The sequence below is a fragment of the Diabrotica undecimpunctata genome, chromosome 8 (assembly GCF_040954645.1).
Source record: "Diabrotica undecimpunctata isolate CICGRU chromosome 8, icDiaUnde3, whole genome shotgun sequence".
Lineage (NCBI taxonomy): Eukaryota > Metazoa > Arthropoda > Insecta > Coleoptera > Chrysomelidae > Diabrotica > Diabrotica undecimpunctata.
The window spans coordinates 145,369,457-145,441,545 of NC_092810.1; the positions used below are offsets into that span (position 1 = coordinate 145,369,457).

Here is a 72,089-nt window from a genome sequence, read left to right on the forward strand (position 1 = left end):
TTTTAACAATGCATTAAGATTCAACATTTTGTATGTCAGGGAAGTATCTCGCTTGGATAATTATTTTTAAAAATAAAATAGACGAACAGCCTTATTTTCGAATATTGACAAATTTAACTTTATTTCAGAAACCTTAACAGTTTGAGCGATACATTATTAGCAAAAAATTTTGCAAATGATCTCCCCTATTATCACTTAAGAAATTTCCATCGACCTACCAAACACCCTGTATATATATATATATATATATATATATATATATATATATATATATATATATATATATAGCAAATATATACAGACAAGCAAAAGCTAAGGTAAAAATTCATGAAAACTCTCCAGAATTTCCCAAGATATTCACAAAGATCATCAACAACAGATTAACAAATGCATTAGATACTGTACAGCCAAGAGCAAGTTGGATTCAGAAGTGGATTCAGTACCCTGGATTATATCCATACGCTTCGAGAATTAAAGAACAAAGCTAAAGAATATGAAATACTGCTAGCATTAAACTTCATAGATTTCGAGAAGACCTTCTATAGATCGAAGGTAGTATATCCCAAGGTAAGGTATATCCCAAGGCAGTAATACAAGTTTTGACTATCCAAGACATTGACAAACCGTACATAGAGACTTTAGCAAATATATACAGACAATGTTAACATTTGTTAATGTTTGTGTGAACCACCCTTACCACTTTGGGGTATGAAAAGTTAACAACCTCTTTTCAGACCTACAGATGTAAACTTTCATAAAAATTGGTTCAGCTGTTTCAGAGGATTAGGGCGACGAACACAATTTATGGCGACAAACAAAAAATCACAATTTAAAATCATCACCAGTTTTACCCACAGTACCAGTACCAGGAGTACCACAGGGATCAGTGTTGGGGCCTCTGATATTCTTAATATCCATAAATAATTTATCAAATTTGTCAGATGACACAAACTGTGTCCTTTTTGCAGATGACAAAACCTTCTTGTATAAAGGTAAACCGGATCAAAGTAAATAAATTATATAAAAAGCTAAATCCTGGTTTAATTGTAACAAAAGTTAAGTTAAATGAACAAAAACCTTAAACAATATTATTTAGTACTGATAGATTGGTTAAACCACCTGAACAGTACAGTTACTGTGGATAAAAAGTTGAATTGGTCTTAACACATTGTAGAACTGTGTAAGAAACTCCCTCACAGATTTTTGCGATACATAGACTGGCTACTTTGATAAGTCGAGATATCCTTAAATCAGTTTATTTTGGAATGGTTCATATTCTCCTGAAATATTGTATAATTCAATGAGGAAACTCATACTATGCATATAAGGTTTTGATTCTACAAAAAGCAGCAATTTGAATTATTGATTCAGCAAAATACCATGACAGCTGTAAACCTTTATTCAAAAAGTATGGTATTCTCCCTTTACCTTCATTACAAATATATATTTGAAAGTTTATTAACTATTAATAGTAATTTGCAAGAGATCAAAACACATGCTGATCAACTACAGGATAACACAAAGAATAAAAGTGATATCATTACACCATATTACAGAGAGTGTTGTAACACAGCTAACATAAACTAAAATCTGTATAATTATTTTTTAAACCTAAGCAAAATATTGCTAATAAGGAATTGAATTCTAAACAATTTTATAAATATGCAAAAAGTTTCTTTTTGGAACACTGCTTTTATAGTATACAGGATTTTTATGGAAGTGTCTAGTGTGGCCGTTTTTATGAAAAGTATTATTTCTCATACTTATCTTACTATTAAATTATATTTATTTTTGTTTTTTTTTGTATAAATTTTCATTATAGATGACAGTTTTATTTCTATTGTGACATGACATGTTTTTACTATGTAAAATAAACATATCTATCTATCTATGTATATACAGTGGCTCTCAGCTTAAATAATACAGTCGCTACTCAATAAAACTAGCTTGTGTCAGCTGCTCAATATTTATTAGAAAAAAATTACATACTGAAATTAAATAACTATAAGTCTTCTAAAATAGCATAAGCTATTTTTTGGGTTTCAAATATACTATACTTAAATAACAATAAATATTTAAATATTTTATGTATGATTTTGATGTCACAGCTAAAATGATACAGATAAGATGAAGCATTATACAACTTATCAATTTGAAATTTACAAAGTAGTCGTTGCATTAAATTCATATTGCAGTTATTTTTATATTTAATTTGACATTTCAAAGGATTTAATCTGCAAATAACAAAATTATTTACGAATGGGTCACCAAACTACGATTATTGAAAGAAATTTATTTATTACTCACCATAGAAATGGATATAGCCAAAGAGACATATCCAAAATGGTAAATAAATGTTCATCAACAGTTCAACATATTATGTTACCAAAATGAAAATAGAGTTAAAAATAAATCAAGGTTATCACCAAATAAGATTTTTATCAAACGTTAGGAAAGTTGGATTGTCAGAGAAATAGCAAATAATCCTACAAAAATTGCACCAAAATTGCGAGATGAGGTGAAAAAACAATTTGGAAAACAATGTAACCCCGAAACAATTAAACAGATATTACGAAAGAATAACCTACATGCTCGAACTGCTAGAAATAAACCTTTTATTACCCAAAGAAATAGGCGTATTAGATTGATGTTTGCTATTAACAAAGATTTGAACTTTTGGAATTCAGCAATACTTTATTTGCTGATGAAACCAAAATACACTTGTTTGGGTTCAACGGAAAAATATCGGTGTGGAGAGGCTAAATAACGAAATAAAATTAAAAAATATGAAAGCTACGGTAAAGCAAGGTGAAGATGGAGTGATGATGTGGGGGTGTATGTTATCTGCAGGGGTAGGTAACATGCGTTTTATTAAATTGAATATGAATGAATACATGTTCTTGGATATACTAAGGCAGCATCTCACTGCTAGTGCTCATAAATTAGGTATTAGTAACAATTACTGGTTTTATCAGGGCACCGATCCAAAACACATGTCATATCAGGTTCGTATTTGGTTGCTTTACAATTACCGAAATGTCATTAAAACACCAGCCTAGTCCCCAGATTTAAATGCTATTGAAAATTTGTGTTTGACATTAAAAATAAAGCAAATAGTGTCCCAATATCAAATAGAAATTAAGTGAAAGTAAAAAATTACTGAACTTTGGGACACAATTTCCCCAGAGTACTCTAGAAAGTTGGTCGAACCAATGCCTAGACAACTGCAGGCTGTACCTGATAATAAAGAAGGATCTAATAAATATTAGCAATCAGTTTTCAATGCGTAGAGTTTGTTTTCTTTACTAACTTTCTTGTTTTAAAGTTTTGCATCATTTTAGCTATGACATCAAATCATACATAAAATAATTAAATATTTATTGTTATTTAAGTATGGTATATTTGAAACCAAAAAATTGCTTACCTATACTATTTTAAAAGACTTATAGAAATTTAATTTCAGTATGTAATTTTTTCTAATAAACATTGAGCCACTGACACAAGCTAGTTTTATTAAGTAACTACTGTGTCATTTAAGTTGTTAGTCACTGTATATATACACCTTTCATTTGTTATTTTTTATCTGCAGTGATTATTATGCTTCTGACATAATTCAAAACAAACAAAACATTTATAAGATACTCATTTGTCAGAAAAGGTATTACTTATCCATAACTGCTGTCTTACAGAAGTATGCTCAGGAGTTTTAGATTTGTATAATTAAATTAATGGAAAATACAAACTACTCTGGTTATGTATTTCATTGTAAATAGCATAAAATACAGGGATATCTTGCTTATTAATTATATGAAAGTTTTGGCACCTAAGGTGCTATTTTGGACTAGTGCGATATATTACAGTTCCATAAAAAAAAAATAAGTAAATATAAATGATTTACTTCTAAGAAATAATAGTAGAGACATTTTTAACACCCATGCTAGAGAGGTATTATATAGGAGAAAGACTGATAAATTTTATGTGAAAGTAAAATTCCATCGAGGCTCAATACCTGGTCCTTATTTATTAGATGGATTTAGATCAAAAACTGGAACAGTGGAGATAAGCTCAGCAGAATTTTAAAAGAAGGACAGAAACAGAGTATTTAGAATGTTCATTTAAAAATATAATGTTACTACAAATAAAATAATATATTTAGACAATAAAAAAGTAATAGTTTTATGTAGGACATTTTAGGTACCTACCTAGTACCCTTTTAAAACCCTGTAAAATTGTGTTAAAACCAACTATGATGTACGGAACTGAGTGTTGGGCATTTAAAAGGTAAGAGAAATAATGAATGCATGTGGTACATGATGCAGACAGGTAAAAAAACCAAATTATTACCATATTTTGGACAGTAGAAAGTATATTTTTAAAATAGAAAATACAGAAGCATTAAGATATTAGTGATCAGCAATACACATTATATCTTAAACAGTAATCAAGGTAGAATTCACATTCATTTCAGGTTGGTAGAATATGCATATATTTACTTATAACATACATTTCAGGTTTTTATGTAAAATATAGAAAGAAGAAATTAAAGCAACTTTTAGAACTCTTTCCTTTAATTTACTAATCTTTCACCTTTAAAAGTGGAAGTTATTATTGTTAAAATTATAATTAAATTTTATTTTCCTATTTACATACTACTATCACCAGGAAAGATTAAAAAACTGATATGCTTTCGATAAATAGCAAGTTCAACAATGTTAAATAATCACTGTAGGCATATTAGTATTTAAGAGAAAAATAATTTTACTACACGTCAAAACATATAGGTGTGCCTATACATTTTTAATTAATATAGATAAAATCATGACAAGTAAAGCTTAACACAGGATAGATAAGCTTCAGAAAAATTTAGTGAATTAGGCTTATAAATCATATGACACCAAAAATAATGGCTGGAATTAAGTATGACCTACAAAGGACATGGTTGTTGGTGTTATAAAAATGCATTTATCATATTATTATTAGGCAAAAACCAAAAACTCAAGAGACTTGTAATGTGATCCATTAAAATAAGCAACAAGTAAAAGACTTTATAGTAAGAGATTATATAAAACCTGTTATAAGTTGTATATCTCTTCTAATATTGACTAGGTACTACATGTATTATAATAAATAAAGCATGTGTACTGGATTAAATATAAAGTTGTAAAATATCTGCTTGCTAGATGATATTTCTATTAGTGTATAATAAAAGACAGCTAAATGTCATGACATGAATAAAATTTGTTTTGAAAAGATTGAAAGCTACCCTCAAAAGGGGATAATGTGTATTAGATTAATAAATAGTGATCATTGAAAAAACTACTTCATTATAATTCCTCATCTAGATAGAACTCTAATAAACACTGAATCTCTATTTAAAGTATTTTTAATAGATTTGGAAAATAAAGTAAACAAATAATGTAAATATTTATTCACCCGAAATCTTCAATTTACCAAAAATCTACTCAGTTCTCATGCTACATGCTAAACAGTGCAATTATGGAAATGAAAACTCACCAATATTTTTAAAATCTAGGTAACTTTAAATATGTAAAATAATTTAAACAGTTTTATTTAAAAGTTTTGATATGTAAAATACACTGCACATAGAATATAATAAGATACTATTAGTAAATTTTGGAAAACACCGGATTCGACGTTACATTTTGTTTACAACAAATAGCTTTTTGACTTCAATTGGTTAATAATAAACATGGTAGATTTAGACATATTGACAACGAGAACAGCGCCTGCCCCGATCGCACATCTGTCCAATCAGTCAAGACCAAAAGTTATTTCGAGCTGGTCGCTAGATGTCGCCACATAGTCGTTCTATGTAGTGATGGGTCATTCGCAAACGATACGGATCGAAAATTTCTCTATTTATAATTGGAAAAATCACCGAATTGAGAACCAGGAAGCCAGGAGCACAAAGCAGCTCCTATCTACTTCAAGTAGACAAACAACAAGACTTGAAGGAGATAAAAAGGATCAACGGAGTACAGAACATAAGAGTAAGATGGGACGCTTACTCCAAACCATCCAGAGCAACGCAGTGCTTTAACTGCCAAGAATTCGGACACTCTGCAAGGAACTGTTTTAAACAGCCAAGATGTTTGAAATGTGCAAATGGACACCAGACGAGACACTGTCCACTGTCCTCTCCCAAAAGGACAGATAAATAAGGTAAAATGCTGTAATTGCCAGGAGGCCCACACTTCGAACTATCCGATGTGCAGCAAACACATCGAATACTTGGACAGACAAGCAGCTAGAAGAGCGAGGAACCAACCTCAACAGAAAATGGCTCCACCAGCACCGCACCCATCTACATTCAGAAAAACCACTAGCGGAGTATCATATGCACAAGCTAGCAAAGGAGAACAGCAAACACCCACAAGGAATGATGGAGTCAAGAGCACCTGGGCGGAAATTAACCAAATAGTTAATGTGGAAAAAATGATGGCAATTCTCCAAGATATGAAGAGAGAATTACTACAGTTAAAATCATGAAGTACGAAGACATCTACAATGAACCATAAACATCTGAAGATACTCCAGTTCAACATAGCATCACTGAGGCTAAGGATCAGCGAACTTCGAGAGACAGTCATAAGGCATAATCCAGATGTCATATGCCTGTCTGAAACAAGATACATGACGGACTCCCAACTTCCAAGGATTACAAACTACGATGGATTCGGAAGAAGAGACGAACCAAACGACAGAGGAGTAGCCATCTATGTTAAAAACAACATAGAATGGAACCAAGTTTTGATGGACACACACCATTTCGAAAGTGTTGGAATTAAAGTAGGTATAGCTAATATCTTTTCAATTTACAGGAAGCACTCAGAAGACCTAGACTCAGGAGACTTCAACGCCAAACACACATGGGGATGTATGACGGACACAGCACCAGGAACAACACTACTAAGATACTGTGAAGACAGAGATAGTATGTTATTCGCTCCAGACGAACCAACAAGGATCAACCCAATAAGAGGACACAACAACTCAACACTGGATCTTTTCATCACCAAAGATGTAATAATAGAAGACGTCAGAGCCTACTTCGAATGCAGTTCGGACCACAAACCAGTAATAGGAAGGATGACATCGAGAGTCGACTTGCCAAGGATAGAACCAGTAGAAAGATGGAGATGGAAAGATGCTAACTGGCCTAACTACAGAAGACAGCTAAACCAAATGGAAATGAAGAGAGAGTTCCAATCAACAGAAGAAGTAGAGGAAAAGATCGAAGAAATCACAAGAAGAATTCAACGAGCCATGGAAGCCAACATTTCAAAATCCATGACGAACAACAGAGGACTGGTCATCCCAACAGAACTACAGGACATCATCAAGGATAGAAACAAGGCCAGAAGAGCATTCCAAAGGACTAGAAGACAGGAATTCAAAGAATATGGAGACATCCTATCTGAAGAAATAAGAGTAAGACTGAGAAGTACCACTGAAAACCAGTGGCACAACAACATCAGAAGAGCTGAAGAAAACCATGGAAATGTTTGGAAAATGCTGAAGGCAAGAAGAAGAGGAAAACAAAAGATGCCACAAATCATAGACAACGAGGGAACACACTACGACACCCAAGGAAAAGTAGATGCAATATCAAGGAAGATGGCAGCCACACACAGACAAAACCAGGATATGTCGGATGCAAGAACAAGGAGGCAAGTCGAACAAGAATACAACAGGATCAGAAGAAGGAACGAGTTCCAAATAGACGAGGAAGACCATACCAGCCCAAGCGAAGTTGCGAAAATCATCAGGAAACTGAAAGGAAGCAGAGCACCAGGACAAGAAGGAATCCACAACATCATCCTCAAGGAACTTCCGAAGATCATAGTACAGCTGTACTATATCTTCAAATACTGCCTGGAAAAAGGACATTTTCCGAACAACTGGAAACACGCCAAGATCATACCTCTTCTGAAACCAAGGAAAGATGGAAGAAGACCGGAAAGCTAGAGGCCCATATCACTCCTGGAAACGATGGGAAAAATCTTAGAAAAAATCATCTACAAGAGACTGGTGAAGCACACAGAAAGAAGAGGAGTCATCCAAGAAGACCAATTTGGTTTCAGAAAAGGAAGAAACTGCGAACTTCAACTGGCAAGGATTATCAGCGACACGAAGATAAAATTCAACAGGAAACAGAAGACAGGATTAGCCATACTGGACATAGAGAAAGCATACGACACGGTTTGGAAGAAGGCACTAATCTACAAGATGGACAAGGCTAGACTTCCACACTACCTCATCAACATCTGCGACATGTATCTATCCAATGGAACATTCCAAGTTTCAGCTGATCAAAAGATGTCAACGATCCAAGAAATCCAGGAAGGAATGCCTCAGGGCAGCATCTTATCACCCATTTTATATAACATTTTTGTTTCAGACCTTCCAACAGATCCAAGGACTTCTACAGCCCTGTATGCAGACGACACAGCAGTGTATGCATCCGGAAAAGACGAAGGAAGAATCATAGATGACATGGAGTACCACCTGGAAAAAATCACGGACTACACCGAAAAATGGAAAATGAAGATCAACGCCGAAAAGACGCAGTTCATCATATTCGGCCAGGACAAACGACCACCACGGAACCAGATCACAGTAGGAGGCAACAGAATTCAGGAATCAGTGACGGTCAAATACCTAGGAGTCCACCTCTACAGAAGACTCAACTTCCGGGTGCATACACAAAAAACAAAGGTAAAAGCTAATGCAGCTAAAAAACTAATACTTCCTTTCATTTTTAGGTCCAGTCCACTCTCGAAGGCGAAGAAAATTCAACTCTACCAAGCATATGTTAGGTCGGTGATTCTGTATGCAATACCAGTGTGGAGCTCCATTGCGGAATCACACTGGAAAAAGTTGAAAAGTTGCTGATGTCTCAGAAGCAACTGAGACATCATGCTACCGAATCATCGGCGGAGCAGCATGGGAGGATAGAGTTACAAACGCGACGATTAGGAACAGGTTAGGATACACGCCACTAAGGGAAGTGGCCGAGAACAGAACCAGGTGGTTCTTCAACCAGGCCACACGAAGACTACGAAAGACCAGGGATATCCTCGAGAAGAACAGGATCCAGAGGATATTTAGATCCACCCACCGACTGATCGACCACCTGATCAGGGTCTAACCAGGCGTGCAGGGAAGTAGGTACGTTTGCCGATTCAAGTACCTACAGAAGCAGACGAGGACACCACCCAGGAAAATCCAGAAGCCGAGAGGAAGAATCAACAAACGCTGGCGGTGCAAGAGCGGTACGCCGAAGAAAGAAGGCAAAAATTTTTTAAGTTTGATATGTAAATATTTTTAGTATGGCAATAAACGTTTTTATTTTTATTTTTTATTTATATCTATTTATCGAAAAAAAATCAGAGGTCACAAAGAAGATAGTGATTAAGGCAGCCCCCGGCATGGACCTGGATGAAGGAAGTAAAGAAAATCAACGGCCTCCAGAACATTAGAGTAAGATGGGATGCTTACTCAAAACCTTCAAGAGCTACCCAGTTCTTCAACTGTCAAGAGTTCGGGCATTCGGCGAAGAATTGCTCTAAAAAGCTCCAAGGTGCATGAAATGTGCACTTGGACTTGGACACCAAACAAGGAACTGCCCACTACCTAAGGGAAAAGAAAACAAAGTCAGATGCTGCAATTGCCAGGAAGAACATACTGCTAACTATTCAATGTGCAGGAAACACATTGAATACTTGGATCAACAAGCTGCAAGAAGGAACAGGAACCAGCTTCAACCTAAAGTAGGGATGCGACATCGGTAAAAAACATCGATGGTAACATCGAAGCTGAACATCGATAGTACCGAAATATCGAAAAGAAAACATCGATGTTCTAGAAACATCGATGTTTTTACAAATGTTGAGTAATGTGAAAATAATAAACTAAATAAGTATTATATATAAACGTGATTTAATTGCTGAAAAACGTGGTGTATGCGTAATGATCATCATCAGAATTTTTTTCAAGAATACAGCATTTTCATTTCTACTCCCTGAAATTGAAGAATAAAATGGAATTGGAGGACTTGTTTTGAATATGTTTTAGTTATACAATAAAGCATCTTAAAAACAATAGTTACTAAGTTTATTTCATTAAAACAGTGTAACCTTAACCTAATATTAAACAATTAAAAATTTTGGCTTGATAGATATCTTAAACACAACCAAATTATTAGAAAAAAAAACAAATAAGTAATATATTAAAATTATAAGCCCCAATAATGCTTATCAATATCTTGTAAAAATAACAGTTTTGATAGCAGCTTTCCTTTTATTCTGTTTCGTTGCTGGGTTACTGTTTGGCCAGCTTTAGAAAAGAGTCGTTCAGACGGTACGGATGTGGCTACAACTGCTAAATATTTATGTGCTATAATCGCCAAATTCGGGTACGTAGCTTTATTTTCTTCCCACCATTTAATTGGTTCTACTTTTATTGATAAAACTGAGCTTTTTAAATAAAGAGATAACTCAGATGAAGGGGCAGATGTTGATATTTCTTTTGTGTTTTCAGAAATTAATCTTGAATGATCTTCCCATAAATCAAATACTTCGGGTATAGCTAAAACAATTAAAATTTAGATTAATTATCATTCAACAAATTAAGACAAAAAAATGTTTACCTGGTTCTTTTTCTTTTTGTTCATTGACGATAGAAAAGCTTTGTTGAGAGACGTCCATTTTCAGTTGCAGTTCCTCTTGTATATTTTGAACTGCTTTTGCACAATCTAATGGAGAAGTAAAATACATCTTAAAGCGAGGATCAAGAAGCGTGGAAACTGATAGTAAATGAACTTGTTCTGCCATTCCAAAACGTTTGTTACATTCTCCTAAGAGAGATTCTTTTAATTTCTTCCCAATTTCATATTTAGGTGTACTTCCTTCAATTTTCTTCTTTATATTAAAAATCATTGGAATGACAATGCTACTAGTTGTGTATTTTTCACCAGACAGTTGTTTTGTAGCAGTTTCAAGGGGAAGCAATATATCTTGAACCTCTTTTAGCTCTTCTGCTTCTCGAGCATTAATCATTCCTGGTGCTGATGAATGTCGATTGACAATTTGATTAATTATATCTCTTAATTCGAGAAATCTAGTAATGGAATAATATGTTGAATTCCATCTAGTGGAAACTTCTTGAATTAGTTTTTTCATATTATCTGGGTCTTGGGCTTTTCTTAACTCATCACTAGCATTTACACTGTGCTTAAACCACGTTATTATTTGTTTCATTTTTTTTTAAAGTTCTGTTAAGGGTTCATAAGATCCAATGGCTCGTTCAGCGATTAAATTAATTTGATGTGCAAAACAGTGCAGAAGTTTTTTTTCCCAAAAATTGTCTCCACTGCATTATTGATGTTTGCAGCTCCATCAGTAATTATGGCCGAAACACGTTCCGTCATAATATGCCAATCTTCCATAATGGTAGTCAATACTTCCCGCAAATATTTTCCTGTATGTGACTGACATAACTCAGTGACTCCCAATACCACAGAATCTATTTTAAGATCATCAACAAAATGTAATGTTAACCCAATAAAACTTTTAGACTGTATCGTTTCAGTCCATATATATGTGGTTATATATAGTATACGATGTTAAAGACTGTATTTTTTGGCGAAACAAATTTGACAGAGCGATGTACTTTTTATCTAAAAGAGCATTAATAGTTTTCCTGGAAGGTATTTTGTAGAGGCCACCAGAGAGCTGCTTAGTTAGGTTTTGAAATCCCTCATTATCGACAATGGATATCGGCTGGTAATCCCGACAAATCATATATAGAATGGAATTTGTTATTTTTAAATATTTTGTACCACTTTCACTATAAGATTCTAACCTTTTAACAGACTCTACTATTGTTTTTTGTCTTTTTTAAGGAGTGGGTGCATAATAGCCACTTGTACTAGGTTGTTGAGTAAAAGATGATGATGTTGATATTTCTGAAAGTGAAGAAGTACTTCGAGTGTCGTCGTTATACTCTGTATCAGTAATTACATCTACACTTTCTTGTACATCACTGTTGACTTTTTTTATAGAAGAATTACCATTTTTGAAAGAAAATTCTTTATGTGTGCTCTTTAAGTGGCATTTTAAATTGGATGTATTGCCACATGTTTTAATTCTTTTAGAACCTAATCGGCATTTTGCATAATTTTTATCTTCAATGCATTTATCAAAGTATTTCCACAAATCACTTTTAGGTGGCATGTCTGTTTACACAATAATAAACACTACTTTAAATAAAACTTTAAAATGGTACGTAACTGTAACTAATAGCTCCGATTTCGCCTTTCAACCTCACAATTGAAGTCAAACTATAATAGAAGAACAAGGATATGAAACTATAACACAATACATACCCACCATGTGGTTATATACTATGAACTATAAATTGAAATTTAATTTTTAAAGTATACATACCCCATAGAAAATTCACAGATTCACAGGTCGGGGAACCCCGGACCTACACAGGTGGTTCATAATAGATGACAGAGTCAGGGAACCCCAGGCAATATCATTGTTCGCGGTAGCGGTAATTTACCAAAATGTATTGAGTGTGGCCTATATGTGGAATCAGTCACCACGATCTTGTCGTTGTAATACATTTAATATTCACATAATTACTGGACTTTCTAAAATAACTATTTTTTACTAAATTTAATAACATATTTTAGCCAGTTTGATTTCCCCAGATATTAGTCATTTTAAAAAAGTTTTTCCCCAGTCCCCAAAGATTATCAATTTTCCCCAGTTCTGAGGAAAAATCCCCAGACCTGGCATCCCTGCTATAAATAGAGGGATAAGGACGAAGGACAAGATAAAAATAAGTACACCCAGAATTTAGCCACAATTATGGACATTGAACAAAATATTTGAGTTTGGCAGTGATGAAATTTATGTTAAAAATGAAACACATACAATTAAAAGCAATAAGACATATAAAACTTAATAGTTTAGAATTACCAAGAAAGAAAAAGTAAATAGTTTTTAAAAAGTAAACAGTAAAATTTCAGTATAAATAATAAAGTTAAAAAGACATCTCTTGCAATTATAGCAACTAGTTTTGGCACTGTTGACAAATCTATCCGCTAATCTATCAAAGGACATTTACCCAAAAATCTCTAATAATCAACTGCAATTAATCTCGAAAGGAACAAATATTTACTCGTTCTTGTTTTATATAAAAAATTGCAGAATCCATAAAATAATATAATCAAAATGTACTTTTTAAAAGCATTCTTTTATATTTGAAGCATACAACATATACATTCTAAGGACATGGCAATACTGCCAATTCGAAATATTTTGTTGTTTGTTCCAGGGTCTGACATTTACGTCTATATTCTGGGTGTACTTATTTTTACCTTGTCCAATACCATCATAATGATAATGATAATTACCAAAAATAAAATAGACTAAACAATGAGATGTGAGATTTACCGGGTAACTTCATTCAGCGATATAAATTGTCAGCCGGTGAAAGCTGTAATCCTCAATGCAACTATCTATCCGATCTACTTTTAGACCTCCCTATTATCAGTACCGCTAATTCAGATATTTGGATCATTTACCTTTATTAGTTCAAAACTAATCTGACAATTCCACTAGCACTAACCCCGCCCACCTATACACCATATTATCGTAACACCTTTTTCCTCTTATGACGCCGTCTCCTTTCGAAGGTTGGCGATGCAAATGGCAAAATTTTAGTTCTGAAAACTGCTGCGCGAAAGATTTCTGCGGATGAGCGGTCGAACCATCTCCTCAGGTCTTTCAGCCACGAGTTCTGGCGTCGTAACACCAATTGGGACCTATTCCAAAAATTTGTATCTCACAATTTACCAATATAAGATGGCATTAGAAGATGGCAACGGTCAAGCCGAAACTGCAAGAAACGTTGGTGTAAGTCTCTCGAGTATGCAATGAGTATGGCCACGGTACGAAGAGAGCGATCTGCTTACTCGAAGACCTGGTTAAGGTCAAGAAAGAATTACAACAGCTGGATGTGACCGCTTTATCGTTTCTAGTGCTTTGAAAAACCTAACGATCACAAAGTTATCCTTCGAAATTATTTGCAAGAAGTGAAAAATGTGAATGAGAACACTTGGCTTGGACAATACGAGATTAGAGTAGTGTATTGTTTTCCGATAAATCGAGATTCTGTCTTATGGGCTCAGACAAAAGTTTAAGATCGTGACGACGAACATGCGAAAGATATTGTAGCGTGTTTAAATAAAACGAGCGGTTCTAATGTATGTAAATATATTTATTTATAAGTTTACAGCACGATAATATCTTATCAACTCCACTAACTAATATCAGCGCTGCTTATATATACAAGGTATTATGTACTATAACTGAAATAGTCCACATCTATTTCATTTGCATTAGCGCCTCGGATCTGTCCGCCGGTCGATAGATCATGAACATTCTGGAACACAGATGGGGTACGTAGCAATAAGCTTGTTCGTTATATCACAGAATACTAATCACGTTATATGTTCAAGCGTGTATTGCCGAACGACTTCCATTTGGTGGAGGGTCATTTATGGCATGGGGAGGCATATCGTTTGACGCTCGCACGGAGTTAGTCTTTATTGAGAATGGGACGTGAACTGTACATAAGTATATGACATAGATTCTGGAAGACCATGTTTTACCGCTTATGGTTATTCTTGAAAACAACGCAACATTTATGCATGCGATTGCAAATTCCACACTGCTCGGATAGTTACTGAGTATCTTGACGTGGTTCAAATCACACGATTTGTTTGGGCTGCTCGCGGTACAAATGTAAATCCGAAGAACATGTTAGGGATGAGATGAAGAACCCTTTACGGAGTCATGTTTCCCAAAAATTTAAGAGAGCTTCGCGACATATTGGTGCAGGAATAGAACAATCTTCCGCAGAAGGTAATCCAAAATCTTACCCAAGCACACCTCGTCGTTTGAAAGCTGTTATCACTACCAGAGTAGGGAATACTTACTAATTAAGTTCTTAAAATTTCTTTTGTTTCAACAAAAAGCAAATCAATCTTTAGTACATCAAAGAAAAATTGTTTATTTTCATTACTTTTAATAAACTTTGAAGGACAAAAACGTTGCAGTCCGCTAGTTACCTATGCTACAACTGAAAATAGTAAAAAAATAATAATAATTTCTAAAATAAATTCAAATTAACAGGTGACCCTAATTTTAAAAGTTTCATTATAAAAAGTGCCAAATGTGTGGGAAAATGAATGGCACCAGTCAAAATCGTTTCTACACACTATTACGAATCCCATGAGGAGTGCGACAAGGTTGCGTCTTATAACCGCTATCAAGTTCTGCATTCAGAATTTATATTCAGAAAAGCATTAGACGAGGTTCGAGGTGGAATCAAGATTAATGGAACCAGAATAGACAACACCAGATAACATAAGAAGAAGCGGTAGAAAGAAACGATGGATAGAAATAAGTAGCCAAGAATGCAACTTTTGTTTAAATAGCTTATGTTTCTTAATTTATACATCAAAATACTGCTAAAATGAACGTCCAATGTTTCCTTACTTATCCGACACTCACGCTACCATAGTTTCGCCTTTCCCCCAAGGACAAGAACTTATCTTGCCAATATGCCAATATATAGGGAAAATAATGTAAGATTGTACACTTATATAAATAAGAGATAAAAGCCAGTTCAGAATAACTTTAATTTACAAAAAACCTATTGACCAAGATTTACAATCACATATTACTTACAATATTATTTTTTATTTGATATAAACAAAAAATGACTTTTAATGTGTAGCGAAAAAGAAAAATCATTACATAAAAATAACAAGTATATATGGAGAATATAATAAATTGTTTTGGACCAACAGAAATCACTAAAGATCATGTTAGAAATGACGCTTTTGTTGTATCAAACACGTGATATCCAGATAATTGTAAGTATTTTCCACATATTATAAATGTACAAATATTTGGTACTAACAATATCGATGGTTCATGTTTGTCGAATTTTGTTATGTATGCATTAAAATATGTATATACTAAAAGAAATTCGTGAAACTCAGTTTCGAAACAAAAATTACTAAGTTATTCATGAAACATACTTAATTTGCTAAAATTTGTATATTACACGTTTTAAAAGTAAACAATAATTTTTAACGTCAATCTATCATGATCGAGATTTATAAAATCGAGAAAGGTACACTAAAAACAATACAAAATTAACAGTCGATAAAGTATACCTTTCTCGTTCTTAATTATCTGATAGTTTAGTAAAAATGGTTTTATAAATAGTTTTGTTAATTACATATTTATCTAGAGAAGTTAAGATTAGGCTAAGAGATATTGGTGTTTTCTATATTTTTGAAAAAAAAAATCTAAGGTGAAACTCAATTCAAAAAGTTTAAAATAACTATACATACAGACGGATATTACTATAATAAGAGTAACTGTAGCTCTGCTACTGTACAAAAGAGATGACGTGAGTGACCACCTTCAACCTGAAACAGAAAATGATTAAACGTAATATTTATTCTTAAAAATAACTATTTGATAAATATGTTAGTTGATTAGTGCAGCTACAACGAAATAAATTTGATGGAAAAATGTTGAAACATTAGCGAAACATAGGCGTTGCGTTTAATTTTTAAGGAAGGGGTATAACATTTTCAATCAAGTAATGTGGTAATATAGAAAGAGAAACCAGGTATCCTAGAATACTTCATTTAAGTACCTCTCTAATGATCTCACACATTTCCTCTCTAAAATAAGAGAGTTGTTAAACTGGAGGGGGTTGATAAAATGATATATGTCTATCGGTAAAACGCATTTTAATATGATCAGCACTTTCACAAAATCTAATAAAGACCGGTTTCGCACACTAGAATTTGCTATGCATCTTCAAGTGAACGGTATATGTTAAACAAATAAGCCATATTGGCTTATTACATTAAAAGGGGGATCAAAATACCCCCTTTTAAATTAAATGTCTGTTTTGTCTTTTTGAAAGTTTTCTGTTTGTCCATAAGTGTTTTTAATTTAATTGACATCACAATAATTTCTTTTCTGCCCAAATACAGACCAAAATTGGTTCATTATTAATTTGATAATTACACGTTGGAGTTATTGCATACCCAAACTTATATTAAAAATAAAACATCTATCTTTTTCTACATTATCACAGTTGTAAAGAAATGATTTCAATAAATTAACAGACATTTCCAAAATATATCTCTTGAATAAATATAAATAACTTTTAAATAATATAACACATCACTTTTAATTGTCAACAAAAAATTTACACAATACCTACATTCCTAGTCAAGTTGTTAATATCTTTTCCTCTCAACAACTTTCCCTTTATTCGTTAAATAGTTGAAGTAAAACCGACGATCACCTGTCACCAGTTTACCATAACAGTTTTTAACTATGTTATCTCAAAAATTTATTAACAATCCTTGTATCGGCATGTCAGTAATATTTAATAATTTAATTTCAATTTTACTAGATTGTTTTTTCACGTAAGTTTTATTTTGTTTTATTTAATCAATTTTAAAGTCGTATTTAATAATCACACATATCATATTGGCATAATTGCTGTATATTCTGTACCAGACAGTCCCCTGATACGGGTTATTATATTTTTTCAGCATTTAGTTTACCATGTACCGTTGACCTGAAGATGCATAGCAAATTATAGTATGCGAAACCTTTGGTGGTAGAATAAATTGATTGTGAGTAAGTTTTATTTCGTGTGTGTAATATAAGATAGAAAAACAACGATTTGGGTCAGTAAAAATGTTATTATAAATGTTTAATATAAGTGTATTAATAATTAAAACATGCAAGGACAAATTATTGTACGAGCCCTAACAACTATATGTTGGAACAAGCAGTTATTTTACGAATATAATGCCAATTTACCGAAATTCTTTTATTTAATTTTTTTAAATGTAAATATGAAATTAACAATATTTTTTATGATGTATGGATTTATTCTTGCGGCTTAACTATATATTTTATATTGATTACTATTGAATTAATTGTTTGATAATCGAAAACTGCTGACAACTTAATATTGGAACATTTTTCGTTTCCTCGCGTTTAAATTTTATAAGCCAGGCGCAAAGAAGGCTTTGAAATCAAGGTAGTGCGTTGTTAACGATAATTTTTTACGCGTCATTTGATTATGAATAAAGACAACCGTCAGTTCTATTACAAGTAAAATATAATAACGGCCCGTGGAAAACCTACTGATACAAAAGTTCGAAGAATCATTATTCATCAGTACTATAAAGAGAAAACAATGCGTGAAATTTCCAGTGAATTGATTGTAGCAACAACTAAGTGTTTAATATAATTAAGAAATATGGTGAAACTACCAGTATTGAAGTTCGCGGCAAAAGCTCAGGCCGTCCGAAGCTGTTTTTCAAAGCAGTGTATGTCATTTTATCAGAATATGTAAGACGGGAAGAAGAAATACACTATGAGAAGTAACTACCAGAATGAATTGAGAAACTGGGATGAATGTTTCCAGAGAATCCTGCCGCAAATATATCTGCAAAAGCGGTCTTTCTTTTAATAAGGTATGTTTAATAGGTTCTTCTTTGCGATTTAAATTTTCTATTTTTTGATTTATTTGCGTAGGCCAAAGAAAAACCATTGTTGACGGAAACTCAAAAAAGAATCGTTATATTTGGGCTAAATCAAAACTTTCGTAGACCAAACATAACTGGGACAAACTTATCTATACCGACAAAAACAAATTTGATTGTGTGGGAGATGATCGAAAGCGTGTGAACCGAAGTTGCAGATCTCAATAATAAAATAACGGAGAAGATACGAAGATAAACTAAAAAAAACTACTTACAGATTCAATAAAATATAAAATATTCAATATGATTAATAACTTACCAAAGAGAACGAAATGTTTTCAGCAGCAACCAGATTTGGTTGTTTCGACTGGGCGACTTTGATCGAACCTAACCTTATTTCCTTGGTCTACTGCCGAAGATGGAGGTCCTACTCTATTTTTAATTTCAGCAGCCATAGTCATAAAGGCCTGTTCTACATTGGTTGCGTTCTTAGCTGAGGTTTCCAAAAATGGAATTCCCAATTGGTCGGCATATTCCTAAAAACAAAACAATATTTGAAAGAAAGAAAAAAAGATTACTATCGAAAATAAAATACAGTTTCAAAATTATAACGGAAGACCGTTACATGTACCGTCAATACAGTAGGATCACGACTTATCAGCCTGTGTTTAAATTGATTAACAATACCGCATTATGACGCCATTTCTACCTCCCAGTCTCATCAGATGCGTGGACTGAATACAAAGTCAAACACGAAAGACGGTCAATAAACGGCTCCTGATAGTTCATTCTTCTTGTTGTTCTGTCTCCCTTCAAAGTTTGGTGATCCAAATGGCAATTGCACGCAATATTACTGCGTATTGACCGCTAATACCATCTACTCAGCACTTTCAGCCATGAGTTCTGGCGTCGTCCTACTGATATTTTGTCCTATACTTTGATGCCCTGCCACATATACTGTCTTAAATACATCAAAAAAGCGATAGCAAGCGTTGCTAGATGTAAACTTTTGCACATATATATTATTTTTTTATTCAATAATTGTTAAATGTGTTGTATTTTATATTTACTTTATTATACGTTTATTATACGTTTTTTTTTGAATAATTGTATTTACATACTTTCTATTGAAATTGGGCTTGCCCGTAAAATAAATAGATATGAATTGATGTTTTATTGTTTATATTTATAATAAAAATAGCTGAAGCACTATTATTTTCCAGATAATTACATGAATACACTTGTTTATTTGTAATATAGAAAGTGTACCTTAATACAAAAAATAATAGTACAATACTGTACTAAAAAGATTCCTCTGTTTGAGATGATTATACAGTAACTGTAATTATTGTGCCGATTTGTAAAAAGATATGTGAAATAAGGACTGGTTACATAAGTATTGTGGCAATACATTAAAGTAACTATTAATTATAAGATTTAAATATAATCTCGAAAGATTTGTTTAGAAGATTTCAAGGCGACATGTTTTTTCCAGAATTATACAGTTTTCCTATTAGGAATAGGTATAATAAAGAGTAATAATGGATGGAAATAATCAAATTTGTTTTTTTTTCGAACATAATATACAATATTTTGTCGGATTCTTATTTAAAGCTCAAAATTCTGTTCTTCATTAAATGGTATGCATTTATTATTAACAGAATGTTATTTAAAAGTAAAGTTTTTATTTCTATTTTTCAATATGTAGTTACAAAAATTATTATCAATATTTATAAAATAATTAGATATTACATTAGTATCTAAATTACTAAAAAAGAGAGTGAGAGAGAGAGAGAGAGAGAGAGAGAGAGAGAGAGAGAGAGAGAGTGGCAGAGAGAGAGTGGCAGAGAGAGAGTGAGAGAGAGAGAGAGAGGGAGAGAGAGAGAGAGGGAGAGAGAGAGAGAGAGAGAGAGGGAGAGAGAGGGAGAGAGAGAGAGGGAGAGAGAGAGAGAGAAAGGGAGAGAAAGAGAGAGAGTAGAACCTAGTGAATCTTCTTTAAATTATATTTAAATTATATTTTGGATAATTCGAACTTTTCTACAAGTTAAAAATGCCAATGTCATGCTGGAAATTTCCGCGAAAAGAGATAGTATTCTTTCCTGTTCTAAGGTGCCACTTGTTTCAAGGCATTCAAGGGCATTGTACATTGTACCCGTGTACCTGGCACCTAAATTCTTCCCCACCCGGCATGCCCCTTCATTTGAGATGCGTTGGCGTTGCAATCACGGCAAATCACATCAGTACAGTATGTCACTTCGTATTGAGGGAAGATGTCGTCGCATGGTAAACTTCGAACATACAAAACTCTGACGTTATCGGCAAAAATAGCCTCAATTAAAGAAGTAGAAAAGAGAAGAGAAGAATTCCTCCTAACGCATTATCCACCTACTTGAAGAATAAAGAAAAAATTCTCAACAGTGAAAGTGAGTGCGAAGATCGAAAAAGGTTAAGGGAGACAGAAAATCCAAATTTAGAGAGTTTAAAATGGTTCAAACAAGCTAGGGATAAGAAGATTCCCGTGAGTGGTCCCATTATAAAAAGCAAAGCTGAACAATTTCCTATTGAAATGGGGAAAAACAATTTTAAGGCGGTTTCAAAGAACGCAACACAATTTCGTTCAAATGCATTTGTGGAGAAAGTGGGACCGTTAATCAGCAAGAAGCCAACCAATGAAAAAAAATTTGGAGATGATTCAGGATATAGATGACAAAACGCTGGCATTTAAAAACGAAAAATGGCACGGAGGAAAACTAAGTAAAGAAAGAGTCACTCTCCTAATTGGTGCAAACATGGACGGATCGGAAAGACTGCCTCTACTGATGATTGGAAAGTCGGCTAATCCGCGTTGTTTTAAGAACGTCAAGTCAAAACCAGTGGAATATGTAAGCAGCGCAAGAGCTTGGATGACTAGTGATCTTTTCGAGAAGTGGCTGAAAAATTATTTTGTTTATTGACAACTGTACGGCACATAACACTATCCCACTGATGGAAAATGTATTTTCCAAGGTATTTTTTTTCCTGCTAACATGACTTCAGTTCTCCAGCCTATGGACCAGGCTGTCATAAAAAATCTTAGCAGACGTTTTTTGGTTGAAAACATATGTACGGAAGATTGCGACTCTCTTAAAATAAAGTTAAGATATTCTACAAGCATCTCGAATGTGTAAGAAAGCTTGTGACAAAGTAACACCCGAAACGATCAAACACTGTTTAAAAAAAGCTGGTTTCATAAAAAAGGAGGAGAACGCAGACGACACTTTAACAGAAGAGCTGATTTTAGTTGACTGCTGGGGGGACGTCATTTCTGATCCTGCCATCTCTTATGAAGATTTTGTCAACGTGGATGAAGAGGTAGCAGTATGTGGTGAAATAACCGATGCAGAGATCATCGCTGAAGAGCTTAAGGACAATGATGAAAAACAAGACAGTGATGAAGACGACGCGTCATCAGTTGCGGGAGAAATACATGTTCCGAGTGCGGCCGAAGCAACAAACCATATTACGTAACTTAGATGGCACTTTGAAAGTAAAAATGACGTAAGTTACTCATTTTTAGTTCACTGAACATCTTAGAATCTTTTGTCATTACCGAGAAGCTAAATTCTAAAAAGCAGCTAAAAATTTCGGATTTTTTTGGAAAAAATTAGTCTATTTTCATCAATTGTAACAAATTTGTATTCTTATTTTCAATAAATTTTTTGAGACAAAATGTTTTATTGTTTTAATGATGCGTTCTCACTGAGCATTTTTTATCGGCCGATTGTTTGGACCAAGATTTGGACGAAAATACCAATGAGAAAACCTGCAAATGATAAAAATCGACAATAATTGACCATTTTTTATAGCTTGCAAATGTTTTAATTGGTATTCTGGCCAAATTTTGTTGGCCCATTTTTTCGAATTTTTTTAACGTTCCCCTGAGATTCTAATTATCTAAGTTTCACTGTATATATATATATATATATATATATATATATATATATATATATATATATATATATATATATATATATATATATATATATATATATATATATATATATATATATATATATATATATATATATATATATATACCTATTTAGGGCTGAGACAGAGTCAACGACTGGGGATGCTTCTCTGCTAGTTTCATCTACATTTTAATTTGTGAAGTTTATATTCTAGGCGCACCTCAAATATAATATGATAATGAATATAATTTTAAATATTAAGAAAAATTAACTGTACACTTACCTTGGCTGTAGTGAAGTCAACAACTTTCTTAGTTGTCAAATCGCTTTTATTTCCTACCAGTAATTTGTTTACATTGTCACATGCGTAACGGTCGATTTCTTCAAGCCATTGTTTAACGTTATTGAATGAATCTTGGTCTGTGCAATCGTACACTACAATAATACCATGTGCCCCCCTGTAATAACTTGAAGTAATCGTTCTAAATCTCTCTTGACCTGCTGTATCCCACTAAAATAATATATAAATACAGAAATATTACAAACAAATCATAAACATTTAATTATAAATAACAATACATAGAAAAAGGCCATTGTGAATTAAAGTTTTCACAATTTTAAAGCATTTATGACACATATGTAAGATAAAATGATAAAATACAGGCAATTACAAATTTAAACAAACATTTTTGATACATTACAATAACTTTACAGTAGCTGGCAATTATTCAATTGTCTTATATAGTAACAATACTATCAATATATTACAAATATCCCGGATGTAAAAAAAAGATTGGTCATAAATTATACCACGAATATTAGGGATCAAAATAAGTCAAGTTGGCCTAACTTTCACATATCCCAGAAAAAGTTACCGATTAAAATCAAATTTAGAAGATAGTCACTTTCATTCATGCAATATTACATTTTTACAGATATCAAGTTTATTATTAACTTTCAATTTCGGAACAGAAAATATTTTAAGGCTTAAATGGTTTCTTGTAACAAAGTGGTTTATTTTGTTTGTAGTATTTTTTGATTCGAATGGTTCACTTGGATTATTGAGAGTACATCATGTAATGTTCTTTCTGTATTGACACTCTTACTTACAAATTGGGTATTAATTCATTTTCTTTTCTAAGACTTTATTAAGTTTATCAACTTTGAGCTCTTTTTCTTTTACAAAATCTATGAAATACGCCAAAGAAAAAGAGCTCAAAGTTGATAAACTTAATACAGTCTTAGAATGTGAAATAGTGAAAAATTGACGAGAAAATTAAGCGTTAAGAGTTAAGCGTTATATGGAGTGACGTTATTGGAGGGCATCTTTCTACGTCACCGAGAGGCCCACAAATTACGATTTGGTACTCACAAAGTAAGTTTTATAGTTAAAAAAATTGATATGAATTGTTTTTAATAAATTTCATTTTATTTTAAGCTAAGGAAAAGCCAATTTTAACATTACAATTAAAGAAAAAAACAGTTAATCTCTCATATAGCCTAGTCATAAATACAGTTTGGATACTTACAATTTGCAATTTAATTGTCTTTCCATCTAAATCGATTGTCCTGATTTTCTAAAATAAAAATTTTAAACAATTATTACCATAAAGAAACATTGCAAATGTACATATATACATATTTGAGAATGAACTGAGAAAAGGACAAAATTAAAATAAAATTAAAATAAGATTATTATATAATTGAAACAATTCTTGTGAGTCATTCGTGCGAAATTTCTCGGTAACTCCATTAGATACAGAATATCCAAAAAGTTTTAGAAAAAATGTAGGCAATGATATTATTGTCCAGGCTTGAAAAATATGCCGAATTCTACAGGGTGATTAATTACGTAGTAAAGCAAATACAGTATACTCCCTCTATAACGAACACGGTTATTACGAGGTTTCGCTTATAACGAGGTATATTAGATGTCCCGTAAAATTTCTATTGAAGTTAACCCTCTATAGCGAGGCAAATTTGATTATAACGAGGGAAAATAAGATCGAGAAACGTGTTTTTTTACGTTTTTGACCCGGCCGGGGTTATAAATAAGTACCCTTTTTAACTGCCCCGCAATAAACTTCTTTACAATAAATACAACTGTTTTACATCTTTAGAAAATATGATAGATAGAATGATACTGGACAATTTAAAGCAATCAATAATGACAGACTTCTTCCAATTGCAGAAGCAATAATTTAGGTTATCCTTGAAAATACGCTTTATACAGATTTACAAAATAAAGATTTTTTGTTTTAACGTATATCATTGACAATAAAAGTAAACAACTGTTTTTTGTTTTAACTTATTTCATTGTCAATAAAAGTAAACAACTTTTTTTCAAAAACGCCATTCAAACAATATTCATTAGTATCCTATATTGCTCCGAATGGCTTCACTCTAGGAAGTTAATGTTTTAAAAAACTACATATTCATATGTATGCACTGATTATTATTGTTGTCTGATATAACGAGATCGGCTTATAACGAGGTAATTGGTCTGCCATTTCAGTTCTCGTTATGGAGGGAGTCTACTGTATACAATAAAAATGTGTACAATGTATAATTAAATTGCCTAACCATAAGGCCTGTTATTAAATTTCAGTAACAAAAGGATTTATTTTGAGTGTGTCAGTCAAAGTCACTGTTTGAAATTAAGTTAATTCATTTTGTTTGCCAGTCTTGTTTGGTCGCTTGAAGTGAGCAATTTTATAGATACAAAGACATATTTGAGAATTATATTTATGGATTGAACTGTAGATTAAAGTATCAAATATTAGTTGGAACCTTTATCGTTGAGCCGCATTTTTTGTATGGGACCGATAAAACTACGTGTCTCTTCTACATGAATGTTCAGGAGGTTGTATAGAAACTGGATAAAGCTGTAAGCTTTTTAACATATTAATTACTTGGAATTCCAGGTTAGTGACTTTTAATATTGAAGCAGGGGTTGATTGTTACGTGTAACTCCAGTTTTGTGATTTTTTATATTGATCCAGAGATTGAGTGTTTGTGTTCTTTAGAATTTAATAATTTTACTATGTATCTGTTCTTATAAGATTACATTTTGTCTTTTTTTATATCATATACAACTTGTTTCTAAAGTATGCCAAATCAAACTAAATTGTTTCACAGCTTTTAGGTATCGTATGAGATTTATATGGACCTAATGTTTACTTGAACCATTTTAAGGTTATATTTTTATATTGTTTTTTCTTAAAACCTTTAGTGATAATTACAATATTACATTTATTTTGTAGCATATACGTTTATTTTCGTATTACGTTAACAATAAATGGTTCCTATTTTATATTCCTACTGATTGAAAACTACTGATTTACCTGAGGGCAATAAAATGGCAATTCGAAATACAATATATTGTATGTACCAGGATAGTAAGAAAACCAACTTTCTTCTGAGAATTACGAATAGGACTTAACATATTATATAACACTAGATTAACTAACAATTTACATTCTATTTATTTGATAATGTCAGACTTTATAATACAATCCGTGATCGGAGCAGTAGCCACTTTCGGTCACTTGATACTGCGTGGAATAAATCGCTGAATTATTTCATATGCTTTAAATTATCACGCACGGGTAAAGAACCATGGATCAACTGTATATAATTACACAAGACTAAGTACTTATACTTGCAAAAATTAAAGGTGTTCCCGAAATATGAAGAAGACTAAAAATTCCTTGGGAAGTAATAAGTTTAGGTATAGAAAATGCTCTACTTTATAAAAATGAAACGGTATCATAAGCGCAATATTAAAAAAAAATAAAATATAGAGATGTATATTAAAAAAATATGAGAAAATCGTAATATTTGTGAATGATTTCTATTAAACAATTTGAAAACTACATAGAACATACTGTTATTTTAAAATAAATACTAATTTATTTATTCCTTGTTTATACAGTGTTTATTTCATGGTAATTTCGAAGTAAAAATGGCCATAACTCGTTAAATATCCTGTACAGTCGTGTCAAATATCACATTGTAAGAACAGGGTTTATGAAATAAAATCTAAATATGAGAAAATATACACGGTGTCCTATTTAACAAATTACATGTTTGCTTTACTTAACTAAGTAGTTATTAATAGATTCCTGTAGACTTAGGCATATTTTCCAAGCCTGGAAAATACCATTACCTACATCTTTTCTAAATAACTTTTTGGATATTCTGTACCATACGGAATTATCGACCAATGTCGCACAAAAAACTCACCCTGTATATCATACTAACGACGTTATCCATCTGGGCGTGATGACGTAATCGATTATTTTTTAAAAGACAATAGGAGTCGTGTGCTAGCGCATTTAGAAGGTAATAATTATTTATTCAGGGTAACCAAAAAATATTAAATTATTTAATTAAATTACTTCATACATCAAGAAATGTGTTCTTGTTGAAAAAGTATGTGGTAGGCATCTTTGCAAGTAGCGTGTACGTTGCGAGCAAAATACGTGCGCTTGGCTTGTTTATTTCCGGCGTGTTGCATTTGTTTTTACCGTGTATGCGTATTTATATAATAGAAAAAAAAGAAGTGTATGGTTTCCTCTCCTCTTAATCTTGCCATGGTAATATTCTGATATCGTATCCCATAGGGCAGGCTGGTTTTTAAAAGCAGTAATAAACAGTTCTGTATCCACGGTGAAATCCATCGCGCGGTCAATGTGTACTCGCTAATTGTCTAGCACAGACTGCCAAGCCGCAGCAAGTTCACGTGGCGGCGTAGCAGAAGCTGGCGTTCTCCCGGCCCACGCCGCGGCTCCGCTCGTGTGTGCACTGCCTAATTACTCATGTGCTGCTTTACCGATAGCGATCGCACCCATCATACCCACGGCGTTCACGCTACTTGCAAAGACGCAAGTGTTCATCGAGCCTAAGAAGTCATATTTTACAACCAAGTTTAGTACGTGTTTATAAAAAATAACATTTCGTAAAATAAATGATTATTAAATATTTGATACACTTACAAAGTCTACTCCAATGGTACTAATATAGCTTTCTGTATAGGTGTCATCCTAAAAAAAAATAAAAAGGTTTTTAATATTATATTTGCAAAAAAACACAATAATATACTTTCATGGTAGCTAGGTAAATTATCTCTTAAATGTAATCAATGTGAGAGTAACAGGTGTAAATTATTAATGCCAGTTTAACACGTTGACTGCCAACTACGTGATAACTAGTAGATTGAGTTCTTTTCTAGGACACAAGATATGAGTTACCTCGTCATATGTTTACTTGCCATTTTTGTACAGCTACGATTAAACTCAGAATATATTAGTGCTAGATAGATTGCTTCTGGGAAAAGAACAAAATATCAAATGATGATCTCGTCAAATTCTGATTTGTGTAGTACTCAATTTCATTTTGAGTCAATGGTCTTTTCTTATCAATACTGGGTTCTTGATAATTTAATTATAACAATCATTACAAAACAAAACACTCAAGATAGACGTAAATGTGATTCACTCGGCAATTTCTGAGATACTACTGACGAATATGGAAGCGCACCTATGATTAAGCTTTAGCAAAGTGACAAGAGAACATCCATAAATTACCTCGTAAAAAATTTGGTCTTTTTAATACCCTCCCTCTGCTTCGTGATAAAGTGTCATTTAACCTCCCTCATGTCGACGTCGTAATTGCAACTAATGACCCCCTTTTCAGTGATTTTTTAAAAAATCCAAAAATTCAATGTTTTATTCCTGGATTTTTTAAAATTAACTATAAAACTTTATTTACGAATGTATCATAACAAGAATAATTAATTAAGATTAATAATTCGCTTACAAAAAAAAATTATATTTATAGAGACTCAATTTTCTATATTTAACATAGTTTACAGGCGTTCATAACGGTTTATTTCAAATTTTTTGTGAAGGTATTTTTGAAGCAATTTTTTTTTGTTTTTGTAGGTAAATATCGCCTGACTTATTTTACGGTAAACATGGATCGTCAATAAATAAAATAAAAAAAAATTGATTACTTTGTAGTAGTCGTAACACATATTCAACATGACACATGACACATATTAACACATGTTCAAAATGACTAATGAAAAAGTATGATAAATATTAGATTCAGTAGAAAATGATTATTCATCTGAAACTGATAAGAAATCCGGGAGATAGTGTTGAACTAAAATTCATTAAACTCCATTTACGCCATTGCATACCTGATAAAACTGATAATCTTGGTGCAGCGTAAAATATAGATATTTGATTGTCTCAGACTATCCGTAACTTCAAAAACTACATTATCTGCTTCGATCATTTTTACACATATTGTCACTGCTAGTGTATCTCGGCACAAGAGGTATTTATTCTTTGAGAACAATTCGAGCCAATCGAATTAGTAACTGTAAATTACCAGCTGATACAAGACAAGCAACTAGCCATAGAAGAAAAGGGATCTACTGTTCAATATATGGGGATGGAATATGGTATTAAATTAAGTACTGTGCGATGAAAAAATACAAAAAACGTCTAGCTTCGGCTTATGTAGGATAGCAGCCATTCAAACTACCACTTTATCAATAACAAAAGAAGCAGTTCGTTTTTCGTTATGACATAAAAGAGCAGTACATTTACATTGACGTGGACTGTCTACATATGTAATGGTGTTGATTTATTTTATGGACGATCTAATGGACAGATACCGAATGAAGATAGGTATGCGTGACAAAACCGAAAAAAAGAAGGGCAATTCTTATTAGAAGTCTGATACTCAGATGCATTACATAAACTGTAACCTGAGTTTATATATAACACCAGAAATAACTGATTTTATCACATCCCATTCATATATGATAATTCACTATTATTTTTTAAACTTTTATTTTTTGTATTGTTTTACTTTCTTATTGAAGTTATACTTCTATACGCGCGTTCGACGTTGGAAATTTGTACGGGAGTGAATCGGCAAAATCATTACATATGTAAGATATAGGTAAGAGAGAGACAGAAGATATGTTTTCTCTCTCTTTCTCTCTCGAGAATAAAAATGTTCCTTTTGTAAATATATTTAACATTTATTAACATTATTATTAATTTTTTCTTAATATTATTATCATGGTAAATTAAACATATGCATAAGTAAGTTATGTATATTGTCATTTTTAAATACTTATGAATGTTGCATTTTAATTTGTATTGTATTATAATATCGAATTATGTGGCAGTGCACTGTATTGTATTTTTATATTAATAACAAAATTAACAATCAATTTTACTGCACTTTACTGAAAATATACATTTTCATCAAAATATTGATCCAATCCTTCATTTACTATACTCCTATTACAGGCCAAATGTTGTTTATATACAGCAAACGATGCACCATATACCTATCTACCTAATTCTGTTTCTTTTTCTGCTCTCTCTTACTTATAGCATAACATTACACACTCATGCACACTCATAGTAATGATTATGCAGATTGACTCCCATATAAATTTGTAACGGCAAACGCGTGTATAGAAGTATAACTTTTACCGGCGCCACACCCGCTTTTTTTATATTTTGTTCGTTAAGCTACGTTTTTGTTTTTGTTTCAAGAATAAAAACCATATTTTTATACATTCTATGCAAATTACACCTGTTCTAATTACACCTAAAAGGGTATAACCGACTAGAGACGGTCTACCTTCTTTCTCATCTAAAGGAGAGACCAAACTATAATAATTATTAAAAAATGGACATCAAATTAACAAAACGGTTGGAGGGTTAAATCAAATTGTTATTTTAGACCAGATTTCTAAAAATTACCGTGGCAGTCAACGTGTTAAATATGTCATTTACATTCGGATAGGAATAAAAGTTGCAAGTTCTTAATTCGCGAGAATCAATAAATCGACACACACAATTTGAAATTTAAGAAAAAAGAAAAGAACCCTAAAAATATTTTAAATTTTATCTCATAAAGCTTCCAGCAATAGGAGATCCGGTAGACATTTTAAATTATACGAAATTTGTAAATGCAGAAATATCTTCTCACTTAATTAATATGAACAATTATTATGCTTTTACTATAATAAATAATTTGTGGGAAACTCCAGTGGAAATAAAATATAAACAACTATTTAATGTTGATTATTTTCAAAAAGAAAACAAAGATGTAATCATGCGGCGTTTATAATTCAGCGGTCTAAACCAGGGAACTAACGATTTTCCCATGACACTCGTTGATAAAGGTATCCAACAACTGCTTTTGGTAAATTTGGTGATCACAATATGTAATAAACAAAATATGCAAACGATTAAACGTCATTTTTTACTTACAAACCAAATATACACAATTTAAGGTGTTAAGGTAAAGACCAGTAAATTATATGGAACAGTGACACAATTTTACTGAAAAAGAATATAAAATCCTCTAAAATAAGGGTCTGTAAAGTTATTTTTATTAATTCGTTGCCTAATTATTGCAAAAACAGCGTCAAAAGTCCATTTTTTTTTTTAAATTATTATCCCTCCTTCCCACGGATGGGATTCATCAGTATAACTATAAATGAAATTGCTTAATTTTTTCAATTTTTTTTTGTATTTTTTCCTAGACTCGTGTACATGAATTCTTCAAGCACCAAATTGGCACTTCACCTCACCTCCATATTTTCGTTGGATCATTAAAGTATTTGCTATTTTGTGATTTTGATATTATTCATAATTTTTTTAACTTTTATTGTTGGACTGTTATTATCACTAAATTGATCAAAAGCAATTATTGTTAGATATCTGTATCACAGAATGTCACGAAAAAGACTTTTTATTTGCTAATTTCTCTGGTGTGGTTATGGTAAGCCGGGTTCGATCCTCGGCATAGAAACCAGAAATTTTCAATTTTCAATTTAAAATAATCTTTTTTGAGAACGATTTCCGAAGTGGAAATCGAAACCTCAAAACAATTATATAATGTAATTTCTATTGTCAGTAATTGTAGCTTAATCTCATCCCACATAAACATAATATTTAATTTAGACACACAAGAAAACAGTTTCAGAACTTTTTTAAAATCGAGATAATCAAAATACACTCATTACAGAATAGTATAAATATTTTTAACAATTATGTAAATAATTCACACGATCAATTGATATAAAGTACAAAGTTGAGACTATACAAAAGTCAATGGCTGTACTTGACAATACAGTAGTAATAAATCAAATTACTTTATAGAACAACTTATTTGAAAAATAGAAATGAAAATTTCATGTGATAAAATATATATATTGCATAAATTGTACAGTATAAATGTTCCTATACAACATTAATTCTTTTGTTAATGATTAAAAAAAATAGTAATTTCTAGCTTCATCAAAAAAATTAGAATGGATTAAACGTCAAAGAAGCAATGGAGTCAAATAACAAAGACAACAAAAAACTATTATAATTATGTTAACTCATTGAATGCAGATCATTCAAGTGTTGAGTCACGATGGTTTACACTTACAGGCCGATGACTCAAACATTGGTTCAAGTGAGAAATAATTGATTCAGACCAGAGAAATTAACGAATAAAAAGTTGATAAATTTGGTGATAACAATATGTAATAAACCAAATATAAACAATGTAAGATCGCTACTTGATTTTAAATACTAAAGGTGAAGATCGTTAAATTATATGGGAAAGTGACACAATTTTACTGAAAAATCACAGAAAATCCTTTAAAATGAGAGTTTGCAAAGTTACTTCTGTTAATTTGTTGTTTAATTATTGCAAAAATAGCTTCAAAATTCTATTTTTTGTAAGTTATTAATAACTTTTCTAAAAATTCTCAAAAAACTTAAATTTCAGGTGATAATAGGGACAACATCACATGTATTTAGCTATAAAAAATTCAAAAAGTTTCACTTAACTGTCATTGCAAAATTGAAATTGTTTATCTCAGAAAGTTATTATCTTAATACGCGTAAACTATTAGGTCTACATGAATTCTGAAAGCACCAAATTGAAGAGAAAGGCTTATATTATCAAGTTAAATCATTTAACCCTTTGACGACTGTCGGTATTCTAAAGTAATTAATATTTAAATGGGAATAAGCCACAATTAAAGGTTAAAATACGTTTATTTACGTTTCAATTCGGTCAAATCGTTCTCCGATTTCCGAAGTGAAAATTGAAACGTCAATAAACGTACTTTAACCTTTAATTGTGGCTTATTCCCATTTAAATATTAATTACTTTAAAATGCCACAAGAAAACAGCTTCAGAACAATATCGGTATTCTAAGATGACCATCTTTAAAAAACATTTCTTAAACTTCCCAGCGGTTTTACAGTCATACCAGTGTGTAAAATTGGTTTCGTATATTAGATTCTAAATGTCTAACCAGTTTAGAACCGATTTGATTGAATCACATTGACTGGATAACATAATTAGTCAAGCACACATTTGAAGCAGACGTTCGGTGTTGACGGAGCGACATATTTTAATTGTTTTTTTATTTATTCAAATATTACTAATTATAAAAATAAGTAAGTTTCACAATAAGTACTGTTATTTGAATGCATACATTTCAATTTTTTTTTTGTAGATCACTGTCTTTTATGTGGTATTCTGGCACGACCATAGGGCACTTCCTATATGAATTCTGCCAATATGCAAAATCAAAAGTGGAGCTTCGGGTATTTGGAAAATATGTCCCAAGACGAGGTTGACGCCTTATTGGATGAAATTCCAAGTGACCATGAGTTGATTGTCTCTGATATTAAAAGCGTCTTGGGAGATGAATTGGATGTTGATGAGTTTAGGCGACCAAATAATGAGGATGTCTTTGATATTGGAAATATGGACATCGTGTTTGAACACCTAATTAACAATCAAGATGAAACAACCAATACTCCAAATAATCAAGAATCGAATAGTAAAGACGATGTACCGATAACTCTATATTTTGGACCCAAAATGAAATTTATATAACACAAACAAATAAATTTATTGAAATTACAGACCCAAAACAGTATAACTATCTTGGAACAACAGTAAATGAACAATGGGATCACTCACAGGAAATAAAATGTAGAATAGAGAAGGCTAGGAGTGCATTCAATAACATGGCCAAACTCTTTAAAAGCCACAATCTTAATCTGGAGATAAAAGTAAGGCTCCTACGATGTTATATCTTCTCAATATTGTATTACGGATTTGAATCCTGGACACTAACTGAAGCAATGGAGAAAAAACTTGAAGCCTTCGAGATGTGGCTATACAGGCGAATTCTAAGGATATCATGGACAGACAAGATAACCAACGAGACCGTATTACGAAGAGTGGGCAAAGAAAGAGAGGTGATGTATACCATTAAAAGGAGAAAGTTGGAATATCTCGGACATATAATGAGAAACAGCACTAAATACAGATTACTGAAGGTAATCCTACAGGGTAAAGTATTCGGAAAGCGAGGAATTGGGAGAAGGAGAATATCATGGTTGAAGAACCTGAGGAAATGGTTCTCCACAACAACAACGAATCTATTTAAAGCATCAGTCAATAAAATAATTATAGCCAGAATGATTGCCAATATTCGGAACGAATAGGCACTGAAAGAAGAAGAAGACAGACCCAAACATGCCAAATTCTGCAGAGAACGCCACATATGTCTTTTTGGAACTATTTCCTTAGGATCTAATTCACCTATAATTGTATTTCAAACCAATCTATATTACTTTCAAAAAACGGAGGATGAAATGGATTTACACCTACCACACAAGACGAAGTCGAAACATTTCTTTGAGTAAATTTATTAATGGGTATAAACAAAATGCCCAGGAGATTATTGGTCGTCATCCCGGATGACTGATCCCGGATTTGATAAACTTTACAAAGTGCGACCTCTACTGGCCAAACTCACGGAAACGTTTCTTATGGCAATAAAGTATGGGTTAGAGCAGATTAAAGCGGATTCATGTGCGAGTTCCAAATATATACCGGTAAAGTGGAAAATTCCACTGAAAAAAACTTTCGGACAACGAGTCATACAGGATCTAACAAGGGACTTAGTAAATAAACACCATCGATTGTTCTTTGACAACTATTTCAAGTTCAGAAAAAAGAAAGGATTTACCAGAGTTCAAAACTGACAAACAAATGAATCGAGGAGATTCGATTACCGTATTTCAATAGATGGATTATCTGCGTTGAAGCAACAAACGAAGTTATAAAGAGAAGACAAAAAGACGCTACTCTGAATGAGGACTGTTGACAAATTTGACATGCTGAAAAGTCTTTATAAGGTGAATCGTAAATCACACAAGTGGTGGCTTAGAATATTTTTTTTATTTTGTGGATGCTTGCGTCGTAAACGCATTCATTATATTTCAACTTAGAAGCCAATCCAAAAAGTATGTCTTTGAAAGAATTCCGGCTCTCTGCGATTAGAGGCCTTAATGGAGCTCCAGAACAATTAAAAAGGGGAAGACCATCAGCAGAAAAACCAGTGAGTAAATTCAAAAGGCATATTCCCTTGGAACAAATGAGAACAAGGCTAAAGACGAAACAGACAAAGCAACACCAACAAGGAAAGATGGGACATTTCTGGCACTGATCCAAAACAAATTGCAGACAGTGGAAGAATAAGAAACATCAACGCCAGAATTGACCATAGATCAGAAATGGCAAAATATAACGAACGCCATAGAAAGTGCAACAGCGGAAACTATAGGAAAAGAAAGGAATAGCAAAAAGAAAAACCAGTGGTTTGACCAGGAGTGCGAACAAAGCTTGCATCAGAAAGTAATCAAGAGGCTAGAGTTACTAACACGCCCTACAGATGAGAACAGGGAAGACTACAACAGAGTAAGAACTCAAACGAGAAGACTTTGAGAAGAAAAAAGAAACACTACTAGAAGCGCGAATACAGCAGCTGGAGGAGGAACATAGAACCGGTCAGTCTAGACAGTTTTATAACGACCTAAAAACAATGAAGGGCAACACGATCAACAGCCCAAGATTTATAAAAGACGATGCAGGACAATTGCCCACAGACGACGAGGAGATAAGCCGCCAATGGAGAAAGTATTTTGAGCAACTCTTAAATACAGAAAAACCCACAACGACAGGGTAACAAAGACAGTACCAGTTAGCCGAACCTGAAATACCAGGGTTTCACACTAGCTGAAGTAAAGTCCGCAATTGCGTCCCTAAAAAACCATAAAGCCCACGCCAAGACGGCATACAGGCGGAACTACTAAAAAAAAGGGGGGGAAAGCTCCGCCTTGAGATATATCATCTTATAAGAGAAGTCTGGGAAAGAGAAGAAATACCGAAACACTGGCATAAAAGCCATATAGCACCTATTCACAAGAAGGGAGACAAACAAATATGTCGGAACTATAGAAGAATATTCGTTAATCATTACAACGTACAAAATTATATTTATAATACTGTCTAGAAGGCTAACTCCATACGCAGAGGAAATAATAGGCGACTACCAAGTGGATTCAGACCGGGAAGGTCGACCATAGACCAGATATTCGTCCTACGCCAGGTGTTGGAAAAAAACTGGGAATACAACCGCGATGTACACCAAATCTTCGTGGACTTTAAACAAGTTTACGATTATGTTAGCAGAGAAGCATTGTGGGAGGCCATGGCAGAAATGGGAGTACCTGGAAAGCTGGTACGATTAGCACAGGTGAGCACAGAGAACGCTTCCGCACGGATCAGAATTGGCAGCACCACGTCGGAGGAATTCCTCATTGACACCGGGCTTAGACAAGGAGATCCTCTCGCCCCCCTGCTATTTAATTTTGCACTGGAACATGAGGTAAAAAAAGCTCAACCACAACTGACAAACGGATTTGCCGCCCAAGGATCAAAAATACTATTGGCGTTTGCGGATGACGTGGACACAATTGCACAATCCACCAGAGATGCAAAAGAAACAGGACATATTACTCGCATTGCAGGAAACAGGGCATATTACTCATTAATGACCGTACTTAAATCAAAAATACTCTCAATACCAGCAAAAATAAGAGTGTACAAGACAATAATCCGTCCCATAATAACGTATGGAAGCGAGACATGGACTCTGAACCAGCGGGAAACGACAAAATTACTGGTACTGGAAAGAAAGATACTGCGGACTATCTATGGGACTTTCAGAGAAGAGACAACAGGAGAATGAAGAAGAAGACACAATGATGAACTCCAGACAGTATATGGAGATGAAAACATAGTACGCTACATTAAAGCAAACCGAATAAGATGGGCGGGCCACGTATTAAGATCGAGTGACGAAAGACTCCTGAACGCCACATTCTGGGAAAGGCCCGATGGCAGAAGGGCAGTTGGTAGCCCAAGAAAGAGATGGAAGGACGCAGTAGCCAGTGATCTACGCAATATGGGAATACAACAATGGGAAAGCTGGTACGATTAGCACAGGTGAGCACAGAGAACGCTTCCGCACGGATCACGGATCAATGGGAAATAGCTGCTCAGGACCGACAACAATGGAGGGAAATAGTAAACGCCACAAGCCTTAGAATCCAAATTTTTATTATTTCTCGATTTCACTATTTCAAAAACTGAATTGATAAATTCAAATTTATAAAAGTCGCAATATCTCAGATTCTAATCAACGAAAATTGATGTTTTTTTAATTTAATGTACCTCGTTGCATAAATTATAAAAATTCAATTATTAGTAGTAAGGGTTATAAAATGATATAACTTAAACATTTATGTATTATAGTTATAAATAATATATTTTAAAAATAAATTATACAAAAAATTAATTTTTTATTTGAAAATCATCTTGAATTATGCTTATTATTTTTACAATTACTTTTCTTGACTAAAAAACATAAATATGTTTTAAACAAATTACCTGATTACTGAATAGATTGAATTATTTTCAAACTGAGTATTTGGATAATAATGTTAATTCAATATCCATTTTAATTCAATAACGATCTCCATTCAATATTTATTTTAAACATTAAGTTGGTTAGTGCATATTCGAATGGTTTATCAGAATTGAAACAGTTCTTCTTCTTTCTGTTCCTCTCCTATCAAAGATTTGATATCATCAAAACCGCTGTTCTAAACAGTTTGTTTGTAATGCAACCAAACCACTCTCTTAGATTTCTCATCCAGAACATGCATCCTTCGACTTTTCCCTGAATTATATTTTGTAGGAATGTGTATTTTTGTCACTGCATGAGATGTTCCAAGGATTCCAATTTTCTCTTTTTTAAGTATTACTTCAGGCCTTTTGTCCATTAGCTGTAATACTTCTTCATTTGTGATTAGGTCAACCCAACTTATTCTTAATATTTGTCAATGAAACAGTTCACAAACATTCTAATATACCTTTAGAATTTTCACAACAAAAATTACTATAAAAACATAAATAATTAGAAAATATATACACTTACTGCAAATCTCAGTAGAAGGCAAGATTTTCCTACTCCTGAATCTCCAATCAGCAGAAGTTTGAATAAATAGTCACTAAAAGAAGACAATATTAAAATAAAAAAAATTCATGTTGCACTCAGGCGAGTGACAGCTAAAGTGAAATATATAAAATGTCGAAGAGTTTTGACAGATATTGCGATACAATTATAACATTTTATTGCAAGGAATCTGGTTCCATTTCTGCACCTTTCAAGTTGTCTGAAATCTGGCACAAGAGCATCACAATTTCTAGTTTGATAAGTATTTTGTTGTGTTTTGTAAAGATCTATATTTTGATGAACATGTTACAGACACTGCATAATGTACACAGAGGTACTGTGAGATTTTTCAGGTTTTTAAAAGACTGTCTACAATCCTCCCAGTAAAACTGTCCAGTGATTATACAAATACAATTTCTCTGCTGACCAAACACCATATCTACAAGGCAAGAGCGTCCCCAGGAAAGGATTGCATAAGTTAGTTGCAAGTGAAAGTTACTACGATATGCTGTAAGAAGGGTTTGCAGATGGGATACAAAGATTTGGCTGGATAGCTTTTGAGAAAGTCTCAATATGCACTGTTCCCAAATGAGTCCCTGATTAAGGTAGATACCAAGAAGTTGTGTTAAAATGAGATGTGTGATGGTATTATGTCTTAGGGTGAAGTTCACTGTTTGTGATTTTGAGTTATTGAGAGAAAGACAATTTGCTAAAAACCATTGGGACAAATTGCTCTCTGTGGTCTTAAAATCCATGTCATTGGTTGGGGAAGGGTGATAACTTTGATAGTATGTAGTATTATCAAACAGTGTTTATTGGGCCCTCCTATGAAAATCCCAGTCATTAATATAAGAGAAATAATATTGGACCCAGGACTGACCCTTGAGGCACTCCATACTTCAAAGGTTTTTTTTATAAGATTGAAGCTGGTTAAAGAATACATACTGAAATCTGTCTGATAGATAAGACTTAAATAATTAAATAGACATAGAAGTTATAGGCATGCAGTTTTTAAGAAGGATACTATGAGTGACATAATCAAAAGCTTTAGTAAGATCAAGGAATGAGGCAGGGGTATCAAGAAAGTTTTCGAATCCTTCCAAAATATTGCTTGTAAAATGGTCGATAGCAAGTGTTGTTGTCTTGTTTTTTCTGAAGCCAAATTGAGTTATAACAAAAAGTTTATTAGATACAAAATAGTCATTAATCTGCTTCTTTAAAATTCTCTCAAATACTTTGGAAAGAATTGTTAAAAGAGAATTGGACTAAAGTTATTGTGATTATCAGCCAAACCCTTACCTTTAAAGAGAGGTAGGACTTGCAGTTTTAAACACTGAAGTAAAAATGCAAGATGAAATTGAGTAGTTTATTAATTTGGTTAAAGGTATGATAATGTTGTGTTTAATTGCTTTCATTATTTTTGTATTCAAACCATCAGGGTCCTTACTGTGGCTCTTTTTAAATTCTTCAATTACTTTTGCAACTTTATCCAAATTAGTTGCCTTAAACCTGAAGGAAGAATTATGTATAAAACTAAGGTATGTGGTATAAAACTAAGGTATGTATCGAAAGATTGGTCAGTATGATTAAGTTTACTTTTTTCATTTTCAGCAATACCACAGGAGACATTATTAAAACTATTTGCATTAAGTGGCGAATTTGTTATTGATAAATTATTATTTGTTGTGTTACTAGGGATCAGACAGCATGCTGATAATTGTTATAGTTTAATTAAAATCATCATTTGATTTAATATTGGGTTCATGTACTTATAGCATGTATGTATTTTTTTCTATATTCAGAAAGTGTTTCTTTTGGCATTAAGATGGAGTCTCTTTTATTTAAAGATGTCAAAAATTGTAACCTCTCATTCATAAGTTTCAATTCTTTATTAAACCAAGAAATTTTTGTAAATGGATTTAAGGACAAGACCTATAGATTTTAGTTTTTGCAGATTTTTTTTAACAACAATAACAATTATATTTTTTAGAACATACAAAAATTATAAGAATTATAGTCTGATTTTAGAAACATACCTACATATTAAAAGATTGGAAAAAAAAGATATGCTAGTAAAAATTAGTTGAATTTAATAACTCATGTTACAAAATAATATTTAGCTAACCTATACCCTATATCCATAAATGCATTATTAATTATGTTAATAACTGTTCAAAATGGTGTCCGTTATGGTAAAGAAACAGTCATATACAGTTGATAAAGTATACTATATTCTTGATGTACAAAAAAAAAATAATTGTCCAGTGGAGTTAGTCATTCCATATTACCACAGTATCTGAACTATCACTGTGTTATTATTTAACACATGTGTAACATTTATTGTAAAAAGTGGTGGTGCTCTGTCATTTTGAAAGCACATCATTTTGTCTAATTCTGAGTGAAAAATCTTCTAAAAAGCTAGGCAACTCGTTTGTTAAAAAGCTATGATTCTCATTGCCAATAACCATTCAGTTGAAGAAGTAAGGTACAATAACATTTGATCCAACAATGCCTCTGAAAACATTCAATAACCACCTGTTTTGAGATTTAACTCAAAATAAGTGAAGATTTTCATTTGAGTAACAATGATAATTATGCCAGAATTATATGATGTTATTTCTTAAGAAGAATCCTATTGAATTTTAGGTCTTTACTTATAATATCCCTGTGCATTTTCTTTTTTCTGGAAAGAAAAAACCCTCTAGAATTTACGAACTGGGTACCTAGGTTCCTATTGACGTAAAAAAGAATTCTATTAAATTTGGGACCATTAAGTCTTAGTCTTCTCATATTCTTAAGAATTTTTGTAATAAATGCCTAGTTTTTAAACTTTGAACATAGATGTCTCTTGGTATTAGGAGGAACCCTACATAACTCAGGATCGCTAGTCTTATTTTTCATATTCTCATGTTTTTCTACTTCTTGAAATAGTTTTATTAATTGCTTCTAATTTGGATGCCTGCTGTTTAGGATGATAGCAAGATTTGCACTGTTATTTACAAAAGTTTAATATTTTTGCTAGTTAAATACTTAGAAGGCATGGGATTTATTCAACAATATAACATTTTTCCACTATCACTGTTTGCCAATTATACATTGAACTTTTAGAATAACACAATAATAATTGTGGAACTACTTATTTGTTTTTATTTTGAATCACATTTACACATCAATTCAATATTAACAATTGTGTATAGTAAAGTTAGCAAATTAAGTAAAGCTTTAATTTTCATTAGAATCGAGTTCTATTGTCTACCTCATCCTGAGAGAAACAGTATATTGAAAAACCTTTACTATATCAACATAACATATAGAACAATTATGTTTATTAAAAGTCAGTTGTACCACCTTGCATTCAATTTTATTACCAAAAATATTAATTGCTGAGAATGAAAAATAATAAAAAAATATGGGTTTCTATAAAATCTCATTATTAACAGTATTACAATTACATACATTCAAGAGTAGGACTAATAGTAAAATAGTAAATGGCAATCCTATTAAGAAGAACTAAAATATATTTATTATGACTATCATAGCTAAAAGAATTCTTTAACAAAAAAAGAGTACAAAGGGTAATATAGTAAGTATAATAGTAAGATTTAAGCATGTAAGTTCTTAGTAAGCTAATATGTTTAGAACTTATCAAAATATATACTTACTTAACAAAAATTTTAATTTTTATATAAGCACATTCATATCATGACTACATTCACTTGAAAATCATAGTAAATGGTGGGCGGATAGAAAATCCTTCATTTTAAATAGTGATGGGTGTTTATTATATATATATTTTTTAGTGTATATATATATATATATATATATATATATATATATATATATATATACACAAGTCTATTGAGTGTAATGGTATATTAGTAATAATAAAACACCTTACTTTCATTGTCAAAGTAAGGTACGAAATAAGAAAAATAAATCAATACTCACTACTCGGGATTCATTTTCTACGTTTATATTGTTATGGTGAATACGTAAAAATATTGTTTTTGTATCTATTGCACTTCAGTAAACTTCACTAGCTTTTTTAAGGAATTTTTGTATGCAGTTTTAGAAATTTAGAACGACGTATTTGTTAAATCCTAATCCCAACAACTTGATTCATTTGACTGACGTATTGCCAAAGTGGCAGCGCAATCGGTAATGGCAGATAAGAAGGCGGGATATTCAAATTGCAGGAACATGAATAATCAGTTCATGATAAGTTTACATAAGAAAATTTTCGTTATTATCACATTTCGTACCTACTTACTAAAAAATAACAATGATTTATTTTAAACTTGCATTTAGTATTGTAATGATCCAAAAAGACTTTAATTCGTGTTCTGAGCTGAGGGGTAATTTAAATTGTAGGTAGGTTCCGTATTAAATAAAAGTTAGATTTGCTTCAGCACTCATTTTTAAGGAAGACCAAATCGACTGATAAATATTAGAACTACACTCCTAAGTGTAAAGAATGAGGGATAAATTTGAAAATAAGTTACAGGACACAATTAGTTATACCACATACATTTTAATACGTGTTCTGTGTATAAATTCACTCTGCAAGTCATTAAATTTTGACGTTTTTTCGCGAAGCGATGACATGACAACGTTGCCAGATTTTTTTAATTAGATTTTAGCGCGATTTTTGAATGAGGATGAATGCCTATAGTAATGCTCTTTACGAAAACACATCATAACCATCAAAATGAACATTTTACAAGTGACGATTTATTTTGAAGTCTTCCGTGTTATTAACAAATGAATGAAATATTTTTGTAATTATTTTTAAACAGAAATGAGTAGTTTGAATATTTCATTCCTTAATAGCAAGGAAGACTTTATTTAGAACAAAACTTCGCTCGTAAATTTTTTATATTGACTATTATGTTTTTTTAGTAAAAGGAAAAGGTCAATCTTTTCCTAAAGTTTCTGTATTTTCTAGAATTAATTTAAATTTTTATAATATTTTAAGGCAACTGTTGCAAAATTTAATTGGTCTATTAAATTACAGCATTTATACATAAAAACTACACAATATTTCTATTTAAATTTGAAGCATTCGCATTTCCGGATATGTCCTCCATCAGAGGACACTTTTTTACGAGAAGCTAATTAACCTAAGCAGTGCCGACTTTGCCAGATTTTCTTCACCTAGATTTTAGCGCGATTTTTAAATAATAGAGGCGTAATAATCCCCTTTCGGGAAACACATCGTATCGTAACAATCAAAATGACAATTTTTTATGAAGACTTTATTCAAAACAATGATTTGTTTTGAATAAAGTCTTCATTGTTTTGAATAAAGTCTTCCATGTTATTAACAAATGAATGAAATATTTTTGTAGTTATTTTTTAAAAGAAATAAATACTTTAAGTATTTGATTCGTTAATAGCAAGAATACATACTTTATTTAAAACAAAACTTCACTTGTAAAAGTTTTATATTGACGGTTACGATGTTATTATTTGTTATTATAAGGAAAAGTTCAATATGTTCCTAACGTTTCTGTTTGGCTCTAGAATTAATTATACATTTTTTTATTATTTTAAAGCAACTGTTGCAAAATGTAATTAGTATATTAAATTACAACATTCGTACCTACATAAAAACTACACATTTCTATTTAATAAATTTTAATTTTCAAGTTGCAACACAATAAAAATTCGACATTTTAGAAAATGTATACCTATATATTTAATATTGATACTCATGTCGTGATGGCTATATAGATATAAAAAATGATTCTTCATTGGAATGTTATAAATTTTCTTTAATATCGCTGAGTTCTTGTTTAGTAGTAGATCTCATAAGACTGGAGTTTACTTGCACACTCTTCATTTTTATGGAAAAAATCTGATTTGCGAATAAATATGTCTTTTTAGTTTCTAGAATTCTAAAACGACCAGAAATAAATGTTTAATACACTCGGAGAGAATTTTGTAAGTCAGAAAAAAAAAGAAGGACAATTTTTTTACCTTTGCTGTAGGACTCCGATTATTAGCTTTGAACCTATTATGTTCTTATCTTCCTGTTTTAAATTGATATGTTGTGAATCAAAAGTATGACTAAAGAAATTTCTTGGTATGACCATAATGACGTTTTTGCCATTCTACAAGAATTGTGTTGTTTTCTATAGTTACTTTAATTGTACTTGTACATGAATTGCTATCTTACGTGATCCTTGACCCTTTTGTAAAGTAGATCTTTGTTGTATTCTTTATTTCTTTTGGACATAGCCTATAAAGAATAAATCTATGAATATTTAATTATTCAGTGAAATATTTTAACATTATTATTTGATTTACTTCTATTACAACTAAAATAAAGTATTTCTACAGTAGTACTATTACATTTACTTTTTAAAATGTCAGAGCAATTGTTTGCAATTTTGATTTCTCATTTCCAGTTGTCAAAGTCTGTTTCTTTTTCAAATTAAATCACATACCTTCACATTTCACATTACCTTGTGGTTGTAACTGACAAAAGACCAGCACATCACCATTTGGCAACGTCGGCATTACTTGGGCGAATTAGCCTCTCGTCACTTTTTTGGTCTCCTTTTCATAACGATAACGATTAGAGTAGTACCACAGTACTCTGTTTGTCTCTGTGACAAAAACAAATCACATACTTCACATCCATATCACATTGTCTTGTGGTTGTCACTGACAGAAAACTGAAAACATCATCATATCATCATTTGGCAACATCGGCATAACTTGGGTTAATTATAATGTTAATTGCATGGTTAATTAGCCTCTCGTGTCGCCCTCTCTCTACAGGAGTAGTAATTAAGAAGTATAGTATAATAACCGTGCGCACGGTTCGTAGAGTTACTACGGTTGCCTCTTCCGACTGGGGTGGGGATGCTTGAGTTACGTCACCAGAGTAAACAAGAATATAAAACCCATTTATTATAACAGTTTGTTCGTGGTAATTATCTTTCAGTTTATTATTTGCTTTATTATTTATCGTTTCTTAAATATCTCAGTTTACTTTATATTTTTGTATTTGAAATTTTTGGTGTTGTTTTCTATAAAAACCTATTTTGAATTATCGAAGAAACGTTATTTATTTTAGTTGTACATCGTACCTATTGTCTTCGTATCTTTTTATAAGGTAGGTTAAAACTTTAAAATTTCATTGTGTATTAACGTAATAATAATGTTGATGAAATTTTAGAATGTCAGGCACAGGTTGTAGTGTGTAGGAAAGATATTAAGAAAATGGAAAAAATAGTTATGTAATTCAACAATTCATTCAATAGTTAATCCAGTATTGACGGAAATTCAGTATACGCGACAAATTTTAAGTGTACAATGGAGATTGAAGTCCTAGATTTACGTAAATCCTGCATTAACATTGGATAAACGGTAACAACCGGTTCTGATTAATTTTAAGTACCAAAGTGCCTACATATCAACAGTTTTCCATAATTAGGTATTATAATCCACTAGACATCTTTATTTCATAACTATCTTTACTATTTTCCACACATCAAAGACATAAAAACGACGATTAACAATGTTACGATTCAAATTGCTGTACTCTCGTGACGTAATTTCGGGCTTAATGTTCATTGGTTAGTCGGAAGAGGTAACTGCAGTAAGTCTACGAACCGTGAACTCATGAACCGTGCGTGAATCGTGAAAAAATTGACGACTTAAATCATTTTGAATTATTTGAAGTGTGCTGTGTTCTATATCTAGATTCTACATAGGTAACTTCTATAGGTGTATATTCGTTGATTGTATTATAAAATAATGTTGTTCCTTTTTGAAACTCCTGCTGATTATGGTATATTCAAGGTAATTTAAAGTTTAACATTATATTTCCTTTTTACTATTCTAACCTTACTTTTCCCATTATTTCAGCTTTCAGATGGGAAGAAACTTCAGGAAATTGATAATTTATACCATGCATTTGAAAGTGCTGGAAGAGTGTAAGTGTGCTTAATATAAATGATATTTCAGACAATGATTAGTTTAATGCACCCAACATAACCAAGTTTATTTGGTTATTTTGTTAAACAAGAGTTACTATTATATTAGCTTACTAATAATAATAAGTACCTTACTAATTATTATTATTTATATTGAATATATAGAATTAAAAATACACAGTAAATGTTGCTATACCTATACAGGGATGAGTGCCTTAAGAACCGGCAAAATAACGCAAAAGATAGAAAACATAATAGGTTGTGAAATAAAAAGAGATAAAAGTAGTAGAGGTGAGAAATTATCGATATTAACCTATAATTTACTTTACATTACATTAGAATTATCGAAAATTTCGCACCTTTAGACGTTAGCTTATGAGCTGGTTGACTTCAGTCGTAGTAATACATACCACGTAATGTAAGTAAAAACAGTTTAAGTAGGAGTATTTTTTTATCAAAAATTAAAGTATTGATCAATAATAAACTATGATTTGAGACGTCGCATACACTCTTTTCAATACAGAATTATCATAGCTTGTTATTCTGTATTCGTCAACACAGAAGTAATTATCAAATTACTACTAATTAAACTGTTTACTTACATTTGCTTTATTGCCTAAAATCAGTTTTTACTTTATGCGAAATTTAAAAAATGTAAATATTCGATGTCATACTTGTAATATTATGACTGAAGTCAATTAGCTCATAAGCTAATGTCTAAAGGTGGGAAACTATCGATAGTTCTAATGTAATTTAATGTAAATTAGAGGTTTCTATCAATAATTTCCCACCTCTACTACTTTCTTCACTTTTTATTTCACTACATGTTATGTTTTCTATCTTTTGAGTTATTTTGCCGGTTCTTAAGGCACTCATCACTGTATATCTTTTAAACTTTCAAATGGGTAAACTTAACCAATTCATTGAATAATCCCTTTTTTGCTATTATATTGTGAAAGAATACTTTCAGTTGTTCTGCTTGGCAGATAAAGTCAAAACCATATATAAAGATGGATAAGTAATTAAGCGGGACTCAAACAGTGGCAACTTTAAAATTTAATTTCAATCACTTGAAAAGTAAATAATGATTTAATTTCCTATATATTTTATGTTCAGTAAGAATGTTGGATTTGGTTCTATTAAAGTCAAATGAAATTAATATAATATTTATATATAATTTATTACACACAATCAAATGTTATTAATACCATTTTAAATATAGTAAATATTCAATTTATTGTGCTCTAGCAAATTTTGTTCTTCCACTGCCACTTCAGCTTCACCTTTTCAGTGACCTTCCTTTTGGTCTTGCGCCCTTCATTCTACTATGTATTACTGTATTATATATACTATGCAAAATACTAATTAAGATTACTAAATAAACTAAAAATTAAACAACTTAAATACTAAATAAAAAACATAATTTAATCAGTTGTATTTATTAATATTTCAGGTGATGTTTCTGTTAACATGTTGGTATAAAGGGAATAATAATCTTATTAAATAACATTTTTGCCTATTGACCATTTACCTTCTATGTAATTCTAACTAAGATATTACATATTATCTTTGATTGTCTGTTAAACCTACATAATACATCACAAGAAATTAAACAAAAATCATTAAAATGTGTTTGTTAATAAATTCACAAAACATTATATTCTGTACTATACCCAAAAATTTATTAAGCAGCACTGATTGATACAACAGAGCAGTAAAATGTTTACATAAAAATGTTGTAATAGATATCTTCGCTGACTTGGTCTATTAGTAATAAAGTTTTCAGAATTAAATAGCAAAGCCAATATCTTACACAATAATTATAAAACAATATTGTAGGTATATGACACCATAAAATTAATATTGATCTATTTGTCTCTTGTTTAAACATCATAGTCAAAGTATAGTTCATCATAAACCCTTCTTTCAGTGCGTCATAGTTGATCGAATTCTCTCTAACACATTAAGCTAGAAGTGACAGAAAAAAACGTGAGTCTGTGATTATTATACATAGAACTTTATTTATCGTAAAGCTAATTCTACTTACGGATGTATAATTGGTTGGAGTTTAGAATATGCTAAATAAATATCCAATCAATGATGCGCATAAATATAATTTGACGCAGATTGTCTCGATCGTGACAGTACTTTCGCAATGTCAACTGATAAAATGATAACTGTCATTCCAGGTTAGTATTATCAGACATTTTACAGTAAAAATTTAATTTTGTATTTATTGTCATAAAAATATTTTAAATATTCCGAGATATATCGAGAAAGAACAAAGACTAATATTAAAATTAATAAATTATTTTCAATTAGAAAAAGAGAGATTGCGATCCTGCAACTGTCAAATTTAACTAAAATGTCATGCAATAATTCTCGACATTCTTAAAATCCTATATGACGTCAAAATTAGTGACGCACTGAAAGAAGGGTTTGGGACAGACTGTAGTGGCAGTGCCTAATGTAAAGTTTTGGGGATGCACACATATTACAATTTAAGATATAAAAATAGATAACACCCTAGGCCTCCTCTTGAGCTATATTTCCGTAGGTAAAAATTTTTCCAGTATCATCATATTGTAAAAATCAAAGGACCTTATTAAGAAATTACAATAAATTATATATTTATTGTAATTTTACCTAATGTTAGATTTATATTACCAGCACAAAGTCAATAATGCTATTATAGAATGCCCTCAATTGTTATCACTCATTAGTTTTAAAGTACCCAGTAGAAACAACAGACAATCTGAAAACTTTTCAGTGCCATTTCACCACACTAATTATGGTATCAATGAACCAACTACATGATTGGTCTGGAGTGCTAACATCCTGCCAAGTCAAATAAATATTTCTCCAAAATGAGTTTATTTTAAAAACAACTGAAAAGCAACAAAAAACGGGTGTGGCAGTCCAGTGGGACTGCCGGTAGAAGTTACACTTCTATACACGCATTCGAGTCAATCTGCACAATCATTACATATGTAATGCTATAGGTAAGACATAGCAGAAAGAGAAACATAATTAATAACAACTTACTAACAATTAATAAACAACATTTGACCTGTAATAGGAGTATAGTAAATGAAGGATTGAATCAATATTTTGATGAAAATGTATATTTTTATTTTCATATATGTATGAAAGGAGTTGAATGCAAAAATTTTTTTACACATACTCTGCAGTAAAATTCATTGCTTATTTTGTTATTAATATAAAAATACAATACACTGTAACATAATTCAATATAATAATACAATACAAATTAAAATGCAATATTCATTCATAAGTATTTAAAAATGACAATAATATACATAACTTTTCTATTTACGCATATGTTTAATTTACCATGTAATAATATTAATAAAAAAGTCCTCCCCGACTGGGAATCGAACCCCAGTCTCTCGCGTGACAAGCGGGAATACTGACTACTATACTACCGAGGACATGACACAAACGTATTTCAAAATAGTCAGTTCTGGGTCATACAGTGATTTATTATGATTATTATTTTGAAATACAAAAGACTATAATTATGAACATTTAATAAATAATACAAAACATATCACATAAATAATAATATTAATAAATATTTTATTATATATATATATAATATATGTATATATTTAATATTAAATATATATACAAAAGGAACATTTTTATATTCGAGAGAGGAAGAGAGAGAAAATATATCTTCTGTCTCTCTCTTACTCATTATCTTACATATGTAATGATTTCACAGATTCACTCCCATACAAATTTTCAACGTGGAGCGCGCGTATAGAAGTATAACTTCAAAAAGGTATTTTATAATAAGTGACCTCTTTTACATGCCAATACTACTGTACTCTTGATAGCTGTATTAAAGTTTGATATAGTTTATCATTCTGAGATGTTTTATATTTTAAAAATTTATTGTTTTTAAGGTGTAGCTTTGTTAAAAATTTTGTAAATGGGTTCCGTTCCATAGTACATTTAAGGAAAGTTTTGATACATTTCAATATCTTTCTGCTCTGGAAAGTCATATCTTCTATTCAGTCCTTAATTTGTTTTCATTTAAAATGGGATAATTGCCAATTGCTGATACCAATGCCGATATAGGAAAATTTGAGCTGTATGTTTCAAACTTTTCCACTGAAAATAATGTTGCTACATCCTGTAAGCAAATACCTTTTTTAATTTCAGATAGTATAGTATCACAAACTTAGCTTAAATAAAAGTGGAAACGTAAGAATTTCTGTCATCCTTATTCTGTCTCTTCCTGGGTTGACTATCAGCAATGTCTGCCTACTTGGTTTCTCTTATGGTGTAAATATTATCTCTTTCTTTTTGAATACTTTTTTCAAATGCAGTCAGGCATCATTTCACAGTTACAGAATCAGTAGTAATTTTTTTGTATTTGTGTATATAAGCTGTCAATGTGGGGCAAAAAATAAAAATTTATTATCATACAATAACCTAAAAAGTGTACCTGCTTTTGTTATGGTATCAGATTGTCTAGATGTGGATTATATTCTTTCTATATACTTACTCTATTGGGGCTTCTCTATTTTTATACGCCCTGTTCACTATTCTAATTTTAAAATAAATAAAGGTAGGTAAATCTTTTTGAGTAACTCTTATGTTCATTTAAATACAGTAGCATGAGAGCTAAATCCGATTTGGTAGAAAAATTTATAACCCATGTCATGTAAATATACCAGTGTTTAATGAGTTTAATAAGTTCAAAAACACAACAAAGTTTGACACAGTTTATAATTTTTGATAAGACCTACCTATTATTTTGTATTCGTTCATTTGATGTTTTTTAATATTTAATCAGGATGCACTATTTAGTTGTTGCTGAATATCTTGTTACTTAATAAATTGAAGCATAATTCAGCAGATATATGTGACTTTGAATGATGATGCTTTTTAATTTTTTCGGATAAATGAATAAATGTCTTTAATGCTGTATTTTGTCCATTCTCATTCATCAATAATAAACACAGAAAATAGTAAAGAGTATTACCAGTATTGCTAGTAGCACACACGCACACAACCAGTCATTTTTTTATTTATTTAATACATGGGATAACCCCATTAACAGTTTAAATTACAATATACAATATCACAGTTAGGATTGAAAACTTGGAATTACTTATAATATAAAATCAATATCAAAAAGTTTAAAAAATGAGACTAAAAATCTTACATACTAAAAAAACAAACAAAATATAACACGGACAAAATTCAACAATACCAATATACACATCACAAGGCAAGAGATCTTTTTAACTGAGTTAAAGTCATTTTGAAAATATCAAAATCAAGATAATTTAATAGCCCCATGTATCTTTTAAATGGGTTGTGACTACCATAGGTTGTTCTGTGGAAAGGAATATCGAAAACATTGTGGCAATTTGGAGCTTGATGGGGAACATTAAAGTTAATCTGACTTTACAGGTTTGGACAAGCAATAAATCCATGTATGATCTTATATATAAATATTCCTCCTGACATATCGCGTTGGTTCTTGAGTGAGGGTAAAGATAATTGTTGTTCGATAGGGGATAATCATGATTTCCAATAGTAGTGTGAACATGGTAAGCACAATATCTCAAAAATTTATGCTGGACTCTTTCTAACCTATTAATATTGTTCTGAAAATAGGGTGACCAAACAACTGAACGGTATTCCAAAATAGTTCTAACTAAACAACAATACACTAATCTTGTTGAATCAATGGAGAAATAATTGCAATTCCTAGTAAGAAAACTGAGAAGATTAGATGTCTTAATTGAAATAGTGTTTATGTGGTCACAGAAAGTAACCTTCTCATCGAAAATAACACCCAAATCCTGAATAGAAGAAACATAATTCAGTGGATGATTATTAATAGTACTTGTTTTGATTCTATTCACTTTATGAGAAAAACTTATAACAACATTTTTTACATTTAAGTGGAGTTTACTGATTGCACCACCAAGTTTATAGTCAATCCGACTAAACTTGCAACAAGACTTCGTCTTTTAGGCTATCGAAGATATTAAAAAGAAGTGGAGAAGTGTGGCCACCTTGACAAACTCCATATGTTATTGAAATACTGTCAGGCAGATGACAACGTATCTTGATTTTTTGACTTCTTCCAGATGTAGAGTTTTTAATCCATTCAACAAACCCGAAATAAAAGTCTACATTAGTTAAAGTATTTGGTGTCTACATGATCAAATGCTTTGGAAAAATCTGTGTATATTGCAATTTACTGGTTTACAGTCTTCCATTTGAGATAATGTATCAGATTGATAGCAAACCAAATTTATTGCAGTGGATCTTTTGCAATAAAAACCATGTTGTGATTGAGATATTAAGCCTTTACAGAACCAAGAAAGTTGCTTTGCTATAAGACAGTTAAAGAGCTTAGCAATTGCAAATTGTGTACAAATGCTACGATAATTTTCAATGTTGTCATTCTAACAATTTTTAAATATACAATCAACATAACTTTCTGTCCATGAAGAAGGAAACATAGAGGTTTCCAGAGATCTATTAAACAATATAATAAACTGTATCACAAGGGTAGAGACATACTTTTAATAAAAAAATTAGGTAATCTATCTGGGCCAGCAGTAAGCTTATTGAGCAGCCCACTTTGCCGTTAAAAATGTCAGTCATGGTAATCTTAAAAGAATAAATATTTATATTAAAGTTGCTATTCAATGGATGGATAGGTGTGTAAAGCTTGTTATTTAAGATGTGAATACTGTTTGGAAGAAGTTCATAAATAAATTGGCTATGCCTTGACAATTTGTTGCTGATTGGGCTTGATAAAATAATGAGTTAGGTGGATTATACCTAGATAGCTTCATTAATGATACTATTATTAAGATACTAGTTATTTTAGTTGATTTGGAAGTATCAAGATACTCCCAAAATGATTTTAGAACATTTTTTATGCCAATGTCTATACCTTTGATATATTTGCTGAAGCACGATTCAAACAGTTGTTTACACTCAACTCTTAGATGGGAAAATCTAATATAGTCCCCATCAGAACGATTATTAACATAAATGTAGTGAGCATGATTTTTCTATAGAGTAAGTTTTCTAAGATCAGCAGAAAACCACTTAGGAAAAGTTGAAATTCTATATTTCTTCAATGGCACAAAGTAAACAATTCCTATAGGAAGAACTTTATAGAATAATTTGTTATGCATTGAATGGAAGCAAGGAAGTTGTTAAGCGCTATGTAATCGCCATTCTGAAAATCATAAAATAACTCATCTTAAACCAACTTACTTCTATTTTTTTTCTTTTACATCAAGGTTTAAGCAACATTCATAACCCACATATTTAGCTCCCTAACATTAGAAAAAACTAAATCTAAGAATACATTACGATTATTGGGAATATTATGTTGATACAATGTTAAAAAAAATAGACTTGAGCAATATTCACAGGTGGATCACCTGCAGGGCAATTCACCATTATACCAAACTCATCATTCTCCCATGATGCATTGGGAAAATTATAATCACCAAAAACATAGATGTCCTGTGCTGAGTACTGCAGAACTACATTTTCCACAATTTGATAATGCTAGTTGTAACTTAAAAGCGTTAGAAGCAACAGAAATGGACTTCTGAGACAAAGTTAGAAACGAAAGAATACGAGAAATTATGGGTGTTAAGCACAATATAACAGAGGACATCAGAATAAATCAACTAAGATGGTATGGACACGTCCAAAGAATGGATGAACATAGAATACCAAAGAAAGTATTAAACTGGACACCGCATGGAAGAAGAAAGCAAGGTAGATCGAGATTAAGTTGGAGAGAAGGAATCAATAAAGACTTAAGGGAGAGGGGAGTTGAAGAAAACCTTTGGAACGACCGAGATAAATGGAGACTGGAAATCAGAAGACGACGTAGAACGTTATAAACTGATTGATTGATTGATTGATTGATTTGCTCAACCTGATCTTCACGAATACTAATGGCTTGTGATTTTAGCTTATTGTTAATAAACACTAGTACACCACCGCCACTCAACTTCGTGCTAGTTCTCTGGGATCTATCACATCTGTAGATACTAAAACTATCTCATTTAATTTCACAATCAGTTACGTTATCATTTAAGTTACTCTCCACTAAAATAATTAATTATATTGTATGAGCAACAGGAAATGCTTTTCAGGATTTCGGAAATCTTTGTATGAATGCATGTAATAATTTGATAAAAATCTGTTAATGGGACAGATACTAGTTTTTTTTTTGTTGTTTAACTACACAAACTGTAGGTATACCACTGCGGTATCTAAAGCAAAAATTTTCATCGCCAGCAGATTTTCTTTCATCTAGTTCCTTCTTGTTGGAGGATGTGGTCCTCCAAGGTGTTCCAACAAGATGGTCGAAAGCGCATACAGCACAACTGGATTCAGGGTGCTCAAGATCGGATACAATGGAATTATTTACGGGAGGCGTATGTTCAGCAGTGGACTCAAAACGGCTGATAATGATGAGTTCCCTTTTAGTTGCCTTGTTCCGTCTTGTTGCCTTAGAGATTTTATAAACAGTATTTCGAAGTTTATTACTAGATTTAAGAGGCAGTTTCACCGTGTTAACATTACATATAACTTTGACTGGTCTATCCTGATTGTAATTGGACTCTTTGCCAACTGGGACAACATGTGTTATGGTGGATTTTTCCTGCTGTAAGCCAAGTAAGCCAAAGACCTCACACATCTGAGATTTGTCATAGCTAATGCGAGCAGTTGATACATTAGAGTTATATTCAGGAATTGTTCTGTAGCTATTTTCTTGTGGCATTTTAAAGTAATTACTATTTTGATGGTAATAAGCCACAATTGAAGGTTAAAATAAGTTTATTGATGTTTCAATCTTCACTTCAGAAATCGTTCTCAAAATACAAACATTAATAAATTGTAAGGAATTTTATAAATAATAAGATTTTGAGCTCTATCTTTACGTTGTTGTACTTTATAAAAACAGAATTGACTGTGGTCAGTGAATTACATTTTCCAATAATGTAATCTTTTCTTTGAGAGTTGTGATTTCTTCTTCCAGCTTGGCAAATCTTTTCACAAATATAGCAACTGCAATATATATCTTTTAACGGCAATTATCGCATGCTATTATTTGCTTTTCATCAGTACCGAGATCTTGGGGAACAAGTGCTACAATTATTGGTCATTATAACCTCAAAATTATATTTTAAAATATTTCCGCAATCCTCGGCTTTTTGCTGTATATTATTTATGAAATAAAAAAAGCACTAACCGAATTAACTAGTACACACAATATTATTTTTAATATGCTTTCTAAACGTGAAAAGTTTTCAGGAAAATAAAGCAGCAAAATTTTGTTTGATAACCTAACTTTGACTTTCGCATAAATCTTTATTTTAAATGATCGTTTATAATCCCGACTTTTGCATTTTGTACATTTATCATTAACAAATTTTTGATTAGGACGACCAGCACTTAATTATTCTTCTAAAGATAGTGAAGAAAATTTAATTGATTTTAAGTATTCCACGCTAACATTCACAAATCCCTCCATTCTTAAATTGTTTCGAACTTTATAAGTAACTAACGCTAAGAAGTGGGAATTGCGGTGGGTGGTAATTGGACCTATGAAAATTGAGAATTCATTGTTAGTTAAGTAGTGCACTCGAAATTGTGTCTCGATTTCAATAGGTTAATAACAAATTAATATAAGGTTGAATGCTCGAATAAATGAACTTTGATCAAATAAAAGGCAGATATCGAGCACAGTTTTGTGCTTATTCGATGATAAAAGTTTCTTGTTTTTTCATCTTGAACCATGAGGCAAATGCATTTTTATGTAAATAAGGGTTTAAACTGTCATCATTTTAAATATTTCTTTTAATATTTAACATTAATATTTTTTTATTATTTCTGAAAATCAAATATGATTTACTTTCAGTGTGAAAAATTTTGGTGATACTACTGGGGAGCTGCTGGTCCAGATACCATGGAGGATGATCCAACCGTACGACAGGCAACCTAAAGGACAGGACCATAAGACATTCATAAACATGATAAGAACAGAAAACGACACATTAGAACAGAAATATGGTAACAAACTGAATAAACTAAAGATACTAAGGTCACGATTGTGCATAAACGTGTGGCGTAAAAACACCATAGTAGAAGGACCAATTGAAATCATTAAAGACATACTCAAAAATGGATATATATATATATATATATATATATATATATATATATATATATATATATATTACGACTTATCCAAATGCTATGTTAAGGAATACGATCTACTTTAAATGGAGCCGGTATGGTTATGTGGCCAAATCTTGCCAGGAGTCACAAGCAACATACTACAAATGCTACACCCGAGGACACACCAGGCAAGGGACAGTAAATGCCCCATCTATATCAAAAAACTGGACGAAGCCAAACAACAGACAAACTACTCCGACTAAACAAAACACACTAAACAAAAGACAGAAACTTAAACAAAATCATACAACAATATGGTCTCTTTCATACAATTTAACGCTGGAAGAGGTCTAGAAGCAACAGAAAAACTTCTACGAAAAATGATAGAGGAATCAACATAGCACTGATACAAGAACCATTCCCCAATGTTTGGGAAAATACAAACTTTACAGCCACAGGAGAAGACAAAAAGTCCAAAGTACCACTAGTAGTCAGTTCACTGAAGACAGTCAAAGCGAAGCGGACATCTTCTCTCGCACGAGCGAGTGTGCGTAAGAGCAAAAAATGTTCAGAATTGAGAGCTAAATTAAAATCTCTTTTTGTTTTATTAATTAATAAAAAAAAACAAAGTGACAAAAACGAGACAGTGGAATAAAAACGAGTGACCTTGGAAGGTACCTCCCGGTGCACAACAGTGTAAAAATGGTAAAGGCACTAAGATCAGTGGAAGAAGACACGCCTTTGTGCATATGATGAACTCAACACAAGCAGCGCAAGGAAAACAATGAACGCCAACAGACCTACGAGATATATTCATTATCGTCTTAGAAAACGCCACAAACATACAGGAAATAAAGGAACATATATCAACAGTGTCCAATGCCACTCCAGAAGGTAGGGTTAAGTTACAGTTTAATTGTAAAGACTGCATAACAGTGGTAGAATGCACAAATAAGTTGATATTAATGTATGAGACACTATTAACACATTTATATGCACAAGAGAATAAAATTACAGTGTTTCAAGATAAAATCATAACAATATGACACACAAAATACATCAAAAATACACAAAACACGCTAGAAAGCAATGTACAACAACAATTAACAGAACTCAAAAAACTACTAGAAAACACGCAAAAGGCGAATAACAGACAAGACAACAGAACCAAAACAATAAATCGAGAAACAACCATGGATAACCCCAAAAACAAAAAGAAGTATGACACTATGATAAAATTAAGATCCGAAGACAATGGCAAAATCATGGACACTATGAGGACAGTATTGAAACCTACGGACCTCGAGAACAATGACGTCAAAAGACCGATCTGCCTCCTTCCGACACTGGGGCAAAATTTAGATAAAATGACAGCGAAACGACAAAGTCTTGAGCGAAGTGGAATGTTTGGAGATCAAGACTAAAGCTCGTCTCATTTTGACCGAGATCAGGTAAATATTTATTATATTGTACAAAAATCCACAATTGCAGCATTAAATGAGGCGCATAGGGCAAGAGTGGCCCAACTGATTTTGAGAAAAAGACGATTTAAGTTTTATTCGATTTGATCACTCTCTGTTTCTCCAAGAATTACTAACCTTAGTATTCCATTTCAACACCTTAAATTAGGTTTGTAAATTTCATTAATATCCCAAAAAAATAAAATTTTCAAAATCTTTTTGGAAAAAAAATTGTAGGCCACTCTTGCACTAACACTATATAAATAAAAAAAAATAAAATGCGTTTTGTATAAAATATATTTTTTCAATACTTGTATACAAAAAATGAACAAAAGTCAAAACAATGCCCTTAACCAATTTTTTTTACAAACATTTTTTCCACTATGTGTTTGGAATCTATAGCGAATAACAAATTATCTTCTCCATCATCATTGTTTTGTATACGTTGATCTAAATTTTTAACATTTAGATTTTTATAAAAATTATGTAAATAAGGTGGTACATACAGTAACAAATCTTGTAGATTGCTAAATTCAGCTGCTTCAATGTCTCTGCCTTTTGGGTATAAAAGTGGAAGTTTTCCAATAAACGTACATGTATTGCGCTTCGTAATGTCTATATGTTTAAAAATAACCTCCAGATTGTTAGATTCTTTATAATACAATTGTAGTGGTTCACTTAAAGAGTATCGCAACCATTGCATTTTTAACCAGTTGACCGATTCACCGTCGACAGTCCTTTTACGATTAGTAATGGTTTTCTCTAATGGAACACTACTCACGAAATCGTTGCCGGTCATTTCTACTACTGTGAATGGTTTTTGTTTTTTGGCTGTCCTAATCACTCTGGTCCAATCTCCAGGTACATAAATGTCATTAATAGTTTTCTTGTACTTCTCTATGATCCCAAAGTCGCGGTCACGGAATGAATGCCCCAACACCAAAAATTTATGGTCAATTTGCTGCACTTTTGATACCTTGTTTTGTATAATGTAATTACAAAATAGACATTTTAATATTCCTATTCTGACCTCCGCATTGGTCACTATACATAATTAATTTTGACGTGTTAACATATTTTTTGACATAATGTATACAAGATCCAATCTCTTGAGGTCCTCTAGATGCTATGGCTTCATGCCAAACGTACATGTGGACCTGATTACTTGACAAGTTGTGGATACCTAAGCAGTATGTCCACAACTTTACTGTCTTTTGTAGTAACATACCCCAGTTAAAAGTTGAGGTATAGGCAATGTAGACATGAGATCAAACGCTATTACTGTTAATAAATTAGTGCAAGTTTTGAGCATTTCACGTTTATTATAAAATTTTAAAAAATAGCGATACGCATGTATATATTTTAATGATTGTCTTTGCTGCTCGATAGCTTGTAGTGGACTGTCTCTTTTTTCGGTGCGTGGCGAGCGAACTGCACTCTTCGTCGCGCTGTCTGGAATTCGGAACAGGTCCGGTTTTGGCATTAACATGAGTCCCGGCCTTGAAGCACTGTAGGGGTTCGAAAGAAAATAAATTAATTCGACAAGACACAAATTTTGGTCACGGAACGTTTCAATTCACTGGTAGAAGTCCTCACAAGGACGGCACGAATAAATTGATCATCATCAGTATGTAGTTGGGAAATTCGTCCTAATTTCCATTTTAGTGGTGGGATTCCATCTTCTTTAATGAGAACCATAGCGCCAACGTTTATTAATTGTGGAAAATTGGTATTCCACTTAATACGGGCTTGTAAGGAGGATGCATATTCCTTGGACCACCTATTCCAGAAATGCTGGACCATTGACTGTAGTCGTTGAAATCTTGAGAGTCGGTTTTCGGCCACATCAAGTAACTGGCTATCAGGTGGCGTCATTAGATTGTCTCCAATCAGAAAGTGTGCGGGTGTAAGAGGAGTTAGGTCATTGGGATCATGTGAAAGAGGACGAGAATTAAGGTAGGCCTCTATCTGACACAATACTGTAATAAATTCTTCAAAAGTTAGTAAAGCGTTGCCTATTATCCTTTTTAAATGTTGTTTTGTGGATTTAATTCCAGACTCCCAAGGACCCCCAAAATGGGGAAATTTTAGAGGTATAAAGTTTCACTGAATACCATCTTGTGACAAACCATTTGCGATGTTATTCGCGCAAGAAGAAAGAAATGTGTTTAATCCATTATTAGCTCCTACAAATGTAGTCGTGTTGTCAGAATGTATTTCATTGCATTTACCACGTGTCGAAGTGAAGCGACGTAGACATGCTAGGAAGCACTCAGTTGTGAGATCGCTGACTACCTCTAAGTGCCTTAGTGGCGAAACACACGAAAAGTGAAACGTAAGCCTTGGTTGTTTTGAAATTTCTACCCTTTCGATCACGTAGATGGAATGGGCCAGCATAGTCTAATCCAGTTATCGAAAAAGGTCGAGATGGAGTGACACGAGAAGCAGGAAGATTTCCCATGAGGTGTGACTCAGGTCTAGGATTTACCTTAAAACATTGTATGCATTCACGAACCACACGTTTACCAGGTTGCATCCTGGCCAAAATCTCTCTCTCAAAGCTGATAAGAGAGCTTGTGGTCCGGTATGTAGAAGTCTAATGTGTTCAGAACGTGCAATGTTTTGTTTTCTTTAATCATCAATCTGGCTAATTAATAAAATAAACTGCTTTCATATTTAACCTTTATTTCCTCCGATTATATTGGATTACTACAAAATACAAATTCAATCATTCAATCACTTAACATTAAATTCTGTCTATCATCTGTCAGTTCTCTTCTTCTTATTAGAAAGAGGACAGAAAGGAGGTTTTTACCGATTCACAATACTATGATGGTTGTAAGGTGACATTTTGAAGGGAGAATAATTGGGTGTCTTTTACCAAAATCAAAATTGGAATGTTGTAGTCGACCTCCAACACGTATTACCTTGTGTGTGGTGTCGAAGAAGGGATGTAGACATAATAGTTTGCTTTTTCTGCTAAGAGGTTTAGAAGAAGATAACTGGTGATATCTTCAGATAAATGGTACTGCTACATACTACGAATCAAAAAGAAAAGCGCTTGATTCTGTTCAACGACAGTTAGAGGACCCAGCTATCTAGAGGAGCTCTCAGGAATTCTAAGATTGCTCATATACCTTAAAACACAAGCGAATATACGCTGTAATTTCAAAAATGAAGAATGTTTGTTGATTAATTCAATAATATGGGCATCAAATTTGTTGACAGTGTTCATAAAGGAACAATTGTTCTTTCGAACACACTAAAGCCATTTTATTGTTGCTTTCTTTTCGACAAGAAAGATTGATTTCACGTTCAGAGATTCTGTAAATAGTCGCTCTGATGATTCCCTTTTGGATAAAATATGTATAAGCTAATATAATGAGACACTATACGTGCAATCAAATCTTAACTGTCTTTCTTTCAATTTTTTTGTTTCTAGAAGTCTCAAAAGCAGGCTGTAATATTTTACTAGTACTGTGGAAGATTTCAGAACATTTTGGAAGGCTATTTCATAGCATTACAGTTCACTGCAATAATTCAGTGCAACGTGAAATTCTTTTGGTATGTTTCTTAAAGAATAGCATTAAATGTTTTAGATTAATGAAGATTTCAAAACAGAATTTAATAAAGTAAAGTTCGTGTAACCGTCTGGCTAAGGTCTAGTGTTAGGGTTTTCAGGTCGCGCAAGCGCCCTTAACATGACTTAACGACTACTTTCGTAGCCGGGACCGACGGCTTTACGTGTCCTCCTAAGCACGGTGGCAGCTCAGTTAAATTAGAAATTGAAAATTTTGTCGGGATTGCCGGGATGCCAGGACAGTATTTAATGTTTTTAGAAGGTGGTTCTGAAATTTTCTAGGGACTCTGGGAGATTTTAACATCGTCAGGATTATTTTAGAGTAATCTGGAAGTACTTGGAGCAACTTGATGTATTTCTGATTTGTCTTGAAGTGCTGTAGGGACTTCTAGAAGACTTCAGACTAGGACCTAAAGTCTTAAAGGTTTTTAGAAGATTTCATAACAGCTTGGAATATTTTAGAGGGCTTTAGAGGAGTTTGGGGCATCATCAAATGCAACTTATGGCAGCATGAAACTTTTCTGGTCTGTCTTAGAATCTTTCGAAGATCTCTGCAATACTTTAGAGCAGTTTAAAATGCTTTGGGGACACTGGAAAATTTCGTAGCAACCTGGAATGTTTTTGGAGACTTAAGATTTCAGGTCTGTTTGAAATATTTTAGAGTGCTTTGGACGAACCAGAGCAGCATGAGATATTTGTGGTATATATTGGAATGTTTCAAAGATTTATGAACCTAACTTAAGAGCAGATTGCAATGTTGTTGAAAGGCCTGGAAGAATTATTAATCTGAAACAATTTAATGCGACATGGTATACTTCTTGTATGTCCTGGAGTGTTTTACAGGTCTGTTGAAGACTTTAAAGTAGCGTAGAGGGTTTTAGATTAGTGAATATTGCAAAAGTTTTGAATGTTTCCCGAAGTTCTAAAAAAGACTCCAAAAGAGTTTAGACAAAACTGGAGCATTTCTGCTGTGCTCTGGAATATTTCAAGATGTCTGTGAATATTGCAGGAAGATTTCGGAGAAGTGTGAAACAAAAAATTTATTTAAAATCTTTTATAAAAGGTATATAATTAAAACACCCAATCGGGCTATATCACAAAACGTTTTCGGAATCTATATTCCATCATCAGTGTGTCTAGGTGTAGATGTTTTGAGCCACTAAATATTTGGGTAAAAACCCTTTAAATGTTATTAGTTTAAATTTAGGTTACATTATTTGATCTTATGTGTTAAGACAAGATGTTAAAGTTACCAGTGGAATTAATAACATGGCAACGTAAGACTCTACATGAGGTTGCTGGTCCTGAGACAAAGTGTCTACGAGGACTTGTTGATAGCAACTCTCACAAGTCCTCGTAGACACTTTGTCTCAGGACCAGCATGTAGGGTCTTACATAGATTCCAAAAACTTTTGTGATATAGCCTGATTCTTCTTCTTTAAGTTCCATCTTCTATCGAAGGTTGGAAATCATCATGCGGACTCCGTTGACTGCCGCTCTAAAAAGTTCTGCACTACTGCATTCAAACCATTCCCTTTTAAGCCAGGATATTCTTCGTCTTCCCACATTTCGCTTTCCTCGGATTTTGCCTTGCATAATAAGTTGTAATAATGCGTATTTTTGCCCTCTCATCACATGTCCTAAGTGCTCGTATTAGCCCGATTGGGTGTTTTAATTATATACCTTTTATAAAGGATGTTAAATAATTTTTTTGTGATACATGGTATACAGCCAGCTACAGGAATTTAGTTTCCTTGTGGAAGTGTGAAACGTTTTCGTGACTCTGTAGGGCTTGGCGACAGACTATCCTGCAATATATCAGGAATCATTGGAGGACTTTCGGGGTATTTAGGGAGCATTATGAGCAGACATTTTAGCACGGTCTATATTTGGCGATGGGAAATAGTTTATAAATACAACACTTGTTCAAAAACATGTTTTTATCATTAATTAATCATCTTAATGTCTTACAGGTGTCCAAAGATATGTAGCCAAAGAAGTAAGCCAAGAGATTCACGACATAGCAGAAATGTTCATAAAATGGTTGAAGGAAGTCAATGTTGCCAGAAGTCGCCAATCTTTGAACCCGAGGACATACCAGGCAAGAGACACCAAATGCCCCATTTACATTAAAAAATGAGCAAAACGTCAGTCCAACTACTAAAACTAAAAAAAAAACACAAAACCCACAGCAACATGGCCTCTTTCATACAATTCAATGCAGGAAGAGGCTTAGAGGCCACTGACAAATTAATACACAAGCTTCTCGACGAGTGTGAACGAGAACGCACAAATATCCACGAGGAAGAGGATAGAGGCGAAGGACCTTCGCTCCGCCTCACGAGCGGCGGTCGAGACGTATCCTCGGTGGATGCTCCGACCGTACGAGTAGTGTATAATAGGCGGGGATGAGGATCGGGACTTCCGGTCTGATCCTCACTTAAACATCAGTTTGCTGCGAGACTTCGACCAGAGCGGACGTGTCCGGGCGAACGCTCTGAAAAGCTACACGCACGAACCGTAGGAGTTAAAAGGCGCGCGCCGAGATGCGCAGTGACCAAAAAGTGCCAGTGTGATAAAAGTGATCGAAGTGAAAAGTGTCAGGCGGACGCTGCGCTGCACGTGTGGCCACGCCCACCGATATTTCGGATTGGTCGTGCGCGAGCAAATGCGCAGTTGAAGCAAATAAGTCATTTGCCGACTAACCGTCGAAGCAGCGAGCATCGACAAGAGCACGCCGGAGTATTTGCTCCAAAAACTTTTCTTAAAACTTTAAGACAGCTGGATGCCGAGTATTCACTCGGATCCAGCTTTTTTTATGCTTATAAAAATTTTAAATTAATAAACACGGACAAAAGTAACTTGTAACGCGTAGTTCAACAACAAACCAGATTCGAGAAATACCTCGAATCTGGTTTTTATTTGCAAAAATTTCATTTCTCCCTGTTTACCAATTGGGAAAAAGTGAAAAAAAAGTGCAGTGAAAACAGTGCGAACCAACGAAAAATGGCGACTTCGTTAAACTTCGCCGAAGAAGACGACCATCAGGGACAGCCCAAAATCTCAATGGGGCTAAGAAGGACACCACCACCGACCACCAGACGAACGAGACACTACAGCACAGAGGAAGAAACCGACGAAGAAACCATGGACACAAACAAGAAGACAACCGCGACAATAGACAAACCAGAGACATTATTATGCAGAATGCTGATACAATCCAAGAAATCAAGGAACTAATTCTCGCAACAGTATCCCGTACAACACCGGAAGGCCGAGGTAAGTTGCAGTTTAATAGTAAAGACCGCATGACAGTTATTGAGAATACCGATAGGCTTATTTCGATATATGATAATCTTATTGCCCACCTTTACGTTCAAGAGAATAAAATTACCGAACTGCAGGATAGACTAATCGATAGTCTATCCAGCGGCAAGGCACAAGTTCTAGATTTAGAGAATAAAATTTTGCCAATTAATAACCAGTTGAAAGAAATAAAAAACATATTAAATAAACCGCATTTATTAAATACACCAAATGTCACACAACAACACGCACAGACAATAACACAGACACACACAAAATTCCACACAGGACAACACAACAGCCATAGAAACACAAGGAGCCACGAAAAAAAACAAAAACCTACGCTAGTATCACAAAAGACACCGTGCCGAAAAAGAAACCGGAAGAAGAACCATGGACCACACCAAAAACGAAACGAAGATACGACACTATGATCAAACTTAAGAACGGAGAAAACGGCAAGATAATGGATACAATGAGGACGGTTGTTAAGCCAACGGAACTCGAAAACGTAACAATAAGACGAACACGGAATGAAAACACCATAATCTTAACCACGGAGGACAGAAAACAACATGAAAAATTCAAGCATCGAACGACAGCCTGCGAGAAACTTGAAACGAAAGATATAACAAAATCCAAAGACCCAACCTTAATCATTACCGGAATGCCGAGAGGGCAAGAGCAGGAGCAATTCCTACAGGCACTCAAGGCAGAAAACGACGAACTAGACGACAAATACAAAGACGAATTAAATAACTTAAAAATAGTGCACAGAAAAACTTGCAGGAACCAATGGAGGGAAAACCTATACATAGAAGGCCCGGTAAATATAATTAAGGAGATCCTAAAAACAGGATACATTTATTATGACCTAACAAAATGTTATGTGCAGGAACACATAAGCATTAGTATGTGCTTTAGGTGCTGCCGATATAACCATGTCACGAAGTATTGCAAGGAGGCCGACCCAACTTGCTATAAATGCGGCAACAAACATGATGTCAAAAACTGCAAGGCGACAACCTACAATTGTATTAATTGTAAAATTATGAACTTAAGCCCTCGTACACATCAAGCCAGGGACCCTAAATGCCCGATATTCATCAGGAAACTGGAAGAACAAAAGCACCAAACTAACTACTCCGACTAAAAACACACACAACAACAAAACTCAAACACTACTAAAACACACACACACAACAACAAAACTTAAACACTACTAAAACACACACACACACACAACACAATATCACTACATGGCCTCTTTTATACAATTTAATGCCGGAAGAGGCCTTGAAGCGACAGATAAATTACTACATAAATTACAAAAGGACGACATAGACATAGCACTACTACAAGAACCGGGACGAAATGCGTGGCAGAGCACTGAGTACCTCACTCTAGGATCAGACAAATCAACGAAAGCGCCCATACTCGTAAAGCGCACGCTAGCCAAACAAGTAACATTAATCTCAAACAGAACCAGCGACAACTGCACAACTATACACCTTAGAGCTAACAACACTGACACTACCATAATAAACATATACGACAAACCTGGAGGAGACGCAAACACCACGCTAAACACACAAAAACTAAACATAGAAAACGACAGAAACCGGACCCTGCTCGTGGGCGACTTTAATGCGAAGGACCCGAGCTGGGGAGGGGACATAACAGATAATAGAGGACAAGACATTATAGACTGGACGACATTAAACAACATATACATTAACAACACACATGACAGCCCTCCGACCTTCCTCTCAACAAGAGGAAGAAGCTGGGTAGACCTAACACTAGCGAAGGATCTGAGGGTGATGGACTGGAAGGTCAATGAGGAGGAAACTCTGAGCGACCATCAGTACATCACCTTCAGCACCAAAAAACAACAAAACAACAGTAACAACACACACAGAAAATACAACATAGCAGACATAGACAAAACAAAACTAAGCAGACTAACACTAGAAAAAACATGGAACTCGCCGGGAACGGCACTAGAGCAAGCAAGATACACACAAAACCAAATAACGCAAATAGTGCAAGAGACAACAAAGAGAAAAAGGAAAGGGAAAAGAACAACCCAAATCTGGTGGACAATAGAGTTGGAAACACAGCGAAAGAAAACCAATAACTTAAGGAAAAAGTTTCAAAACGAAACCGATCCAATCAACAGAAGAAGAGCAGAAATTGAATATACAACGCAGAGGAGACTCTACAAAAACAATATCAAAACCACCAAAAAAACAGCCATCAGGGACTACCTAACAAACAACGACCCAGACAACCCGTGGAATATCGGCTACAAAATCATAAAGAGAAACGAAAACAACAACCACACATTAAATACTATAAAAAAACCCGATGGTACATACACAGAAAACAGAGAGGAAACAATACGGTTCCTACACACAAAATACTTCCCGGCAGACAACGAACAAGAAGACGACGAAGCACACAAAGAGCTTAGACGGAAACAATACAGACAGAACACGAACAACGACAAACATTTCACCGAAGACGAAATAAAACAGACACTAATGGACATGAAGAATAAAAAGGCAACAGCCTCAGACGGACTTTCAAAGGAAATAATACAACACTTGCACGAGACAAACCCAGCAATACTGACAAATCTATATAACAACTGCCTAGATACCGGGGATTTTCCGGAGTGTTGGAAGGGAGCAGACATGGTCTGGCTACCGAAAAAAGACGGCGGCAAAAGACCGATCTGCCTCCTCCCAACGCTTGGAAAAGTCCTCGACAAGCTGACAGCTAAAAGACTGGTATACTACTTAGAAACACATAAAAAACTCCACGAAAATCAATTCGGATTCAGGCAGGGAAGATCAACCATAGATGCAATAGAGCAAATAAATACCAAAATAACAGAAAATAAGAAAAATAAATTTCACACAGTCCTGATAACCCTAGACCTCCAAAATGCATTCAACTCTGCCTGGATCCCAACAATAGTAGACAGCCTACATAAATCAGACACACCACAAAACATACGCGAACTTTGTACAAACTTTTTACAAAACAGAAAAATTACTACAGAAAACATTACGAACAAGACACAAAAAGGCTGCCCGCAGGGATCGAGCCTGGGACCCATCTTATGGATATTACTGATGGAGTCCTGGTTCGATTTCATCGAGCAGACGGAAACAACAACCGAACACGACGCTATCCAGGCCTTTGCAGACGACCAGATTATTTTACTAACGGGGAAGTCACTCCACACCCTGTAAAATAAATGGACAAAAATATGGACAGCTTGTGACAAATGGGCTAAAACGTATAAACTGAAATACAACAGTGACAAAACGGAAGTCATGTTCATTCCACACAGACCAACCAGACCCCCGAGACTTCGAATTAATAACCAAACAATAACACCGTCAGAAAATCTCAAATACTTGGGACTGACCTTCGACACGGGCCTTCTATGGTTGGACCATGTGAAAATGAACAGGCAAAAAGCAGCCGACATTGGTCACAAGTTGTTTATAATCGCCGGCAAGGACTGGGGACGGACACCAAAAATGTTGAAGGCAATCTATGAGAACGCGGTAAAACCCATGCTCCTTTACGGAGCAGAGATCTGGGGCAAAAGAGCAAAGGACACAAGAATTGCAAAACAGTTGGCCGCCGCAGAAAGACCATTTCTGCGGGCGATCACAAGAGCATATAAGACCGCTCCAACAGCGGCCCTACACGTACTGGCCGGAACAACACCGCTGAACATAGATGCCTTCGCCATTTACAAAACATACAACGAAAACAAGAACAGCATAAACAACCTAAAACTCAAAACTTCAGACACACCACACCCTACAAACAGAACGATAAAACTAAGACAAGACATAAACACACCGGATATCAAGGTATATACCGACGCTAGCATCAAATCTGATAACAACAGAGAAAGCAAAGCGATCGGTATATACATTGAAAACCAAAAGGACACAAACAGACTAAAATACAAAATAAAATCGAGTGAAGACATAAATAGCCTAGAGGCCAGGGCCCTAGCTAAAAGCGCTGAAATAATAACTCAGCATATCCAAGACTACGAAAACAAGACAATCACATTCCACACGGACTCGACCGCAACACTACGTCAAATACAAAACGGAAATAACAGAAACAAAATAATAAACATGGCAAAATTGCACTTGAAAAAAATGACTGAACACAACATTCAATACAATATAGTAAAAACAGACAGACAAAACGCAGGACTAAAGATAGCACATAACCTAGCGAACACAGCACACAACAACACACAAGACGACATCACAGTAATCAGAAAACAAGACATAAAACAACTAAGACTGAACACAAGACTGGCCGCATGGCAACAATCATGGGACACGACAGACAAGGGGAGAAAGACTTACAGCATATATAAAACTGTAAGATTGACTCCTCCAACACTCACGTGGAAAGCAACACAACTAATCACAGGACACGGACACTTACAAGCATACTATCATAGGTTCAACCTACGAGACACAGACGGAAACTGCGGACACTGCAACACAACCGAAGACCAACACCACGTTATCAACACATGCACGATAGCACAAAGACAAACAGCCAGACAAACTCTGACACAACAATTATTACAAAAACAACTGACATACCCACCAACCAACATCGACATCACAGACAAAGAACTAACACAATGGATCAACGAATGGGGTGAGCAAATGATCCTCGACGACGACACACAGGACACATAACACAAAGACAATCACCACACCTGCTCGAAACACCTATACACCTAATGAGAACAAAATCAACAGGTGGGCAATAGGGAAATCATTCAAACAACATCAGAACAGCCAAATCGTCAAAGCGGTCGGCTGTTAAGCTGTAACAACCTCAACGGACAACACGATAAATAACTTAGCCAATAATTACGCGTCACAAACTTTAATAAACATAGGGAAAAAGTGAAGTGATATGCAACAACGCAACAATAACCCAAGTGCTGAAAGTGATAGTGACACTACGCCCAACAGCACTTGAGCCCCGCTAAAAGTGAAAAGACACCATCCTTTAGATATAAGTTCATTAGCTAGATAAGATAGATTAGTAAACATGTTAGAAAATAGTAATAGATTAGGGTTCTAGGATACCAGATATTGTTTAGTTTATAATTTTGTAGAAATTTTGTAGTTATTTTATTCAATAAAGAAAAAGGGATCCTTCTTTCACCGCAAGTTTTTGGAGTGCGGTGCTGGGATGGGTTCTCTTGACATGGTTTCGTCAGATATTGTGTAGAAACAGGTCTTATGCCGTAAGGTGGGTGGACCAGGGCCACGATTGGTTTGCACACTCCTCGGAGTTTCTCAGTTGCTCTCCGACCTCCGAAGCGATCAGACGTGTTACGCTCCGCACATCTGACCCGCATACACGCATGAAACAGAATGCGCGAACCAGTTGCGCGTACGGTATAATTTTTAGTTAGTCAGTGACCACCGCGAGGAGAGGATATCGGGAGCAGCCGCCCGCTCGCACGTGCGATCGTCCGCGCATCCAGTTGCGCGTTCGGTACCTAGCCGGCGGACCGACTATGCAGCTCCTTTCTAAACGGGAAGCGCGCGATTAACATTAAAATTACGTCATAAACATGTATAGACAACTATAAACTCGAATTTTCGTGCGCAAATAAAAACTTTAGTTTAAGTGACAATGTTAAATTAAGTTTTAGTGATAATAATAATAAAAATAGTTAAGTGAAATTTAAAAATAACTTTAAGTTAAGTTATAGTGCTAATGCAAAAAGGATTAAGATGAACTTATGTAAGTTTTTAAAATTTTAAACTAACATTGAAACAATATAAGACATCAAAATTAAACTATTTAAATTTATTGAACTTTATTATCAAATTAAATAAAATTATTGAACTCTATTATCGAAATCATTAACTTTGCATATACTCTAAGACATTTTAATATTTTAATATATATACTCTGATAGTGCATAGTGAATAAAACTTTTATTTTGACATTTTAAAACTTTTAAACTTTATAAATAAACACAATCTCTACATTGACAAGTGAAAACACAAATAAACACGAGTGTAACGACAAATATGGACGAGGACGCGCCACGCGTCTCCATGGCGCCCACAAAAATGAGTAGAAGTAGGAGTCATAGCAGAGACTCGGCAGACTGTCTCTAGAACAACACCAGAGGGCAAGGGTAAAATATCGTTCAATACGAAAGACAGAATAAATGTCCTGGACAACACCAATAAGCTCATTGAGATGTATGACGCACTCATAACGCAGCTATATCTTCAGGAAAACAAAATCACTGAGCTACAGGACAGCCTAATCGACCTATTAAATAAAAAGAATACAACCGAGTTTGAAACAACAAACCAACAAACGCAAAAATACTTAGCGAAAGAGCTAAGCGAAATCAAGAACACAATTATAAATGCACACAAAACACAAACACCGGCCACAACACCAAAACCTACACAAATACTAAGTACACAAACACAAGAGATCACACACTCATCCACGCACAAAAGCACACAAAATATACACCCATCCACACAACCGAACACACACACAACCGAACACACGGAAACACAGAACACAACAAATACACAACCAACAAGAACATATGCTACGATTACAAAAACGACCGTATCAAAACCACAGCAAGAACAACCTTGGACCACGCCAAAAACCAAAAGGAAATACGATACGATGATAAAACTAAAAGGAAACGACGGAAAGCTCATGGACAAACTAAGACAGACCATTAAACCCAAAGACCTAGAGAATATGTCAATCAAAAGAACGAGAGACGACAACACCATAATAATCTCTACAGAAGACAGGACAAAACACTTAGAACTGAAACAAAAAACGGCCACATGCAACAGCATAACAACAACAGACGTGACAAGAACAAAAGACTCGTTACTTATGATAACGGGTATGGACAAGGGACAGACAAGAGAAAATTTTGCAAGGGCTATTAGAGCAGAAAACGAGTCGCTCGACGAGAAATTCGGCGACGAACTCGAAAACCTAAAAATCATACACTCCAAGCCATGTAGAAATCCATGGCTTGAAAATGTAATAGTGGAAGGTCCAACAAGGATCATAAAAGACATATTAAAAAATGGTTACATTTACTTCGACCTCACAAAATTCTATGTTACGGAGTACATACGAGTAATTATGTGCTTCAAATGCTGCAAGTACAACCATTCTAAAAAATATTGCACCGCTAAGGACCCGATCTGTTACAAATGCGCAGGGAAACATGAAGGAACAACATGCTCAAGTAAAGTTTTTAACTGCGCAAATTGCCAGATTATGGGCTTAGCACCAAGGTCGCACATGGCTAAAGATGCAAAATGCCCTATACAAATGAAAAAACTAGAAGAAGCCAGACAACAAACGGACTACGAACACTAAACAGGACAAGACAAGACAAGACAAAAAACAAGACAAAACACAACTCACACTAAACTAAACACACACACAGTAAACACAACACCAGTATGACCTCTTTCATCCAT

At 33.3% G+C, this 72,089-nt stretch overlaps 3 protein-coding genes across 3 annotated transcripts; 1 reads left to right on the forward strand and 2 right to left on the reverse strand.

Annotated features, from left to right (window-relative positions):
• Positions 1-10,258: 10,258 nt before the first annotated feature.
• Positions 10,259-11,282, reverse strand: LOC140449153 (E3 SUMO-protein ligase ZBED1-like). Its single transcript, XM_072542303.1, has 2 exons — positions 10,673-11,282; positions 10,259-10,611 (listed from the first exon to the last, which is right to left on the reverse strand). Exons 1-2 carry the CDS (start codon positions 11,280-11,282, stop codon positions 10,259-10,261), a joined length of 963 nt encoding a protein of 320 aa, XP_072398404.1.
• Positions 11,283-15,724: 4,442 nt separating this feature from the next.
• On the reverse strand, positions 15,725-42,160 carry Rab1 (RAS oncogene family member Rab1). The gene is made up of 7 exons (XM_072541283.1): positions 41,960-42,160; positions 37,994-38,066; positions 27,585-27,632; positions 24,117-24,164; positions 22,871-23,098; positions 18,957-19,173; positions 15,725-16,543 (listed from the first exon to the last, which is right to left on the reverse strand). Exons 1-6 carry the CDS (start codon positions 41,971-41,973, stop codon positions 18,976-18,978), a joined length of 609 nt encoding a protein of 202 aa, XP_072397384.1. The 5' UTR covers positions 41,974-42,160; the 3' UTR covers positions 15,725-16,543; positions 18,957-18,975.
• Positions 42,161-67,865: 25,705 nt separating this feature from the next.
• Positions 67,866-69,278, forward strand: LOC140449154 (uncharacterized). Its single transcript, XM_072542304.1, has one exon. The coding sequence runs from the start codon at positions 67,866-67,868 to the stop codon at positions 69,276-69,278; it is 1,413 nt and encodes a 470-aa protein (XP_072398405.1).
• Positions 69,279-72,089: the final 2,811 nt, after the last annotated feature.

Excerpts from the sequence above, each read along its gene's own strand:
- LOC140449153 (XM_072542303.1), bottom strand. The coding sequence starts at position 11,282 with ATGAAACAAATAATAACGTGGTTTAAGCACAGTGTAAATGCTAGTGAT. Across the intron at positions 10,612-10,672 it reads ACAAAAAGAAAAAGAACCAG|CTATACCCGAAGTATTTGAT; the intron begins GTAAACATTTTT and ends TAATTGTTTTAG.
- Rab1 (XM_072541283.1), bottom strand. Across the intron at positions 27,633-37,993 it reads GCCTTCTACTGAGATTTGCA|GATGACACCTATACAGAAAG; the intron begins GTAAGTGTATAT and ends ATTTTTTTTTAG. Across the intron at positions 23,099-24,116 it reads AGACAATTAAATTGCAAATT|TGGGATACAGCAGGTCAAGA; the intron begins GTAAGTATCCAA and ends ATATTATTTTAG.
- LOC140449154 (XM_072542304.1), top strand. The coding sequence starts at position 67,866 with ATGTTCATTCCACACAGACCAACCAGACCCCCGAGACTTCGAATTAAT.